Source organism: Arachis stenosperma, chromosome 2, assembly GCF_014773155.1.
Source record: "Arachis stenosperma cultivar V10309 chromosome 2, arast.V10309.gnm1.PFL2, whole genome shotgun sequence".
Lineage (NCBI taxonomy): Eukaryota > Viridiplantae > Streptophyta > Magnoliopsida > Fabales > Fabaceae > Arachis > Arachis stenosperma.
This window is the reverse complement of record NC_080378.1, coordinates 23,567,295-23,639,383: the sequence shown is the minus strand read 5'-3', so window position 1 is coordinate 23,639,383 and position 72,089 is coordinate 23,567,295. Positions and strand designations below refer to the sequence as shown.

Below are 72,089 nucleotides of genomic sequence, written 5' to 3'. Positions count from 1 at the left end.
ACTCACGTAAGGTATTACTTGGATGACCCAGTACACTTGCTGGTTAAGTTGAAAGGAGTTGTGTCCACACATAGTTGAAAAAGGAATGAATTTTACAAAATACAATAACAAAGGAATCACAATTTCGTCCACCAGAGGGTGAACGAAGTTTACCTCCACAACATTTTCAAATGCACCGGGAGAAGGTTCTTCAAGTTCAAAGGATTCTCCACCACTAGGACTTGATGCTTGCTCTTCATTGCCATGGGAACTCAATTCTTGCTCTATCCCATCCAAGTCTTCATATGGACTATGTCTTGGAAGGTGTGCACTTTCCTCCCTAGCATCAATTTCAATCATCTTGGAGGGGTTTTCTTCAACTCTATGTACCCATGGAGGTTTCGCATCTCCTAAGTCTTCTACCACTTCTCCCTTGTCTTCAACAATTAAAGCTTCCTCCAATTGTTCCAATACAAAGAAACTTCCCTCATTTCCCACCGGAGTTTCCAATCTCTCCTTCATGCTATGTTCTTCATGTGATTCTCCACATGTAGCCATGGGAGTTCCTTGAGTGTTCAAGCATTGGGAGGCTAATTGATTTGTTACCGCATCCAAGGCGGCCATGAAATTTTGCACATCCCTTTTCATCTCTTCTTGCCCTTGAACAAGAACACCAAGGGTTTCATCCATTAGAGATTGGGGTGGTTGGGAGGATTCATCATTTTGGGGGAAGGGTTCATAGTAGGAAGGTGGTTCTTCTTGGTAGAGTTATGGTGGTTCAATGTTTTCCATTCTTTCCACTTGTTGCACAACACACTCCATGGTTGCTTGAAATTGATCCAATGCTTCCTTGAGATGATCCCTTGACTCTTGTTCCTCTTGGATAATATGATTAGGATCATGTGGCTCTTGGTTCAATGGATATGAGTATTCTTCCATGGAAGGTTGTGGTGGAAAGTAGTATTCATCTTGTGGTTGAAAATTTTCATATATTGGAAGTGGTTCACCTTGGTAATAATATGGAAGGGGTGGCTCTTGAAAGTGGTGATGTTGGGATGGTGGTGGCTCTATGTGTGGTTCATATGGCTCATATGGTTGTTGGAATGGTGGATATGGATTAGGATCATATGAAGGCGGTTGGTGAAAAGAGGCTTGTGAGTATGGTTGGGGGCCATGTTGAGGAGGGGGTTCATAAGCATATGGTGGTGGCTCTTGAAAGTCACAAGGAGATTCACCATAGCCATTGGATTGGTATGTGTAAAACCCGGTTAATTAACGGCTAATTAACCCATAAATGAGAATTTATTCTAGAAAGCCTAAAATGTGATTTTTATGGCTAAATGTGATAGAGGAGATTGAGACGAGAATTTTGGTACCAATTTTGTAGAATTCGGACCAAGATTGGACCGAACGGGCCAAACCGGGCCAACCGGACCCAAAGTGGGCCCTTGGCCCAATATAACTTAACCAAAACCCTAGTTTTCAGCACTCTCTCTCCTCATTTGTTACACACACAAGCTGAAATGGTGGAGAGGAAGGGAAGAACATTCTCTCAACTTCTCTCTCTCACTTGATCTTCAAATCACCATAACTTTTGATCTAGAGCTCCGATTGCCGCCCCGTTTGCGGCTACGCGTTCACCGCGGAGAGCTCTACAAAACCCATATAATCAATCTTGAGGTAAGCCACACCTTGCTGTTCGAAATCTCAGCCCCTATTTTCGAGTTTCATGGGTTAAATGTTGAGATTTTGGGTTCTTTGATGTTATAGGACCCAACTCTCTTGAAGGAGAAGGTTAATCTTGTCTCCTTGGACCTTGGTGTGGTAAGATTCTCAACCCTAGTGTATTTTGTTGTTTTATGATGTTTGGGTTTTGAGATGTTGTGTATGGGTATGATGGTTGTGGCTTAGGTTGTGTGTGTGTGGATATTGGAGCTTGATTGGTGATTTTGAACAAGCTTGGAAAGGGCTTGGTGGTGAAAAATCTGCTCTTGGAGGTGTTGAGGCCTTGTGAGCTTGAGGATAAGTGGTTTAGAAGTGCTCCGGTGGAGCTTGGGAAATTCGGCTAAGGTATGGTTTCGGTTTCCCGTATCTAATATGTAATGTGGTAGGAAATACTTAGGCTAGAGGCCCTAAGATAGGCATTGAATGGTTGATGTTGTTGAATGATTGAGATATATGATGTGGTCATATATGTGATGATGAGTATTGATGCCTTGATGGTATGATGTATGAGAAATATACATGTTGTGATATATGCTTGATGATTGGTTATGGTTGCATTGTGGGTTGAACCATGTTGAAGGTGAGTATGGTGTTGATTGTGTACATTAATGGTTTATTGGAATTGGTGTTGTTAAAAATTGGCATGAGGAATAGTATATGATATGTTAATATGTTTGAGTTTGAGCCACTTGGGTGAAGTGGGCTAAAGTGATGAGATAGTGATTGTGTATATTGTGGTAATGTGTCAATGTGTGGGTTGAGGAGGCTTGATGTTGAGTTTGATACATTTTGATTGTTTTCAAAGAAAAGGGATGAAATTGGCATGTTTTGATTGACTTTGAAAGGAGTTAAAAATGGTTTGTTTTGAAAATGGCATATTGTGGTTTTGTATGAAAATATGGTTTTTGGGCATACTTTGGCGGGACATAACTTGGACTACGGATCTCTGTTTTGTACCAAATCTTTTTAGAAATGAAATTGGATCCGGGATGTCCGTGCCGTTCGAAAGACGGACGAAAAATGATTTAAAATGAGGAAGTTATGTCCGTCGGAAGATTGGGGTCCAAATCTGTAAATTCTGCAGCTTTTTAACTTAGAAAATTTTTAGCAGAATGACCCCTTGCGCGTGGGCGCCCCTGGCGCGTGCGCGCCGATCTTCCGAAAAGTGCCATCCACGCGTACGCGTGATGTGCGCGGGCGCGCCGATGGTGCTGCACCCAATGCCCAGTCATTTTCCAGAGAGTTATGCCTGAACTGTGCCAGAGTTGTGCCTGGGGCACGAGAGTACCCACGCGTACACGTGGTTGACGCGTACGCGTCGATTGGCAAGTTTTGAATCCACGCGTTAGCGTGCATGACGCTTGCGCGTCGATGAGTTTTCGAGGCCATCCACGCGTGCGCGTGGAGTGCGCGTACGCATGGCCCTGTTTTCATCCCAAAGTTGATTTTTGAGTTTTAAAAGCCAAATCTCATACTTCTAAGCCTCCGATCTCACCATTTATGTCTTAAATCATTATGGCATGCCTAGCTAGTAAAAAGGGGCTAGTGAATGAGGTAACTTGCGAGTGAAGCAAGGGAAATAAGAATGATCAATGAGGATCAAGATGATTATGTGAGATGCGGAGGATGGTGGTGGAAGTGATTGTTATGCCATGGGCCGAAAGGCTATAATTGTTAATGAAATGGCTGGTTATGGATTTAACCATGAGCCAGAATAGCTGTGTATGCTATGAATATTGGCTGGTTCTGGATTGAACCGTGAGCCGGAATGGCTGGTATGGATGTTGATCCATGGATGAGAATTCATGCATGTTGATGCTGAATTATTGATAATTGTGAAATTGCACTTCCACTATCTGAGTACGAGTTTCCTTGGGTAGTAGCAGTGGCTAGCCACCACGTGCTCCAGGTTGAGACTCGAAGCTCTGTTAACCCTATGTTGTAAGTGTGGCCGGGCACTGTGAAAGGCCCGGATGAGCTCGAACCCCCGTAAATATTCACCAGTGAGGGTGAAGGATATGGATCATGTTTATGATCACGTTTATAACGAGTATAACTCGAGTTTGGGGATGCACGATAGAGGGACAGTCCAATGGTTAGCGACCAGGACTTGTCGGGTTGGCTATATAACCGACAAGATGATATCATCAGCCACTAGGGACAGGCATTCATCATATGCATATTATGTGAATTGTTTGAGATTGCCTATTTGACTGCATATAACTTGCTAATTGTCTAAATGTCTTACTTGCTCCTATTTGATATTCTTTGTTTGATATAACTGTGGTTGCTATATTATATCCTGCTGGTGGTTGGGAGGTTTGAAGGATTTGGAAAGGGAAGAATTAGTTAGACTGAAGAATCTTTAGTCAGATGCCCTCATACGGTTTAGCTTGTTTATAAGCTTGATATTATTTGGAGGAAGTTCTAGGATTGCCTTCGGCTTTCCTCCATTATTATGTATTATATATGTGGAAACTGTTACCATGCTGGGGACCTCTGGTTCTCACCCATGCGGATTTTGTGGTTTTCAGATGCAGGACGCGAGGTTTCCCGCTGAGGCATGCTGGAGACTTCTAGATTTGCGAAGATTCCTTGTGCTTGGGGACTATGTTTTGGTTTATATGTTTTGCTTAGATACTCTTATCTCCGTTAAATAATACGAACTGTGATGACTCCTCTTATGGGAGGATTTGGAGAATAGGTTTTATGTATTTGTGTCCCTTTGGGTTTCCTTTGGGGTTTTCCTTATTTTATCATATGTATATATTGTTATGCTCGGACCGGTTATCTTCGCAGCCGGATTTTGAGCCTTGATATTCCTGTTTTTGACACTCTTTTGTATATATATATAATCTCGCGTTGGTTTATCCTAGTTCGTTACGTTATCGATCGGAGTGTTGCGCTTTTGAGTTGCGGTTTTTGTTTACCACCTTTTTCTACAAAGGCTCCTTGTTATAATCAATCATTCATACTACTATATGTACTAAATTTTTGTTTTAGAGGTCGTAATACCTTGCCATCTCTGAATTATGACTTAAGCATAAGACTCTGTATGGTAGGGTGTTACATTATGGTATCAGAGCAGTTCGTTCCTGTAGAGCCTGAGGGATGGACTGACTATGCTTCTGTGCATTCTCTGTGTGTGTGTTATGTGCTATTAGTGTATCTGCTTGATATAATTGGCATAAACGTTCATGAGCATGCATTTGGGACTTTGAAGAACTAGACTTCCGATATTGAGACTGATCAACTTAATATCGATTGTTGGTGTGTATAGGAACCAAATGGCGCCTCGTGGACGCGGTAGAGGTAGTGTGAGAGGTCGTACGAATGCTCGTGCGCTGGAGAATAGCTCGAATAACCCAGTAGACCTTGTGGTGCCATTGGGGAACATGGCTGCGGCTATGTGGACCACTGCAGAGGCTCTTGGACAACAGATGAGCAACCATGGCAACGACGGAAATGGAGCTCAGGGACCAATAGAGATCAGAACTTCCGTTGTGTTGGTGAACAAGTGTGGGGTTGCTGAAGAGTACGTGAAGAAGGCAGCTGCTGAGAGAGGGAGTCACAAGGGATCATTCCCACAGAATCGAGAGAAGAGCTTTACACCTAGAGGTCCGCCTTTCAAGAGGAGAGGTTCCTTTAGGAGGTCCAGCAACAACAACTTCCAAGGGAAAAGGTTTGGGAAGCAACCTCAGAATGATCAAGTTTGTACTAGGTGTGGAAGTCACCATCCGAGAAAACCATGCAAGGCCGAATGGGGTTTGTGCTACACATGTGGAAAGGCAGGGCATAAAGCTGTGAATTGTCCTGAGAAGCAGAAACAAGGTGCTGGAAAGGCACAACAGACTGGTCGGGTGTTCACCACTTCAGCTGTAGGAGCTGAGGGATCCGAGACACTTATTCGAGGTAACTGTGAAATGAATGGTCAAATTTTAAATGCTTTATTTGATTCGGGAGCATCACATTCATTCATTGCATTTGAGAAAGCTCATGAGTTAGGATTGAAGATTGTAACCTTAGGTTATGACCTAAAGGTATATAATGCTACCCATGAAGCCATGGTAACTAGGCTAGGATGTCCGGAAGTTTCCCTTAGATTCAAGCAGCGTGATTTTGTTCATGATTTAATCTGCTTGCCGATGATTGGTCTTGATCTTATCTTGGGATTGGACTGGTTATCTAAGAACCATGTTCTGCTTGATTGTTCTACAAAATCGGTGTACTTTATGCCGGAGGATACTGAAGGACCGGTCGTAGTGAATAATTATTACTTGAATTCGATGATGGTGAATTGTTCCGGAACCGAATGTCAGGGTATCTTGTTGTTAGCCACGGGTATTTCGGGTGATGATCAAAGGTTGGAGCAGATTCCGGTTGTGTGTGAGTTTCCGGAAGTGTTTCCCGATGATATTGATGAGTTTCCACCTAACCGAGAGGTTGAGTTTGCTATTGAGTTGGTGCCCGGGGCAGGACCAATCTCAAGTGCTCCTTACAGGATGTCACCGTTAGAGATGAACGAGCTAAAGTCTCAGTTAGAGGATTTGTTGGGAAAGAATTTTATACGACCAAGTGTTTCTCCATGGGGTGCTCCAGTGTTACTGGTGAAGAAGAAGGATGGGAGTATGCGGCTCTGTGTGGATTACAGGCAACTGAACAAGGTTACAATAAAGAATAAGTACCCATTGCCGAGGATTGATGATCTCATGGATCAGTTACAAGGAGCTGGAGTTTTATCCAAGATTGATGTGCGATCAGGTTATCACCAGATAAGGGTGAGGGGCGAGGATATCCCTAAGACCGCTTTCAGGACTCGCTATGGTCATTACGAGTACACTGTAATGTCCTTTGGGTTGACGAACGCTCCTGCGGTATTCATGGATTACATGAATAGAGTCTTCCGTCCATTTCTGGATAAATTCGTTGTTGTCTTCATTGATGACATACTAATTTATTCCAAGACTGAAGAAGAGTATGCGGAACACTTGAGGACCGTATTGCAAATTCTAAAGGAGAAGAAACTTTATGCAAAACTGTCTAAGTGTGAGTTTTGGAAGAGTGAGGTGAAGTTTTTGGGCCATGTGGTGAGTAAGAAGGGAATAGCAGTAGATCCAACTAAGGTGGAGGCTGTGATGGGTTGGAAACAACCAACCACCGTAACAGAGATAAGGAGTTTTCTTGGTTTAGCTGGCTATTACCGAAGGTTTATCAAGGGCTTTTCACAGATAGCTTTGCCAATGACGAAGTTAACCCGAAAAGACACTCCGTTTGTTTGGACTCCTGAATGCGAGGAGAGCTTTCAGACATTGAAGAAAAAGTTGACTACTGCACCTGTGTTAGTGTTACCCGAGCCGAACGAGCCTTTTGAGGTGTATTGTGATGCCTCATTGAAGGGTTTAGGGTGCGTGCTGATGCAGCATCGTAATGTGGTGGCGTATGCCTCACGACAGTTGAGACCTCATGAGGTTAGTTACCCTACGCACGATTTGGAACTCGCTGCGGTCGTGTTTGCCTTGAAGGTGTGGAGGCATTATCTCTATGGGGTTAAGTTCCAAGTTTTCTCTGATCATAAGAGCTTGAAGTATCTCTTTGATCAGAAAGAGCTCAATATGAGGCAGAGGAGGTGGATGGAATTGTTGAAGGACTACGACTTTGAGTTGAATTACCATCCGGGAAAAGCGAACGTAGTGGCGGATGCGTTAAGTCGGAAGTCGTTATATGCGGCTTGGATGATGCTTCAAGAGGAGAAGTTGCTCAAGGGATTCGAGAGTCTGAATATTGGTGCTCGAGAAGTATCCGGAACCTTGTGTTTGAGCCGATTAGAAATCTCAAGTGATTTTAAGTCCGAACTCCTAAAGGCTCATCAAAATGATGAAGCATTATGGAAAGTGTTACCGGCCTTTGAGCAAGGGAAACAGTGGAGAGTGTCGGAAGAAAAAGATGGGTTATGGAGATTCAAGGGTAGAATCATTGTGCCGGATGTTGGCACTTTGAGGCAACATATTTTAAAGGAGGCACACAAAAGCGGATTCTCCATTCACCCGGGAAGTACTAAGATGTACCATGATTTAAAGGCGATGTTTTGGTGGCCGGGTATGAAGAATGATGTGGCGGAATATGTTTCAAAGTGCTTAACTTGTCAAAAGGTAAATATTGAACATCAAAAGCCCGCCGGTATGTTGCAACCTTTAGAGATTCCACAATGGAAGTGGGAAAGTATTGCAATGGACTTTGTGTCAGGATTGCCAAGGACTAGGGCTGGTTTTGATGCTATTTGGGTGATTGTGGACCGATTGACGAAGTCAGCTCACTTTTTACCCATTCGGATGACTTACACCCTTGAAGAGCTAGCACGGTTATACATAAAGGAGATTGTGAGACTTCATGGTGTACCTGCTACTATAATCTCTGATAGAGATCCTCGTTTCACTTCAAGGTTTTGGGGTGCATTTCAGAAAGCTTTTGGAACCCGATTAAGCTTGAGCACGGCTTACCCTCCTCAAACAGATGGTCAATCTGAGAGGACGATCCAAACACTAGAGGATATGTTGAGAGCTTGTGTTTTGGACCAACCGGCGAGTTGGGATCGGTATATGCCATTAGTGGAGTTTGCATACAATAATAGTTATCATGCGAGCATTGGAATGGCTCCGTATGAGGCCTTGTATGGGAGGAAATGTCAATCTCCGCTATGTTGGTATGAAGCTGGGGAGAAAAGCTTGTTGGGGCCGGAAATGATAGCTGAGACCACCGAACAAGTCAAGAAAATCCGAGATAGGATGCTTACGGCGCAGAGTCGTCAAAAGAGTTACGCCGATCAGAGGCGAAAGCCCTTAGAATTTGAGGAAGGAGACCATGTTTTCCTTAAGGTTACTCCGACTACTGGAGTAGGTAGGGCGATTAAGGCAAAGAAGTTGAATCCTCGATACATTGGTCCATTTCAGATCCTAGAGAGGATTGGACCGGTGGCGTATCGGATGGCTCTACCACCTCATCTTTCGAACCTGCACGACGTGTTCCACGTGTCGCAGCTTCGGAAATACACCCCTGATGCTAGCCATGTATTGGAACCTGAATCAGTTCAGTTAAGGGAAGATTTGACGCTTCCAGTGGCTCCGGACAGAATTGATGATACTAGTATCAAACGGTTGCGTGGAAAAGATGTTTCACTAGTCAAAGTGGCATGGAGTCGAGGCGGTGTTGAGGAACACACTTGGGAACTTGAGTCAGAGATGCGATCGGATTATCCGCATTTATTCTCAGGTAATTGCATTTGAATTTTGTGGGCAAAATTCCCAATTAGGTGGGTAGAATGTAAAACCCGGTTAATTAACGGCTAATTAACCCATAAATGAGAATTTATTCTAGAAAGCCTAAAATGTGATTTTTATGGCTAAATGTGATAGAGGAGATTGAGACGAGAATTTTGGTACCAATTTTGTAGAATTCGGACCAAGATTGGACCGAACGGGCCAAACCGGGCCAACCGGACCCAAAGTGGGCCCTTGGCCCAACATAACTTAACCAAAACCCTAGTTTTCAGCACTCTCTCTCCTCATTTGTTACACACACAAGCTGAAATGGTGGAGAGGAAGGGAAGAACATTCTCTCAACTTCTCTCTCTCACTTGATCTTCAAATCACCATAACTTTTGATCTAGAGCTCCGATTGCCGCCCCGTTTGCGGCCACGCGTTCACCGCGGAGAGCTCTACAAAACCCATATAATCAATCTTGAGGTAAGCCACACCTTGCTGTTCGAAATCTCAGCCCCTATTTTCGAGTTTCATGGGTTAAATGTTGAGATTTTGGGTTCTTTGATGTTATAGGACCCAACTCTCTTGAAGGAGAAGGTTAATCTTGTCTCCTTGGACCTTGGGTGTGGTAAGATTCTCAACCCTAGTGTATTTTGTTGTTTTATGATGTTTGGGTTTTGAGATGTTGTGTATGGGTATGATGGTTGTGGCTTAGGTTGTGTGTGTGGATATTGGAGCTTGATTGGTGATTTTGAACAAGCTTGGAAAGGGCTTGGTGGTGAAAAATCTGCTCTTGGAGGTGTTGAGGCCTTGTGAGCTTGAGGATAAGTGGTTTAGAAGTGCTCCGGTGGAGCTTGGGAAATTCGGCTAAGGTATGGTTTCGGTTTCCCGTATCTAATATGTAATGTGGTAGGAAATACTTAGGCTAGAGGCCCTAAGATAGGCATTGAATGGTTGACGTTGTTGAATGATTGAGATATATGATGTGGTCATATATGTGATGATGAGTATTGATGCCTTGATGGTATGATGTATGAGAAATATACATGTTGTGATATATGCTTGATGATTGGTTATGGTTGCATTGTGGGTTGAACCATGTTGAAGGTGAGTATGGTGTTGATTGTGTACATTAATGGTTTATTGGAATTGGTGTTGTTAAAAATTGGCATGAGGAATAGTATATGATATGTTAATATGTTTGAGTTTGAGCCACTTGGGTGAAGTGGGCTAAAGTGATGAGATAGTGATTGTGTATATTGTGGTAATGTGTCAATGTGTGGGTTGAGGAGGCTTGATGTTGAGTTTGATACATTTTGATTGTTTTCAAAGAAAAGGGATGAAATTGGCATGTTTTGATTGACTTTGAAAGGAGTTGAAAATGGTTTGTTTTGAAAATGGCATATTGTGGTTTTGTATGAAAATATGGTTTTTGGGCATACTTTGGCGGGACATAACTTGGACTACGGATCTCTGTTTTGTACCAAATCTTTTTAGAAATGAAATTGGATCCGGGATGTCTGTGCCGTTCGAAGGACGGACGAAAAATGATTTAAAATGAGGAAGTTATGTCCGTCGGAAGATTGGGGTCCAAATCTGTAAATTCTGCAGCTTTTTAACTTAGAAAATTTTTAGCAGAATGACCCCTTGCGCGTGGGCGCCCCTGGCGCGTGCGCGCCGATCTTCCGAAAAGTGCCATCCACGCGTACGCGTGATGTGCGCGGGCGCGCCGATGGTGCTGCACCCAATGCCCAGTCATTTTCCAGAGAGTTATGCCTGAACTGTGCCAGAGTTGTGCCTGGCGCACGAGAGTACCCACGCGTACGCGTGGTTGACGCGTACGCGTCGATTGGCAAGTTTTGAATCCACGCGTTAGCGTGCATGACGCTTGCGCGTCGATGAGTTTTCGAGGCCATCCACGCGTGCGCGTGGAGTGCGCGTACGCATGGCCCTGTTTTCATCCCAAAGTTGATTTTTGAGTTTTAAAAGCCAAATCTCATACTTCTAAGCCTCCGATCTCACCATTTATGTCTTAAATCATTATGGCATGCCTAGCTAGTAAAAAGGGGCTAGTGAATGAGGTAACTTGCGAGTGAAGCAAGGGAAATAAGAATGATCAATGAGGATCAAGATGATTATGTGAGATGCGGAGGATGGTGGTGGAAGTGATTGTTATGCCATGGGCCGAAAGGCTATAATTGTTAATGAAATGGCTGGTTATGGATTTAACCATGAGCCGGAATAGCTGTGTATGCTATGAATATTGGCTGGTTCTGGATTGAACCGTGAGCCGGAATGGCTGGTATGGATGTTGATCCATGGATGAGAATTCATGCATGTTGATGCTGAATTATTGATAATTGTGAAATTGCACTTCCAGGTTGAGACTCGAAGCTCTGTTAACCCTATGTTGTAAGTGTGGCCGGGCACTGTGAAAGGCCCGGATGAGCTCGAACCCCCGTAAATATTCACCAGTGAGGGTGAAGGATATGGATCATGTTTATGATCACGTTTATAACGAGTATAACTCGAGTTTGGGGATGCACGACAGAGGGACAGTCCAATGGTTAGCGACCAGGACTTGTCGGGTTGGCTATATAACCGACAAGATGATATCATCGGCCACTAGGGACAGGCATTCATCATATGCATATTATGTGAATTGTTTGAGATTGCCTATTTGACTGCATATAACTTGCTAATTGTCTAAATGTCTTACTTGCTCCTATTTGATATTCTTTGTTTGATATAACTGTGGTTGCTATATTATATCCTGCTGGTGGTTGGGAGGTTTGAAGGAATTGGAAAGGGAAGAATTAGTTAGACTGAAGAATCTTTAGTCAGATGCCCTCATACGGTTTAGCTTGTTTATAAGCTTGATATTATTTGGAGGAAGTTCTAGGATTGCCTTCGGCTTTCCTCCATTATTATGTATTATATATGTGGAAACTGTTACCATGCTGGGGACCTCTGGTTCTCACCCATGCGGATTTTGTGGTTTTCAGATGCAGGACGCGAGGTTTCCCGCTGAGGCATGCTGGAGACTTCTAGATTTGCGAAGATTCCTTGTGCTTGGGGACTATGTTTTGGTTTATATGTTTTGCTTAGATACTCTTATCTCCGTTAAATAATACGAACTGTGATGACTCCTCTTATGGGAGGATTTGGAGAATAGGTTTTATGTATTTGTGTCCCTTTGGGTTTCCTTTGGGGTTTTCCTTATTTTATCATATGTATATATTGTTATGCTCGGACCGGTTATCTTCGCAGCCGGATTTTGAGCCTTGATATTCCTGTTTTTGACACTCTTTTGTATATATATATAATCTCGCGTTGGTTTATCCTAGTTCGTTACGTTATCGATCGGAGTGTTGCGCTTTTGAGTTGCGGTTTTTGTTTACCACCTTTTTCTACAAAGGCTCCTTGTTATAATCAATCATTCATACTACTATATGTACTAAATTTTTGTTTTAGAGGTCGTAATACCTTGCCATCTCTGAATTATGACTTAAGCATAAGACTCTGTATGGTAGGGTGTTACAGTATGCATCATAGAATGGCTCTTCTTCATAGTGCATTGGTGGAGGTTGTTGCCATGAGGATTGATCATAAGCATATGGCTCCTCCCACCTTTGGTTATCCCATTCTTGATACACTTCTTCATTATAATCTCCACTTCCTACAACATAGTTGTAATCACACTCATAGCCACAATGAGAATTCATGATAGCAAGAGGAAAATGAAAACAAAATCAAATAAGAAGCAAGAAAATTAAATCCTAAAACTAGCAAGAGCTAACAAAAGCAAACATATTCACACTATTCACATATATACAATAACCAATAACATAACACCATTGCAATTCCCCGGCAACGGCGTCATTTTGATGATTGAATTTTTGATGGTATAGAATTTCACTATTGAAGTCTCGTTGCAAGTATAGTTTCTAAACCAACAATAATCCTTGCATACAAAAGATTGTTTGTCACAAGTAACAAACCCCTAAATTTATAAACCGAAGTATTCAAACCTCGGGTCGTTCTCCCTAGGAATTACAATAAAGTGTCTTGTTATTGGTTTGAGTTGTTTTGGGGTTTTGGACAAGAGGCATGAAAGTAAATGGCAATGAAAATAAACTAACAACTATAAAAGGCTCTTGGCAAGGTATGAAAATTAGAAGTCCTATCCTAGTTATCATTCTCAATTGTGATGAGAATTGTTCATTGCTACCACTTAGTTAACCCTTACTAGATAAAGGAAAGTCAAGTGGATGAATTGACTTGAGCCACAAGTTCTAGCCAACTCCCAAGGAAAGACTAGCTTTAGTGCACTCCAAACCAATTAGCAATCTCTCCAATTATCAATCAACAAAGGAATTAGATAACTCAAGTGTCACTAATTACTCTACCTAGGCCAAGAGGAACAAAATCTACACTAAAACTAAAAGAGACATTTTAACAAACACATAAAGCGCAATAAAAGTAAACAACATAAATTGCAAGAATTAAAGTGAGATCTAACTACAAAGGCAAGAGATTAACAATGGAAAAGCAAAGAAGAACAATTATTATGAATTACCTCTTATTGAATTGAAAGAATGTAGAGGGAACAATACTAGATCTACAACAAAATGTAAGAACAACATAAAGGAAATTACAACAAAAGAGTAGAAGAAGATGAATCTAACAACAAAGAATTGAAATGTAGAAGTAGAAGAAAGAAAAGATTAAAACCTAGATCTAAGAACTAATCCTAATCCTAATCCTAATTCTAGAGAGAAGTGAGAGCTTCTCTCTCTAGAAACTACTTCTAAACTAATCCTAATGTGTGTGTAATGAATGGAATCCCCTTTGCTCTTCAATCATTGGCTTTAAATAGCATCTTTGGCGCCAAAGTTGGTTAGGATTGGGCCCCACAACCCTTCAGAATTCGTTGGTTGCGAATTCATTAAAAAAATCATATATCAGCACCGACGCGTACGCGCACAGCACGCGTACGTATCCATGGGGTGATTCGCAGGTGCGCGCGCGCGTCCATGGGCGAGTTCAACTTCTTTGACGTTTCATGATTTCTCCACTTTGCATGCTTTCCCTCTTCACTCCTTTGATCCATTCCTAGCCCTTTTCAATCTGAAATCACTAACAAACATATCAAGGCATCTAGTGGAATCAAAGGGAGATTAAAACCATCAAATTAAGGGTTGAAAAGCATGTTTTCACATCTAAGCACAAATAAGGAGACAATCACAAAACCATGCTATTTCAATGGATAAATGAGGGTAAAAGGTATTAAAATCTCTTAGAATCAATGCAAGATAAACCGTCAAAATGGGGTTTATCAACCTCCCCACACTTAAACCAAGCATGTCCTCATGCTTAAACAAGAATGAAGTAAAGGGTATGGTATTTATTCAATGGAACTAACTAAATACAATCTACCTATATGCAACTATCTAAATGAATGCAATTGCTTGGTCAAAATAAATCAATTTCTCAAGAAGCATATATACACAAGGGCTAAGGACTAGCAAGTCTAATCCACAATTGAATTGAGTTATTAAATATTTTTACAAACTTGCATGAAAAGAGATGATCATAGGTGGAAACATGTAATTGAGCATCGAACCCTCACCGGAAGTGTTTGCACTCTATTCGCTCAAGTGTTTAGGGTCGATTCTCTCAATTCTCTCCTAATCATGCTTTCTAAGATTTGTTTTTCTTCTAACAATCGACATATATTTCATGCATGCATACAAGTATCATGAGGTCTTTTCTTTAGGTTGTAATGGGGCTAGGGTCAAGGTAGGATGCATATTTGGTTAAGTGAGTTTGAAATTTGAATCTTTGATAAGCTTAAACTTCCCACCTAACCTATGACATCCTATACAATTAAATTCCAACCTAACTACCCATTTTTCACTCTTTCACATACTCATGTATTCCTTTTTAATTTCACAACACCTATGCATTGATTTTATTGGACTATACTTTGAATTGGGGCATTTTGTCCCCTTTTTATTTCTTTCTTTTTCTTCTCTTTTTTTTCTTTCTTTTTCTATATTTTTTCCATATTATTTTTTTCTTTTTCTTTTGTTTTTCTCATTTTTTTTCTATATACAAGAATCTCAATGCATAAGGTTTTACATTTGATCAATACATGAGTATGTACCCAATTCCCAATATTTTCAATAACAATACAAAATTACCCTTTTATTCACCCAATGTCCCAAGGTTCCCACACTTGAATGATACTCACACACTCTAGCCTAAGCTAATCAAAGATCCAAATAAGGACATTTATTGTTTTTCGCTTTAAGGCTTGTAATGTGCTAAAATTAAGAACAAGTGGGTTAATCGTAGGCTCAAATTGGCTAATAAAGGAATATAAAAGGGTTGGCTATTTGGATAAGTGAGCTAATGAAATGATGGCCTCAATCATATAAATGCATGTATACACAAAATAATGGACATAAAGAATCAAACAAATCAAAGATTACATTCATGGAAAGAGAATAATGCACACAAGAAGGAAAATAAGTGGTTATAGGATGTAACCACACCATTAGGCTCAAATCTCACTTGCTTGTGTTCTTAGCTCAAAAATATGATCCACAATATATATATTTCAAGCAAGTTCTATGAAAAGTTTTCACTCAAATCAATTAAGGTGCCCTATAGATAGAAATCTTGAAAATTTTCATTACTTTGACTAAGCTTATTGTGTATACATATGCAAAAATTAAGAGAATGCAAGTAAAAATCCTAAAATCCTAGAATGAAATGCAAAAGTGTTGGGACTAGAAACTTGTCACCCAAAATCGTCGAACGGTAATGACCTCCCCACACTTAAAAGTTTGCACCGTCCTCGGTGCACTCAAAGACGAGCAAGGGGGTACGACGACTCTCCGGATTGCTACGTGTTCTTAGTCTTGCTTCCGTTATTGCTTGTGGTGCATTCATCATGAAAAACAAAAATATAACACCATAAGATGAGACGATACAAAAGCAAGGAAGCATACAATGTTGGAGTGAGGTAAATCACTAGAATTGAGTGAGTGAATTAGTGTGACATTAATGACAAATAGGTGTGCGAATTCTAAATTTCGCGGTTTAGAACACACATTAGCATAAAAGGGCGATGTCACAAAAGAAGCATGTACTTCACTTATCTTAGTGTGCTTGAGATGCTTTAAGTAAGCTTGTAAGGTAAGACAAGCATTAGAGAAGCATGAAAGCATTCAAGTCAAATATATATGGATGCATATAATCATGAACACAATGCATTAAGGTAAATGCATAACATCATCTATCAAGAGGTTGCCTAATCGAGGAAAAGGATTCAAATCACATGATGGCTAGCTACAACATGCAATTCAAAAGAGTTATAAGCTCGAAGGCAATTCTCATCACTTGGTATTTTTCAAGAGGTAAGCATGAAAAACTCAAAACCAAGTAGCGAAATATAACCTCAATCATAGAATCCAACAAAGATTATCTAAAAACATTAATGCTAAATTAGCATTTAGGCAATAAGGGGCAGCAATGTATAGTAAACAAAGTCAATAAACCAACACTTATGATGAAAAAAGAGAAAATAAAATGAAAACTAAACTAAAACTAACTAACAAACTAACCAACTAACTAATTAACTAACTAAAATAAATGGTTGTCCATGGTGTTTGGAAGTGTTGATGGAGAAGGAAAGAATTAGAAGGAGGAGAAGAAAAGAAATGGATGAAAGAAGAGGCACCCAGGCGTACGCACGCATGGCGCGCGCGCGCGGGTGGTGGAACAGAGAGGGAGGCGCGGCCGCGGACAGTGCGCTAGCGCGTATATGGGAATGTGAGCGTAGGCGCGGATGCGTACAATGCGCGTCTGCGTGGATAGTCAGCCAGGCCGTCGGCCCACTGTTGGTCCAGAGTTGGCGCAACTCTCTGGTAAAAGTACCAGGAGTGAAGGTGGTATAAGCTGCGCGAGCGCGGCATGTGCGCTTGCGCGTACATTGCGAAATCAACATGATGGGCGCGTACGCGCCAGGTGCGCGCACACGCGGATGGTGTTGGGCCTGAGGCTCAACATTCGCACAGTGAAGGCCTAACTCTCGGGTTTGCTAGCTGGGAGTGGAACTTCAGCATCTACGCGCGCGCGCCATGTATGCGGACGCGTAAGTGGTCGAAAATGCCTAAAGTGCGCGTGCGCGTACGCGCGGATGGTGCTCTGTTGTTTTTTTTTTTTCAAAATTTTCCTATGTTTTTGCACCAATCTAAGCATTCCAAACCTCCAAACAGCTACCAAAATACCATAAAACCTTATTTAACATATTATACTACCAAATATACTCAACTAACTAGTCAAAACATGAATTTAAACTAATTCTATCAATATGTACAAAAGAGAAAATGAAAGGAGTTTACCATGGTGGGTTGTCTCCGACCTAGCACTTTTGTTTATTGTCCTTAAGTTGGACTTATGGGGAGCTCCTCATCAAGGTGGCTTGTGCTTGTATTCATCTTGGAACTCCCACCAATGCTTGGTTCTCCATTGTCCCCCAAGATTTCTTATGGATTGAGCCAAGTGTTGATGGAGTTCTTCACAAGCTTGGGGCTCCCAAAGTTGATCCTCTTCTTGTAATCCGGGATCCCATACTTTGTTTTCACACCCGTCTTGAGGTTGATTTATGAGCGGATAATTTATACGCTTTTTGGCATTGTTTTTAGTATGTTTTTAGTATGATTTAGTTAGTTTTTAGTATATTTTTATTAGTTTTTAGTTAAAATTCACTTTTCTGGACTTTACTATGAGTTTGTGTGTTTTTCTGTGATTTCAGGTATTTTCTGGCTGAAATTGAGGGATCTGAGCAAAAATCTGATTTAGAGGCTGAAAAGGACTGCAGATGCTGTTGGATTCTGACCTCCCTGCACTCGAAGTGGATTTTCTGTTGCTACAGAAGCCCAATTGGCTCGCTCTCAACGGCGTTGGAAAGTAGACATTCTGGGCTTTCCAGCAATGTATAATAGTCCATACTTTGTCCGAGGTTTGATGGCCCAAATCGGCGTTGCAAATCAGCCTCAGAATTTCCAGCGTTTAACGCTGGAATTGGCACAAAAATTGGAGTTAAACGCCCAAACTGGCATGAAAGCTTCAATGCTCAGCCCAAGCACACACTAAGTGGACCCAGAAGTGGATTTTTACGTCATTTACTCAATCCTGTATACCCTAGGTTACTAGTTCACTATTAATAGGATCTTTTGACATTGTATCTGTACCTCATGACACTTTACACGTTTCTTTGTGTACTTCTTACAGCATGAGTCTCTAAACCCCATGGTTGGGGGTGAGGAGCTCTGCTGTGTCTTGATGGATTAATGCAATTACTACTGTTTCTTATTCAATCATGCTTGCTTCCGTTCTAAGATATCACTTGCTCTTAACCCGGATGAATGTGATGACCCGTGACACTCATCATATTCTCAACTATGAACGCGTGCCTGACAACCACCTCCGTTCTACTTTAGATTGAGTAGATATCTCTTAGATTCTTTAATCAGAATCTTTGTGGTATAAGCTAGAATTGATGGCGGCATTCAAGAGAATCCGGAAGGTCTAAACCTTGTCTGTGGTATTCTGAGTAGGATTCAATGATTGAATGACTGTGACGAACTTCAAACTCCTGAGGGCGGGGCGTTAGTGACAGACGCAAAAGAATCATTGGATTCTATTCCGGCCTGATTGAGAACCGACAGATGGATAGCCGTGCCGTGACAGGGTGCGTTGAACATTTCCACTGAGAGGATGGGAGGTAGCCATTGACAACGGTGAAACCCTACATACAGCTTGCCATGGAAGGAGCCTTGCGTGTTTGATGAAGAAGACAGTAGGAAAGCAGAGATTCAGAAGATGGAGCATCTCCAAAACCTCAACCTATTCTCCATTACTGCATAACAAGTACTTATTTCATGTTCTTTTGCTTTTCACAATCAACCCTGATAATTTCTGATATCCTGACTAAGATTTACAAGATAACCATAGCTTGCTTCAAGCCGACAATCTCCGTGGGATCGACCCTTACTCACGTAAGGTATTACTTGGACGACCCAGTGCACTTGCTGGTTAGTTGTGCGGGGTTGCAAAAGTGTGATTGCAATTTCATGCACCATTGATCATCATTATTAGTCCAACCGGGTGGTGAGTAAGGTGAATTCTCTATATAGTGGCCAACAATCCTCCTGGACCCATCTATTTGAGCACTACTCCAACCTTTATATCTCATGTTTGATGCATCAACCATAATGAGCCTTGATTTGCAACGCCCACCACAAAACCTTTTCCGCTTACGCTTCATCCCACAAAGCATCCGAAGTTGGCCATCCGTTTCAAGCAAGCCATACTCAAGTGGGACAATAAAGCTAATAGAAATGAATTTTACCCACTCAAGTGAAGGAGTAGATGACAACCTAGGTAAAGATGCTTCCAACGATCTTGATAAAGCGTATTCCACTCCCATCCTTTTATTTCTAAAGATTTCCACCTCTTCACAAGATTTCTCTAATTCAATCCTTTGTTCATTAATACTATCTAAGCCTTTTCCCTTAATCAAACTATAATTGGGAGGGTGATGAGCGGATAATTTATACGCTTTTTGGCATTGTTTTTAGGTATTTTTAGTAAGTTCAAGCTACTTTTAGGGATGTTTTCATTAGTTTTTATGTTAAATTCACATTTCTGGACTTTACTATGAGTTTGTGTGTTTTTCTGTGATTTCAGGTCATTTCTGGCTGAAATTGAGGGACTTGAGCAAAACTCTGAAAAAGGCTGACAAAAGGACTGCTGATGCTGTTGGAATCTGACCTCCCTGCACTCAAAATGGATTTTCTGGAGCTACAGAACTCCATATGGCGCGCTCTCAACGGCGTTGGAAAGTAGACATCCAGAGCTTTTCAGCAATATTTAATAGTCCATACTTTATTCGGGAATTGACGACGTAACTTGGCATTGAACGCCAAGTACATGCTACTGTCTGGAGTCAAACGCCAGAAAAACGTCATGATCCGGAGTTGAACGCCCAAAACACGTTATAACTTGGAGTTCAACTCCAAGAAAAGCCTCAGCTCGTGGATAGATCAAGCTCAGCCCAAGCATACACCAAGTGGGCCCCGGAAGTGGATTTATGCACCAATTACTTACTCATGTAAACCCTAGTAGCTAGTCTAGTATAAATAGGATAAGTTACTATTGTATTAGACATCTTTTGACAGTTTAATCTTTTGACTTTGTAGTCTTTGATCATTTGGTCTCTTGATCATTCAGGGGGCTGGCCATTCGGCCATGCCTGAACCTTTTACTTATGCATTTTCAACAGTGGAGTTTCTGCACACCATAGATTAAGGGTGTGGAGCTCTGCTGTACCTCAAGTTTCAATACAACTACTATTACTTTCTATTCAATTCTCGTTTATTCTTATTCCAAGATATACGTTACACTTAACTTTGATGAATGTGATGATCCGTGACACTCATCATCATTCTCACCTATGAACGCGCGTGACTGACAACCACTTCCGTTCTACCTTAGGCCGGGCGCATATCTCTTAGATTCCCCAACTGAATCTTCGTGGTATAAGCTAGATAGATGGCGGCATTCATGAGGATCCGGAAAGTCTAAACCTTGTCTGTGGTATTCCGAGTAGGATTCAAGGATTGAATGGCTGTGACGAGTTTCAAACGCGCGATTGCTGGGCGTGATGACAAACGTAAAAGGATCAATGGATCCTATTCCAACATGATCGAGAACCGACAGCTGATTAGCCGTGCTGTGACAGAGCATAGGAACGTTTTCACTGAGAGGATGGGATGTAGCCACTGACAACGGTGATGCCCTACATACAGCTTGCCATGGAAAGGAGTAAGAAGGATTGGATGAATGTAATAGGAAAGTAGAGATTCAAGAGGAGCACAGCATCTCCATACACTTATCTGAAATTCCCACTATTAATTTACATAAGTATTTCTATCCCTTTTATTTTCTTTTTATTATTAATTTTCGAAACTCAAAACTATTTAATCTGCCTAACTGAGATTTACAAGGTAACCATAGCTTGCTTCATACCAACAATCTCTGTGGGATCGACCCTTACTCACGTAAGGTATTACTTGGATGACCCAGTACACTTGCTGGTTAAGTTGAACGGAGTTGTGTCGACACATAGTTGAAAAAGCAATGAATTTTACAAAATACAATAACAAAGGAATCACAATTTCGTCCACCAAGTTTTTGGCGCCGTTGCCGGGGTTTGTTCGAGTATGGACAACTGACGGTTCATCTTGTTGCTCAGATTAGGTAATTTTCTTTTCAAAAATCTTTTTCAAAATTTTTCTTTTATTTTTCATTTTTCCAAACTATATTTTCGAAAAAAAATTAATAAAAATCCAAAAAAATTAGAAAATCATAAAAATCAAAAATATTTTGTGTTTCTTGTTTGAGTCTTGAGTCAATTTTTAAGTTTGGTGTCAATTGCATGCTTTAAAAATTTTTCTTGCATTTTTCGAAAATCCCATGCATTTATAGTGTTCTTCATGATCTTTAAGTTGTTCTTGATAAGTCCTCTTGTTTGATCTTGATGTTTTCTTGTTTTGTGTTGTTTGTTGTTTTTCATATGCAATTTTTGTTTGTTAGAGTCCATGCATTAAAGATTTCTAAGTTTGGTGTCCTGCATGTTTTCTTTGCATCAAAAATTTTCAAAAATATGTTCTTGATGTTCATCATGATCTTCAAAGTGTTCTTGGTGTTCATCTTGACATTCATAGTGTTCTTGCATGCATCTTGTGTTTTGATCCAAAATTTTTATGTTTTGGGTCATGTTTGTGTTTTTCTCTCTCCTTATTAAAAATTCAAAAATAAAAAAAAAATATCTTTTTCTTATTTCCCTCCAAATTTTCGAAAATTTGAGTTGACTTAGTCAAAAATTTTCTAAATTAGTTGTTTCTTACAAGTCAAGTCAAATTTTCAATTTTAAAAAAAATCTTATCTTTTCAAAATCTTTTTCAAAAATCATATCTTTTTCATTTTTTATTATTTTCGAAAAATTCCAAAAATCTTTTTCAAATTATTTTCAAAATCTTTTTCTTATCTTTATATCAAATTTTCGAAATTACACTAACAATTAATGTGATTGATTCACAAATTTGAAGTTTGTTACTTTCTTGTTAAGAAAGGTTCAATCTTTAAGTTCTAAAATCATATCTTTTAGTTTCTTGTTAGTTAAGTAATTTTAAAAATTAAATCTTTTCCAAAATATCTTTTTCTTAAAAATCTTATCTTTTTATTTTATCTTTTTCAAAATTTGATTTTAAAATATCTTATCTAACTTCTTATCTTCTTATCTTTTTAAAATTTGATTTTAAAATCTTTTTCAACTAACTAATTAACTTTTTGTTTGTTTCTTATCTTTTTCAAAACCACCTAACTACTCTTTCCTCTCTAATTTTCGAAAATATCTCACCCCTTTTTCAAAAATTCTTTTTAATTAACTAATTGTTTCATGTTTTAATTTTAATTACATTTTATCTCTAATTTTCGAAAATACTAAACCCTTTCTCAAAATTATTTTCGAAATTCTTCCTCCCTTTTCTTATTCTATTTAATTATTTAATTACTAACACTTCTCTTCACCTCTCTTCATCTAAAAATCCGAACCATTCTTCTTCACTCTCCCCCCCCTTTCTTTTTCTACTAACATAAAGGGATCTCTATACTGTGACATAGAGGATTCCTCTTTCTTTTCTTGTTTTCTTCTCTTTCATATGAGCAGGAACAAGGAAAAAGGCACTCTTGTTGAAACTGATCCAGAACCTGAAAGGACTCTAAAGAGAAAATTAAGAGAAGCTAAGTTACAACAATCTAAAGGTAACCTTTCAGAAACATTAGAACAAGAGAAGGAGATGGCAGCCGAACCCAATAATAATAATGCAAGGAGAATGCTTGGTGACTTCACAAAGCCAACATCCAAATTTGATGGAAGAAGCATCTCCATTCCTGCCATTGGAGCCAACAACTTTGAGCTGAAACCTCAGCTAGTTGCCTTATTGCAACAAAACTGCAAGTTTTATGGACTTCCATCTGAAGATCTTTATCAGTTTTTAACTGAGTTCTTGCAGATCTGTGAGATTGTAAAGACGAATGGAGTTGATCCTGAAGTCTACAGACTCATGCTTTTCCCTTTTGCTGTAAGAGACAGAGCTAGAATATGGTTGGATTCACAACCTAAGGATAGCTTGGACTCCTGGGATAAGCTGGTCACAGCCTTCTTGGATAAATTCTTTCCTCCTCAAAACCTGAGCAAGCTGAGAGTGGATGTTCAAACCTTCAAACAAAAAGATGGTGAATCCCTCTATGAAGCTTGGAAAAGATACAAGCAGCTGACCAAAAGATGTCCATCTGACATGTTTTCAGAATGGACCATATTAGATATATTCTATTATGGTCTATCTGAATTTTCAAAAATGTCATTGGACCATTCTGCAGGTGGATCTATTCACTTAAAGAAAACGCCTGAAGAGGCTCAAGAACTCATTGATATGGTTGCAAACAACCAATTCATGTACACTTCTGAGAGGAATTCCGTGAATAATGAGATACCTCAGAAGAAAGGAGTTCTTGAAATTGATGCTCTGAATGCCATATTGGCTCAGAACAAAGTGTTGACTCAACAGGTCAACATGATCTCTCAAAGTCTGAATGGATGGCAACATGCATCCAACAGTACTAAAGAGGCAGCTTCTGAAGAAGCTTATGATCCTGAGAACCCTGCCATGGCAGAGGTTAATTACATGGGTGAACCTTATGGAAACACCTATAACTCATCATGGAGAAATCATCCAAATTTCTCATGGAAGGATCAACAAAAGCCTCAACAAGGCTTTAACAATGGTGGACGCAATAGGCTGAGCAATAGCAAGCTTTTTCCATCATCTTCTCAGCAACAGACAGAGAATTCTGAACAAAACACTTCTAATTTAGCCAATATAGTCTCTGATCTGTCAAAGGCCACTTTCAGTTTCATGAGTGAAACAAGATCCTCCATCAGAAATCTGGAGGCACAAGTGGGCCAGCTGAGTAAGAAAGTCATTGAAACTCCTCCCAGTATTCTCCCAAGCAATACAGAAGAGAATCCAAAAGGAGAGTGCAAGGCCATTGATATAATCAATATGGCCGAATGCACAAGGGAGGAGGAGGACGAAAATTCTAGTGAGGAAGACCTCCTGGGACGTCCCTCAAGCAAGAAGGAGTTTCCTATTAAGGATCCACAGGAATCTGAGGCTTATATAGAGACCATAGAGATTCCATTAAATCTCCTTCTGCCATTCATGAGCTCTGAAGACTATTCTTCCTCTGAAGAGGATGAAGATGTGACTGGAGAGCAAGTTGCTCAATATTTAGGAGCTATCATGAAGCTGAATGCCAAGTTATTTGGTAATGAGACTTGGGAAAGTGAACCTCCCTTGCTCATTAATGAACTAGATACCTGGATTCAGCAAACTTTACCTCAAAAGAAACAAGATCCTGGCAAGTTTTTGATACCTTGTACCATAGGCACCATGACCTTTGCCAAAGCTCTGTGTGATCTGGGGTCAGGAATAAATCTTATGCCACTCTCTGCAATGGAGAAGCTGGGGATCATTGAGGTACAACCTGCCTTGTTCTCATTACAATTGGCAGACAAGTCATTGAGACAAGCTTATAGAATAGTGGAGGACGTGCTAGTAAAGGTTGAAGGCCTTTACATCCCTGCTGATTTCATAATCTTAGATACTAGGAAGGAAGAGGATGATTGCATCATCCTTGGAAGACCTTTCCTAGCCACAGCAGGAGCTGTGATAGATGTCAACAGAGGTGAATTAGTCCTTTAATTGAATGGGGACTACCTTGTGTTTAAGGCACATGGCCATCCCTCTGTGACAAAAGAGAGTAAGCATGAAGAGCTTCTCTTAGTTCAGAGTCAAGAAGAGCCCCCACAGTCAAACTCTAAGTTTGGTGTTGTGAGGCCACAACCAAACTCTAAGTTTGGTGTTAAGATCCCATATCCAAACTCTAAGTTTGGTGTTGGCACTATACAACATTGACTTGATCACCTTTGTGGCTCTATGAGAGCCACTGTCAAGCTATTGACATTAAAGAAGCGCTTGTTGGGAGGCAACCCAATTTTATTTATCTAATTTTTATTTTATTTTATTGTTATTCTGTGTTTTATTAGGTACATGATCATGAGGAGTCACGAAAAAATCAGAAAAATTAAAAACAGAATCAAAAACAGCAGAAGAAAAAAATCACACCCTGGAGGAAGCACAGGCTGGCGTTCAACGCCAGTAAGATGCATTTGGCCGGCGTTCAACGCCAGAACAGAGCATCATTCTGGCGCTGAACGCCAGAAACAAGCAACATTCTGGCGCTGAACGCCAGGAATGTGCCTAGAGAAGAAAAGCTGGCGCTGAACGCCAGTAACAAGCATGAAACTGGCGTTCAACGCCAGAAACATGCTTTACATGGGCGTTGAATGCCCAGAACGTGCACCAATGGGTGTTTAAATGCCAGAATGGTGTGCAAAGGCATTTTACATGCCTATTTGGTGCAGGGATGGAATTCCTTGACACCTCAGGACCTGTGGAACCCACAGGATCACCTCAGGATCTGTGGACCCCACAGGATCCCCACCCACTATATTCCTACCTTACCTCCTAATCCTATTTTTGTGATGACTATTCCCCATGTCACACTTCCCAACACTCTTCACCACTCACATCCATCCACTCTTCCCCATAAACCCCACCTACCTTCAAAAATTCAAAACCATTTTCCCACCCATTCCCACCCTAAATGGCCGAACATACCCTCTCCCCTCTCCCTATATATACCCTTCCATTCTACTTCATTTCCACAAAACACAACCCTATCTTCTTCACCTTGGCCGAACCTACATCTCTCCCTCTCCACTATATTCTCTTCTTCTTCTTCTTCTCTTCTTTCTTCTATTGCTCGAGGGCGAGCAATATTTTAAGTTTGGTGTGGTAAAAGCATAAGCTTTTTGTTTTTCCATTACCATCAATGGCACCTAAGGCCGGAGAATCCTCTAGAAAAGGAAAAGGGAAGACAAAAGCTTCCACCTCCGAGTCATGGGAGATGGAAAGATTCATCTCCAAGAGCCATCAAGACCACTTCTATGATGTTGTGGCAAAGAAGAAGGTGATCCCTGAGGTCCCTTTCAAGCTCAAGAAAAATGAGTATCCAGAGATCCGACATGAAATCCGAAGAAGAGGTTGGGAAGTCCTAACCAACCCCATGCAACAAGTCGGAATCTTAATGGTTCAAGAGTTCTATGCCAATGCATGGATCACTAGGAACCATGATCAAAGTATGAACCCGAATCCAAAGAATTATCTCACAATGGTTCGGGGGAAATACTTAGATTTTAGTCCGTAAAATGTGAGGTTGGCGTTTCACTTGCCCATGATGCAAGGAGATGAACGCCCCTACACTAGAAGGGTCAACTTTAATCAAAGGTTGGACCAAGTCCTAATGGACATATGTGTGGAAGGAGCTCAATGGAGAAGAGACTCCAAAGGCAAGCCAGTTCAACTAAGAAGACTGGACCTCAAGCCTGTGGCTAGAGGATGGTTGGAGTTCATACAACGCTCCATCATTCCCACTAGCAACCGATCTGAAGTTACTGTGGATCGGGCCATCATGATTCATAGCATCATGATTGGAGAGGAAGTAGAAGTTCATGAGGTCATTTCCAATGAAATCTACAAAATAGCCGACAAGCCCTCCACCATGGCACGGCTAGCTTTTCCTCACCTTATTTGCCATCTGTGTTACTCAGCTGGAGTTATCATAGAAGGAGACACCTCCATTGAAGAGGATAAGCCCATCACCAAGAAGAGGATTGAGCAAGCAAGAGAGACCCTTCACGGTTCTCAAGAGATGCATGAGGAAGCTCATCATCAAGAAATCCCTGAGATGCCTCAAGGGATGCACTTTCCTCCCAACAACTATTGGGAACAACTCAACACTTCCTTAGAAGATTTGAGCCACAATGTTGAACAATTAAGGGTGGAACATCATGAGCACTCCATCATTCTCCAAGAAATAAGAGAAGATCAAAGAGCAATGAGGGAGGAGCAACAAAGGCAAGGAAGGGACATAGAAGAGCTTAAGGACATTGTTGGTCCTTCAAAAAGAAGACGCCACTAAGGTGGATTCATTCCTTGTTCTTATTTCTTTCTGCTTTTCGGTTTTTATGTTGTGTTTATCTATGTTTTGTGTCTCTACTTCATGATCATTAAGTATGTAGTAACTATGTCTTAAAGCTATGAATAAATTCCATTAATTCTTCACCTCTCTTAAAAGAAAAATGTTTTAATTTAAAAGAACAAGAAGTACATGAATTTCGAATTTATCCTTGTATTTAATTTAATTATATTGATGTGGTGACAATACTTTTTGTTTTCTGAATGAATGCTTGAACAGTGCATATGTCTTTTGATCTTGTTGTTTATGAATGTTAAAATTGTTGGCTCTTGAAAGAATGATGAACAAAGAGAAATGTTATTGAGGATCTGAAAAATCATGAAATTGATTCTTGAAGCAAGAAAAAGCAGTGAAAAAGAAAGCTTGCGAAAAAAAATGGCGAAAAAAATAGAAAGAAAAAGAAAAAGCAAGCAGAAAAAGCCAACAGCCCTTAAAACCAAAAGGCAAGGGTAAAAAGGATCCAAGGCTTTGAGCATCAATGGATAGGAGGACCCAAGGAAATAAAATCCAGGCCTAAGCGGCTAAACCAAGCTGTCCCTAACCATGTGCTTGTGTCATGAAGGTCCAAGTGAAAAGCTTGAGACTGAGTGGTTAAAGTCATGATCCAAAGCAAAAAGAGTGTGCTTAAGAGCTCTGGACACCACTAACTGGGGACTCTAGCAAAGCTGAGTCACAATCTGAAAAGGTTCACCCAGTCATGTGTCTGTGGCATTTGTGTATCCGGTGGTAATACTGGAAAACAAAATGCTTAGGGCCACGGCCAAGACTCATAAGTAGCTGTGTTCAAGAATCAACATGCTTAACTAGGAAAGTCAATAACACTATCCGAAATTCTAAGTTCCTAGAGAAGCTAATCATTCTAAACTTCAAAGGAAAAAGTGAGATGCCAAAACTGTTCAGAAGCAAAAAGCTACAAGTCCCGCTCATCTAATTATAATTAATATTCATTGATATTCTGGAATTTATAGTATATTCTCTTCTTTTTATCCTAATTGATTTTCAGTTGCTTGGGGACAAGCAACAATTTAAGTTTGGTGTTGTGATGAGCGGATAATTTATACGCTTTTTGGCATTGTTTTTAGGTAGTTTTTATTAAGTTCAAGCTACTTTTAGGGATGTTTTCATTAGTTTTTATGTTAAATTTACATTTCTGGACTTTACTATGAGTTTGTGTGTTTTTCTGTGATTTCAGGTAATTTCTGGCTGAAATTGAGGGACTTGAGCAAAACTCTGAAAAAGGCTGACAAAAGGACTGCTGATGCTGTTGGAATCTGACCTCCCTGCACTCAAAATGGAATTTCTGGAGCTACAGAACTCCAAATGGCGCCCTCTCAATGGCTTTGGAAAGTAGATATCCAAAGCTTTCCAGTAATATATAATAGTCCATACTTTATTCTGGAATTGACGACGTAACTTGGCGTTGAACGCCAAGTACATGCTGCTGTCTGGAGTCAAACGCCAGAAAAACGTCATGATCCGGAGTTGAACGCCCAAAACACGTTATAACTTGGAGTTCAACTCCAAGAAAAGCCTCAGCTCGTGGATAGATCAAGCTCAGCCCAAGCATACACCAAGTGGGCCCCGGAAGTGGATTTATGCACCAATTACTTACTCATGTAAACCCTAGTAGCTAGTTTAGTATAAATAGGATAAGTTACTATTGTATTAGACATCTTTTGACAGTTTAATCTTTTGACTATGTAGTCTTTGATCATTCGGTCTCTTGATCATTCAGGGGACTGGCCATTCGGCCATGCCTGAACCTTTTACTTATGCATTTTCAACAGTGGAGTTTCTGCACACCATAGATTAAGGGTGTGGAGCTCTGCTGTACCTCAAGTTTCAATACAACTACTATTACTTTCTATTCAATTCTCGTTTATTCTTATTCCAAGATATACGTTACACTTAACTTTGATGAATGTGATGATCCGTGACACTCATCATCATTCTCACCTATGAACGCGCGTGACTGACAACCACTTCCGTTCTACCTTAGGCCGGGCGCATATCTCTTAGATTCCCCAACAGAATCTTTGTGGTATAAGCTAGATAGATGGCGGCATTCATGAGGATCCGGAAAGTCTAAACCTTGTCTGTGGTATTCTGAGTAGGATTTAAGGATTGAATGGCTGTGATGAGCTTCAAACTCGCGATTGCTGGGCGTGATGACAAACGCAAAAGGATCAATGGATCCTATTCCAACATGATCGAGAACCGACAGCTGATTAGCCGTGCTGTGACAGAGCATAGGAACGTTTTCACTGAGAGGATGGGATGTAGCCACTGACAACGGTGATGCCCTACATACAGCTTGCCATGGAAAGGAGTAAGAAGGATTGGATGAATGTAATAGGAAAGTAGAGATTCAAGAGGAGCACAGCATCTCCATACACTTATCTGAAATTCCCACTATTAATTTACATAAGTATTTCTATCCCTTTTATTTTCTTTTTATTATTAATTTTTGAAACTCAAAACTATTTAATCTGCCTAACTGAGATTTACAAGGTAACCATAGCTTGCTTCATACCAACAATCTCTGTGGGATCGATCCTTACTCACGTAAGGTATTACTTGGATGACCCAGTACACTTGCTGGTTAAGTTGAACGGAGTTGTGTCCACACATAATTGAAAAAGAAATGAATTTTACAAAATACAATAACAAAGGAATCACAATTTCGTCCACCAGAGGGTGAACGAAGTTTACCTCCACAACATTTTCAAATGCACCGGGAGAAGGTTCTTCAAGTTCAAAGGATTCTCCACCACTAGGACTTGATGCTTGCTCTTCATTGCCATGGGAACTCAATTCTTGCTCTATCCCATCTAAGTCTTCATATGGACTATGTCTTGGAAGGTGTGCACTTTCCTCCCTAGCATCAATTTCAATCATCTTGGAGGGGTTTTCTTCAACTCTATGTACCCATGGAGGTTCCGCATCTCCTAAGTCTTCTACCACTTCTCCCTTGTCTTCAACAATTAAAGCTTCCTCCAATTGTTCCAATACAAAGAAACTTCCCTCATTTCCCACCGGAGTTTCCAATCTCTCCTTCATGCTATGTTCTTCATGTGATTCTCCACATGTAGCCATGGGAGTTCCTTGAGTGTTCAAGCATTGGGAGGCTAATTGATTTGTTACCGCATCCAAGGCGGCCATGAAATTTTGCACATCCCTTTTCATCTCTTCTTGCCCTTGAACAAGAACACCAAGGGTTTCATCCATTAGAGATTGGGGTGGTTGGGAGGATTCATCATTTTGGGGGAAGGGTTCATAGTAAGAAGGTGGTTCTTCTTGGTAGAGTTATGATGGTTCAATGTTTTCCATTCTTTCCACTTGTTGCACAACACACTCTATGGTTACTTGAAATTGATCCAATGCTTCCTTGAGATGAACCCTTGACTCTTGTTCCTCTTGGATAATATGATTAGGATCATGTGGCTCTTGGTTCAATGGATATGAGTATTCTTCCATGGAAGGTTGTGGTGGAAAGTAGTATTCATCTTGTGGTTGAAAATTTTCATATATTGGAGGTGGTTCACCTTGGTAATAATATGGAAGGGGTGGCTCTTGAAAGTGGTGATGTTGGGATGGTGGTGGCTCTATGTGTGGTTTATATGGCTCATATAGTTGTTGGAATGGTGGATATGGATTAGGATCATATGAAGGTGGTTGGTGAAAAGAGGCTTGTGAGTGTGGTTGGGGGCCATGTTGAGGAGGGGGTTCATAAGCATATGGTGGTGGCTCTTGAAAGTCACAAGGAGATTCACCATAGCCATTGGATTGGTATGCATCATAGAATGGCTCTTCTTCATAGTGCATTGGTGGAGGTTGTTGCCATGAGGATTGATCATAAGCATATGGCTCCTCCCACCTTTGGTTATCCCATTCTTGATACACTTCTTCATTATAATCTCCACTTCCTACAACATAGTTGTAATCACACTCATAGCCACAATGAGAATTCATGATAGCAAGAGGAAAATGAAAACAAAATCAAATAAGAAGCAAGAAAATTAAATCCTAAAACTAGTAAGAGCTAACAAAAGCAAACATATTCACACTATTCACATATATACAATAACCAATAACATAACACCATTGCAATTCCCCGGCAACGGCGCCATTTTGATGATTGAATTTTTGATGGTATAGAATTTCACTATTGAAGTCTCGTTGCAAGTATAGTTTCTAAACCAACAATAATCCTTTCATACAAAAGATTGTTTGTCACAAGTAACAAACCCCTAAATTTATAAACCGAAGTATTCAAACCTCGGGTCGTTCTCCCTAGGAATTACAATAAAGTGTCTTGTTATTGGTTTGAGTTGTTTTGGGGTTTTGGACAAGAGGCATGAAAGTAAATGGCAATGAAAATAAACTAACAACTATAAAAGGCTCTTGGCAAGGTATGAAAATTAGAAGTCCTATCCTAGTTATCCTTCTCAATTGTGATGAGAATTGTTCATTGCTACCACTTAGTTAACCCTTACTAGATAAAGGAAAGTCAAGTGGATGAATTGACTTGAGCCACAAGTTCTAGCCAACTCCCAAGGAAAGACTAGCTTTAGTGCACTCCAAACCAATTAACAATCTCTCCAATTATCAATCAACAAAGGAATTAGATAACTCAAGTGTCACTAATTACTCTACCTAGGCCAAGAGGAACAAAATCTACACTAAAACTAAAAGAGACATTTTAACAAACATATAAAGTGCAATAAAAGTAAACAACATAAATTGCAAGAATTAAAGAGAGATCTAACTACAAAGGCAAGAGATTAACAATGGAAAAGCAAAGAAGAACAATTATCATGAATTACCTCTTATTGAATTGAAAGAATGTAGATGGAACAATACTAGATCTACAACAAAATGTAACAAAAGAGTAGAAGAAGATGAATCTAACAACAAAGAATTGAAATGTAGAAGTAGAAGAAAGCATAGATTAAAACCTAGATCTAAGAACTAATCCTAATCCTAATCCTAATTCTAGAGAGAAGTGAGAGCTTCTCTCTCTAGAAACTACTTCTAAACTAATCCTAATGTGTGTGTAATGAATGGAATCCCCTTTGCTCTTCAATCCTTGGCTTTAAATAGCATCTTTGGTGCCAAAGTTGGTTAGGATTGGGCCCCACAACCCTTCAGAATTCGTTGGTTGCGAATTCATTAAAAAATCATATATCAGCACCGACGCGTACGCGCACAGCACGCGTACGCGTCCATGGGGTGATTCGCAGGTGCGCGCAAGCGCCAGGTGCGCGCGCGCGTCCATGGGCGAGTTCAACTTCTTTGACTTTTCATGATTTCTCCACTTTGCATGCTTTCCCTCTTCACTCCTTTGATCCATTCCTAGCCCTTTTCAATCTGAAATCACTAACAAACATATCAAGGCATCTAGTGGAATCAAAGGGAGATTAAAACCATCAAATTAAGGGTTGAAAAGCATGTTTTCACATCTAAGCACAAATAAGGAGACAATCACAAAACCATGCTATTTCAATGGATAAATGAGGATAAAAGGTATTAAAATCTCTTAGAATCAATGCAAGATAAACCGTCAAAAGGGGGTTTATCACGTATGCATATAAGAGAATGCCTTTTGGCTTATGTAATGCACCAGCTACGTTTCAAAGACGCATGATGAGTATTTTCTCAGATTTTCTTGAGAATTGTATGGAAATTTTTATGGATGACTTTAGTGTCTATGGTGATTTGTTTGACCTTTGCTTGAATAGTTTAGCTAGAGTATTAGAATGGTGTACTAGTTCAAACCTTGTACTTAATTTTGAAAAATTTCATTTTATGGTGAAGCAAGGTATTGTTCTAGGACATGTTATTTCTAATACAGGTATATCTGTTGATCATGCAAAGGTAGATGTTATTTCTGGTTTACCTTACCCCTCCTCTGTGAAGGAAGTTCGTTCATTTCTTGGTCATGCAGGTTTCTACTAGCGATTTATCAAGGACTTCAGTAAGGTAGCACTGCCTTTGTCCCATCTGCTGCATAAGGACGTAGAGTTCGAGTTGAGTGAAGATTGTATGGAGGCATTTGATAAGCTGAAGATTGCCTTGACCCAAGCTCCTATTATGAGAGGGCATGACTAGAGTAGGTCATTCGAGATCATGTGCGATGCATCGAACTATGCGGTAGGAGCGGCGCTGGCTCAGCGCGAAGGTAAGGACCCTTATATTATTGCTTATGCCTCTAAAACTCTAGATGGTGCACAGTCTAATTATACTACCATCGAGAAAGAATTATTAGCTATTGTTTTTGCTTTGGATAAATTCCGAGCTTATTTACTTGGAACTAAGGTGGTAGTATATTCAGACCATGCGGTCTTGAAATATCTATTAGCTAAGAAAGAGTCAAAACCAAGGTTAATTTGTTGGATATTGTTGTTTCAAGAATTTGATTTAGAAATCAAAGATAGGAGTGGTTCCCAAAATTTAGTGGCGGACCACATGAGTCGTCTTGAACACATTAAAAGTGATTCAACTCCTATCAATGATGCATTTCCACTGGATAGCTTGCAAGTAATATCTGAGGTGGTTCCTTGGTATGCACCTATAGCTAATTATTTGGTTAGTCGTATCTTCTCGCCTAATTTTACTAAGCATCAAAAGGACAAGCTTAAAAGCAAGTCCAAATATTATATATGGGATGACCCATATTTGTCGAGATGTGGTGCTGACCAAATAATTAGAAGGTGTGTGCCACAATCAGAATTCCAGTCAATTTTGGAGGCCTGCCACTCTTCTGAGAGTGGTGGACACTTTAGTCCTCAGAGAATTGCTAGAAAATTTTAGACTGTGGATTTTGGTGGTCCACACTTTTCAAGGATGCTAGCATTTTTTGTGACTCTTGCCCCCAATGCCAAAGGTTTGGAAATATATCCAAGAGGGATGAGATGCCCCAACAACTTATGTTGTTTTGTAAAATTTTTTATGTCTGGGGTATTGACTTCATGGGTCCACTTCCAAGTTCTAATGGTTTCCTATACATTTTGTTAGCTATCGATTATGTTTCTAATTGGGTGGAAGCAATTCCTATCCGCATTGATGATGCTAACGTTGTCCTTTCTTTTGTTAGGAATAATATAATTTGTCGCTTTGGATCACCACGAGTAATCGTGAGTGATCAAGGCTCTCATTTCTGTAACAGGAGAATGACAGGACTGCTGAAGAAATAAGGCATCATTCACAAGGTGATGACAGCTTACCTTCCCCAAACCAATGGACAAGTTGAGGTGTCAAAGAGGGAAATCAAGCGCATATTAGAGAAGATCGTGAAGCCTCGTCGCAAGGATTTGAGTGCTAGACTTGCAGATGCGCTATGGGCTTATCGGACTGCATACAAGACACCCATCGGAATGAGTCCATTCCTCCTCATCTACGGAAAGGCTTGTCACCTTCCGGTGGAGGTGGAACACAAAGCATACTGGGCAGTGAAGGAATGCAACTTAGGATTAGGGGAGCTGGAAGTTAAAAGAAGCTGCAACTGCAGGAATTGGAGTGTCTTCGACTAGAAGCATATGAAAACTCAAGGCTCTACAACGAAAAGGTGAAGGCAGTGCATGACAAGAATATCATGAGAAGAGAGTTTAGGGATGGGGATTTAGTCCTCCTCTATAACTCAAGGATGAGACTCATGCTAGGCAAGTTGAGATCAAGGTGGGAAGGACCCTATAAAGTAGAGAAGGCTGAGCCATATGGAGTCTTCCACCTGAGTCATCACTCAAGCCCCACCTTCTTCAAGGTCAATGGCCACTGCTTGAAGCTATATCATGGTGAGAAGATGAAGAACAACAAGGAGCTGAAGATCTTCCTCCTGGAGGATTCAGCACAAGAAGAGGACTGAGCTCACGGACCGTCCAAGTTAAGGACGTTAAAGAAAAGTGCTAGGTGGGAGGTAACCCACCATGGTATGATCTTTCCTTTTTATTATTCTCATTTCATTCATATTAGTGTTAATCTCTCTTTCTGCATGTTTTTTCTATATTAAAAAAAAGGGGCATTCGACGCATAAGCGTCTATGACGTGCACGCGTCCTTTGGAGGTTCGAATTTTATAAAAATGAACAGAGAGTTAGGCTGGAAGCGTGCAGGAGGGGTGCTTGGTGCACAAGCTACCCCACGCGTATGCATGCACCACGCGTATGCATCGCCTGCATATTTGCCAATCCACGCGAAAGCGTCAGCGACGCGTAAGCGTGGGACAACAAATCAGCGTAAATACGTGTTTGAACAGAGAGTTGTGAGGCCCTGGTGTTGGAATCGTGCATTTGGAACGATCAGTGGTCACGCATAAGCGTGGCCTACGCTTAAGCGTCGCCTGAAACCTAGTCAACCCACGCGTAAGCATCAGCGATGCGTACGCGTGGGTGTGCAAATCGGCGCATATGAGATTTGAACAGAGAGTTGGCGGGAGTGATGCTAGATTCATGTGTTTGGCACAGATAGTAATCACGCGCATGCGAGACCGACGCTTACGCGTCACCTGACTCTCAGCCCGCCCACGCGCATGCGTGGGCGACGCGTACGCGTCGACAGCGCTGCGTAACTTAACCAGCGCGCTATACTGTTCTATTTTCTTTCCCTCTTCTTTTTCATTTCTTTTTCAAATCTTAATTCTCCTTTCTTCTTCTTCCTATTTCATTCTTCATTGTTCTTCTTCTTTCTCTCTAACGTTCTTCTTCCTCCATTCTTACTACTCTTCTCTTACTCTCACTCTCAGTTACCTCCCTATTTTCATCTTCTTCTTCTTAAGGTTCTTTTTCTTTCTCTCTTATACTTTCTATTTTTGCATTCTTATGTTGGTGTTGGAGATTTATTTAGGTGATTTCTTTGCTATATTTTCATTTGTGGATATTATGAGGAGTGCTTTGACAATTGACATTTTATTTTGGATCTCATATATACTTGGATTAATTGCCTTACTCTTTATGTTTAAACTGCACACCAAGTTTTTGTGAAAAAAGCTCTCATGGCATTGTGATTTCTCTTCTATTTAATTCTTACACTTTAATGCCTCTTTTTCACAACCCTTGCAATCCATGTGTATTGAGTATATTAGTCATTAATTGTCCACATAAAGATGCTCATTATTTTGTGCCTGTGCCCATTCATAATGATGTTGATGCTTGAGCTACACTTTTCATGCTTGTTACTTACATGCCTTTATCCCTCTTGCATCTAGTTGTTGTAATATGCCTTCCTAATCTTAATTGATGTCCTATTTGCATGTAGTAGCTACCATGCACTTAAGACACTACTTTCTTTCCTTTGGTATTCACTATCACTTAGACTTTCCTCATTCCGGTTTTTAGCTATCCATGTGTTACATTCCTTTTCTTTCTCTCTTTTTCAGGATGGCCACTAAGAAGAGAAAAGAGAAAGCTTCTGACAAGACACCGGTGAAGAAAGGAACTAAAAGAGCACCAGCTAAGGAGCAACCATCCACAACAGTCAAGCCACCTACTAAGTGGGTGAAGAGGACTATCAGAGTGGATGACGCGGAGAAGGCATTTCCTGCACGGGATTTTGCACGGTTCACCAACCGTTACTGTGAGCAGATGTTCTCCCTTTTGGCAGAAAGAAACTACAATAATGAGCACCTCCTCATCCTTCCGATGCATTTTGTTGACTTTGTGGAGTCTCGCATCGAAAGGACACAGTGGGGATTCTTAAGAAGGCAGCCGCGAGAGGCCAACTTATCTTGTGTAGTTGAATTCTACTTCAATTTTCACTCGCCCACCTTGCAGTCGGTCTATGTTCGCTAAAAGCAAGTACCTGTTTCCAAAGGTGCCATTCAGAGAGTATTGGATCTTCCACCTAGCCCAGAGGGATTGGATGCATATCAAGCGGTCCAGATAGAGCGCCAGACATACTAGTTTGACTGGGACAGCGTCCTTGGAGTCATCGCACTACCTGGCAGCAATTGGATCTATGGATAACACTGAGCTAGACCTAAGAGCATCTCTGCCACTGCACTCACCTTCGAGGCCCGCGTGTGGGCACAGATTCTGTCCCATTACGTCCTTCCGAGCACCCACGAGTCCACCTTCACTACTGACATGGTCGTCCTCATCTGGTGCATTCTGACATAGCAACCACTGAACTTGCCTCGACTCATCCGGCATGCCATGGGGCACGTACAAATAGCGGGCAACCTACCTTTTTTCGTATTAGTTTTAGATTTGGTCTCTACAGCGGGAGTCTCCTATCGGGATGGGGACACAAAGGCAATGATCCATAGAGATGATCAGTATGTCTCGAATGGAAAGTATATCAGACCTCCTGCACCTTCTGGAAGCTAGACTGACGTCCCGGCCCACAACATTCCTTCTGCTTCCACTCCACCATCATCCACACTATAGACACCTTCCACCAATCAGCTGCTCCTTCAGATCCTTGAGAGGTTGGACCAGTAAGACCGGCGGGCTGAGCGAATGGAGCACCGTAACAAGTGCCGATATAACTACCTGAAGGAGCTGATTGTTAGCACTCACCCACCTCGAGAAGAGAGAGATACCCCAGACTCCACTTCGCCTCGCAGCATGGAGAGCCATGACGAGCTGGACAGTGGAAGCAATGCTCCCAACATCACTCTTCTCATCACTGATAGCACGGAGGACCGTGCCAAGCCTTAAGTGTAGGGAGGTCGAAATGACTTCTGAAAGTAACATCTCTCTCAACACCAATATTTTATTTTTTCCTTTTGTTAGATAGAATAACTTGCATGACTAGTAGTAGTTGCTTGCATTTAGGTACTACTTGGTTGAGTGATAACTTCTTTTTCAAGACACTATTCTATAGCATTTCACTAATTTAAATCGAAATTTTTGTTAAAACTTGTTTGAAGATTTTTAATTTGGAACATGGTTTTAGAGCTCGAACACACAAAACCATTGAGATTTTGAGCCTTGATTGGTTGCCTTTTATGAACCAATATTTTATTTTAGTGTGTGTTGTTCTCTCTAAAATTGTGATCTATATCTTGCTTGATTCTATATTTCCATGGTTTAATGTATGCATACACCTATACGATTGAGGCCTTGTTTCACTATAGTCCACATATCCATATAGCCTTACCATATCATTATCCTTGCAACCCCATATTGAGCCTTTATTGCCCCTTTTGTTCTTTATTATAGGACATCATTAACTCTAGACGTAAAACAATAATTGTCCCTAATCTGAATCCTTGATTAGCTTAGAGTAGTGAGGTGCACATGAATTAAGTGTGGAGAAATTTAATTGGGGAATGCATGTTTAGGAGAATGGGTACTTTATATGCTTATATGAAAATGTGGGAACAATTTGAGCACTTGTTCATGCAACATAAATCATATGCATTAATTCACTAAAAAATGAAAAAAATAAGAAATATGAAAAAAGAAAAGAAAAAGAGCAAACAAATTAAAAGGGGACAAAATGCCCCAATGCAAATAAGTGAACTAATGCATATGACTTGTACTTAAAAGTTATCAAGATGCATGAATTTATGGAAAGATAGTTAATGGATTGCTAGGTTTTGCATTTTTGGAATGCCTTAGGTTAGGTGAGAAATCTAAGTTGATCAAGCATTTGGATTTTAGTCCACTTAGCCAAATACATTCCTACCTTGGCTCTAACCCCATTACAATCCTTGAAAAGACCTCTTGATATGTGTATTTGTGCATTAAAATTGTGTTGATTAGTAGAAGAAAAGCAAGCCTTAGAGAGCAAGATTAGTAGAGAACCGAGAGACTCGACCTTCAAACACTAGAGTGATTAGAGTGTATACACTTCTAGTGAGGGTAATTCGATACTCGACTCTATGTTCTCGGCTTTCATAAGCTTTCTTCTTACAAGTTTACTTGTATCTTATTGTGTGATTTGAATTAGTGGAACCTATTTATGTTTGTCTTGGAGAGTTTGTTTACTTTTAACCAAGTAGGTAGAAGAATTTTAGCATATAGCTGCATTCATATAAATATGATGCATTGCATAGATCTCACCTTTGTCTTCCGTCACTCTTTTGGTTTCCTTGAGCTTAGCATGAGGACATGCTAATGTTTAAGTGTGGGGAGATTGATAAACCACTATTTCATGGTTTATCTTGTGCTGAATTGAGTAGATTTTATCAATTCTTTACACACTTATTCATGTAAAATGCATGGTTTTACAAATCCTTCCTAATTTTGTTCCATGATTGAAAATTTGCCTCCTAGGCCTTTAAGTTGTTAATTATCTTTCGTTACCATTCGATGCCATGATGCGTTTGTCAAGTGTTTCCAGGTTTACAGGGCATGAATGGCTTAAAGGATGAAGAGGAGGCATGTCAAAGTGGAAGGAACACAAGAAATCAAAGAAATTAGAAGCGAGCATTGACGCGCACGCATGGCTGACGCGTGCGCACGAAATGCCAAATTCCACATCGACGCGTACGCGTGACTAACGCGTACGCGTGACTAACGCGTATGCGTGACCTGCACAGAAGTCCATCGACGCATACGCGTGACGGAGCGTCACGTGCTGCATTTATCAGAACTCACCGGGGGCGATTTCTGGACCAATTTGGACCCAGTTTCAAGCCCGAAAACACATACTAGAGGCAGGGGTGAAGCTGAGACATAGGACATTCATTCTCACTTAGTTTTAGTTTTAGTTTTTGAATTCTAGAGAGAAAAAACATGAGTTCTCTTAGGGTTCTTAGGATTTTTCGTAGTTTTGCTTGGATTGGATCTTGAGAGAGCTGCTACTACTTTCGATTGAATTTTTCATCATTATAGTTTGTCTTTCTATCACTCTAATCTTCTATTAATCATTTAGTTACTTGAGCTCATGTTTGGATTTTGTTAAATTTTGAATTTACTAATACAAAGAACTATTTTCATGTTTAATTCCCTTGCTTGCTGAATTTCCTTTAATTAATTATCAGTACTAATTTTAATTCTATTAATTTAGTTTTAATTACCATATCTCCTATCTACTCCCTTTACATGTTTGTAGAAATGGTATTCATATTAATGGAGTAGAGTTTTCAACTTGGCTTTGGAGTTGATTAATAGGAAACCCTTGAGTTGGAATACTCAAGTGTTAATACGTAATTGGAAATTGCTGTCAACTATATTTTCACTAACTCTAATCCTTCTTTGGGAGGTGATTAGGACTTGTGAATTAGAGTTGGTATTACCTACTTAACTTTCCTCTATTAGTTAGAGGATAACTAAGTAGAAGCAATAACCTTTTACAATTATACTTGAGAAAGCCAACAAGGATAGAAATTCCAATTAATCTTCTCCTAGCGAAGGCCTTTTATTTTAAATACACAACATCTCTGTTAATTGTTCCTTGCATAATTTTTAGTTATTTATTTTTCCATTTTTAACTCTACAAATTTCTCAGAAAACCCCTGACCAATAAATTGCACTCTTTTGTCAACTCTTTGGGAAATGACCTGGGAATTCTACTCCCAGTTAATTATTCTAAATTGTGACACCCTTTTTAAGTTGACAGTGAAATTTTCGTTGGTTGAGAACTATACTTGCAATGTTGATTTTTACTGAAATTTCTTAACCGGTATTTTTCCACCCGTCATTGAGTTTGTCCGCGAGTTGCTATTTGGGGTCTTATACACTCCAAACAATCAATATCGAGGTGATCAGTCTCAATATCTCAAGCCTTGTGCTTAAATTATCCCCAATGGCACTCACAAACAAGCATGCTATGCATATCAAGCAGATAACCTAAATAGCGTGAAAAAAATGACCCAGAGTATGCAACGAAGCATAATCGGTCCATCCCTCAGGTTCACGAGGACGAACTGCTCTGATACCACTAAATGTAACACCCTGTTACCCTAAGCCTTACCTTGCGTCGTAAAGTAAAGGATAACAAAGTGTCACGATAGTTCTAAGGCTCATATAATATTATATATATAGAAAGAAATAGTAATACTAGAAGCCCGATGAAGGAATAAAATCTCAACTTGGAAAAGGCGGAATTTTGAAACGTGAAGCATTTACACACGATAACTAAACGTATAAGTACGAACAGAACAAGATATAATATATGAAAAACCTTGTAAATAGCTCCAGGATACATAAGGTAATACTTAAATTATACAAGACATATATATAAGTATGATATACAAAAAGAGCACTAGTCACAGCCTGCGGAGTTTAGACCGGCTAGTCAAACTGAATACAATAGAGTTTTAAAGTTTAAAATAGCAACAACCTATCTCTTGAAGTTTTTCAGAAGTAAAGCCTCTAAGGCAACCATGTTAAATATATCAAAGGTGAGAGTACTACAACAAAATTAAAGTGAAATAAAACTAAAGGAAGATCATACTCCGCTCTATCACCACATCCGCAAACTCACCGTAGTGGGTTGCGACCTGCATCTGAAAAATAACAACAATATATGGTACGAGAACTAGAGGTTCTCAGTATGGTAACAGTGCCCAATATGTAAAATGACAGGTTTCAGGACGCCAAAGGCAATCCTAGAACTTCACATCACAGATATTCAAGCCTTAACAAAAGAAATAACTTAAACCATAAACCATAAATAGGGATATCTAAACTTAGGGGGTTTGTAACTAAAACTAGTCAACGCTGTCTTATAGCCTTCACCAACCTCCCTTCCGTGCGATCCCATCACCACTGCCTACCTAACCTCCTCAACACCAAACAATCGGAGATAATGCAAGCAAGTAATACACATGTAATATTCATATATAGCATGTAATTCAAAAAGCAAGTAGGCATATTATACATTTAGGCAAACTGCAAGTAATCAAAGCAAACAAGCACATAAGAGATGTATATGATGAATGCCTGTCCTATTGGCTGTGATATCACATGTCGGTTATAGTGCCAAACCCGACACAAAATCCGGTCGGCAACTCCTGAATTAGTCTCTCTGTTGCGCATACTTAGGAAGAATAATCCCAAGAGATGAGTGCCCTACCACCTTCTCCTTTCAGAGGGAAACGTTCCGAGGGAGAGTGCCTTACCACCTTCCTCTGGATGCCACATGATTCCATGGGTTAGTGCCCTAGCACCTTGCAACCAGAGAGAAAACGCATACTCAGGAGGAATAATTCCGAGGGATGAGTGCCCTACAACCTTCTCCATGAGTGAGAAATGTGAGTGGGAAGCCGAGCTTCAACCCTCACATCCAAACATAGACGGGAGACTGCCACAGCCCCTACGATGGAGAACAAAGCATATCACAATCACATAATCCATTTCAGAGGCCAATGCTCATAGCACACTTCCGTTCATACTCATTCTATTAACCATAATCATTCATATTTCTCAAGTCAGGATCACCTCAACACTCTGCCCAAACACTTCAACTATTCCATCCACAGAACTTCCCAATCTTAAATCATCGTCTTCTAAACTCATAACCAAAAATATCTTTAATTTAAACTCATTTATAGTATTCTCTATATTTTAAAACCTAAAAACAAGTTAAGATAACCTAGATAAGCATTACGAAAGTTTACAAGCTCGCCGGAAAGGTAAAACGGTTAAAAACAAGGTTTTCGTTGAAAAACAGGGCAGTGTACGTACGCATAGGGTTGTGCGTACACACGCCCACAAGAGTTTTCCCAACTTGTGCGTACGCATGATGTTGTGCGTACCAATAACTTGCGAATTTCATAGAATGTGTGTACGCACCAGACTGTGCAAACGCTCTCAACAGTAGGCATATCCCTGTGTGTGCGTGCGCACCAGAGTGTGCGTACGCACATTTTCTTAAAATTTACAGGGTGTGCGTGCGCACAAAGGTGTGCAGATGCATAAGTCAAGACATGGCCCCTGCTCAGAGCACGTGTGCAACAGTGGGCGTGCGCACACAAACCAGAACTCACAATTTCTGCAACATTATAGAAATCAGAATTTTGACACCAACTTCCAACAATCATATTTTTTTCTACAAAATTTTGATTTTCATAAAATATATACCATTTGAAAGCTTTTTGAATTATCTTTTAATTGATACAAAATTCAATTCATTTCAAAAACTATAGCTCAAGATATGATCCGCCAAAGTTCGTCAAAAATCTATTTTTACCAAAAACTTCTAATCCTCAATTTTACCAAAGCTCTCAATTAAAAACCAAATCAAAGCCTACTCAATTATCATAAAACACCACTACACACAACAACTTACCATTTCATATCATTTCCATCAATTCCACACTTAATTCACTCGACCATTACACCATAAATCACTACAAATCCATAATTTCCAATTCTATCATTAATCAACACTCATAATCATATTATTCACAACTCTCACCAATCCATTTCTAACATCACAAATACTATCTTCACCACATTACGTCATTATACTCATCAATATCCATCATCACACATAATAATCATCAACACTCATCATCATCATAATCATATATTTCATATTCCAACATTTCATATACTCCTCTTCATCATATAACATAATTTCATATATTATTAAGCATACACCAACATCATTCAATACTATCTTATGGTCCACTAGCCTAAGTGTCCAGAAACATTACATATTACGTAAAAAAATCGAAACTATACCTTGGCCGATCCCCAATATGTGTAAAACACCAAAAGCTTGATTTTAACAAGATCAACAAATCTCAAACACCAACACCACTTCCAAAACTCACCAATTATCAAGCTATACACATATAACATACCAAGAATCAACACTATGGCTAACCAAAACATCAAACCAAAAGAGTTTGAAGAGACTTATGATACCCAACGATATTAGGGGTAAACTCCAATAATATTCTAATGCTGGATCACTCCTAAACAAACAAAATACAAAAATCTACTCAAGAACTAGAATAAAAAATGCACAAAAGCTAGGGCAGGAAACTAGAGCTTGAGTTTTGATTTATTACCAACAATGCCTAGCTAGAAACAAAGAGCTCGATGAGAACTTCGCGTGGCCACAAACGACTCGTCAATCGGAGCTCCATAGCTCAAGTTATGGCTCTTGGAAGGTGACGATGAATAGTGACAATGGGTTTCACCCCTCACTCTCATCTATCCGAGCTCGATTTCTCTCTTCCCATTAAAATAAGCTTAAAACTCATTAATAGAGTATAGGAATAATTTCAAGTGTATCAGGAACATCGGTGTTCCAGTTATTTTAACCATTGATCTGAATTATAAAAATATATATAATATATATTAATTAAAATCAACGGTTAAAATAACTGGAACACCGATGTTTCTGATACACTTGAAATTTTATATATATATATGTTGGACCTTGGGCCCGGTTCAATCCGTTAACGTTTTTAGCTCGTTTGACCCACTTTGTGCCAAAATCTTTTAAGATTAGTGTCCGGTTTTCGATTCTAAATTATTTTTGTCTTTTCAAAATAATAAATTAAATTTTTAAAATCTCATTTTCCAAAATACGCAGCATCGGACAGACTAGAGCCGATACTATCGGCTTAAGCACCGGTACACATTTTTACAAAAATCCTTCGCAAAATATACATTTTCCAACTCAGAAAAATTCATTGAAATCAAATTTCACCTTTTTATTTTCAAAATATCATTTCTATATTTTTGAATCTATTCCGAGCAGTTAAAGGTATTATTTTATTAAAACGGTTATACGTAAAAATTCTGGTTCTTACAAAAATATATATATATATATATATATATATATATATATATATATATATATATATATATATATGAGAATTGTGATTGAATTTGGTTATATATGCATGTTTGATTTAAAAAAATATCTTTCAATTTTTTAAAGAAAACATCGATATGATTTCGAGTCAAATACTCTTATTCTGTTATTAAATATATAAAAGTTGTCATAATATTCTCATTATCAAAGTAGTGCAGTCAAAAACGTACACATTCTAATAGTAAGAGTATTACAAATTACACATTTATTATTATATATTTTTTTTGTGACTACATTTATTATTATAGTTAATATACTTAATTATTTCATTGATAATTAAAAAAATGGATAATAAGCTAAACAATAATTAAAAAATATAAAATAAAATAATTTTGGATTATTTTAAATTAATTTTCTATTGTCTTACCTAAAAAATATTTTTGTCTTTAAAATTGATCTATACAAAAATGTAAGATACCATAACCATAGTTTCTAAATTTTGTTTGACCCGGTCGGTCAAACTAAAAATCTGATCACCTGATCCCTAAACTAATTAGATAATCTTTTGAATTGGCTAAGCAATCATTTTGGTCAAATTTTGTCAAATTAAACAAAAGTTAAAATGGTCAAATTTGATAAAATTGGTCAAATCTGGTTTCAACTAGATAGGTCAAACCGGATTACGACAAGCTTAAGTTGTTAAGTGTTGTACATATTTTTTATTAAATATATTATATAAATTATTAAACTAAATTATATCTACAAAAAATAATATTTTAGTAATTACAATATGTTTTCTATTTCTATAATTATAATCGTTATTTTCTTTTCAATAAATACTTGAATGTATAATGAGTATAAAGTAATTAATGAATTATTAAAATTTGAAAACAATAGTTAATTTCATACTCCTATAAAAATTAAACTGAAGATCAGAAAGATATTTATTATAATAATGATAAAATAAAATTTTATATAATTATTTAATTATGATTTATAATTAACCTAATAACTGGTTAATCTGATTGGTTTAATGTTGGTTCAATTTTGAAAATTATGCGCAGAACAACCACTTGTTTATTTTTTATTCTTTATTGAATGAAAGAAAAAAAATATTTATTGGAAGAAAATCTATTATATATTATTAAAATCAAATTTTAACTAGTTAAAGTGGTATTTTTTTAATGTATTTTTTATTTATTTTATTTGATTTATTTAAATGTATTAATTAATCAATCATTTATTTGATTTAATTGAGATAAATATTAAATTATTTATTTTATTTGACTACATAATTATGACTAATTAATTATATTAATTATTTGATTTAATTGAAATAAATGAATTAATTTTATTTTAATTTGTATCAATTTTTTGTCTTATATATTTTAATTAATAATTTTTAAAAGTGTTATACTTAATATTTATTTGAATTGATTGAAATAAATATAAAATTATTTGATATTTTATTAGACCACATCAACTATAACAAATAATTATATTAATTTTTTATTTGACTAAAATAAATGAATTAATTTTGTTCTAATTTGCATTAATTTTTCGTATTATGTATTTTGATAAATCGTTTTTACAAGTGTTATAGTTAATTATTTGTTTGATTTGATTGAGATAAATATCAAATTATTTAATTATTTGTTTGACTATATTAACTATAATTAATTAATTATATTAATTATTTCATTTGACTAGAATAAATAATTGATTTTGTTTTAGTTTTCATTAACCTTTACGACTTATTTCTTTTGATTAATAATTTTTTAAAGTGTTATAATTAATTATTTATTTGATTTGATTAAGATAAAGATCAAATTATTTAATATTTTATTTGGACACATTAATTACACTAATCAATTATATTAATTATTTGATTTGATTGAAATAAATAAATTAATTTTGTTTTAATTTGTGTTAATTTTTAGTCGTATGTCTTTTTGATTAATGGATTTTGAAATGTTATAATTAATCATTTATTTGATTTGATTAAAATAAATATAAAATTATTTAATATTTTATTTGATCATATTAATTATAACTAATCAATTATATTAATTATTTAATTTGACTGAAATATATAAATTTATTTTGTTTTAATTTGCATTAACTTTTTCGTCTTATGTATTTTGGTTAATAGTTTTTAAAAGTGTATAATTTTTACATGACATGTTAATAAGATATTTTTTGTTTATTTAAGTTGCTTTGTTAAACTAAATAATTATAATTAATTTATTATATTAATTATTTTATTTAATTAATTCAAATATATGTTATTTATTTTAATTTATTATCATGGTAATATTTGAGTCATTATTTACCAAAATTGTTTTTCATTTTCTTGGTTGATCTTAAATATTTTTATTTCTAAATTTTCCTATTTTTATTCATTGTGTATTTTTTAACATCAAATCTAATATTTTTATTAATATTTTCTTACAATTTATTGTTTAATAGCTATATGTTCACTATTAATTATATGGTTGTGAATATTTTTTTAATTTATTAAAAAATATAATTTCATTCATTTTTTTATTTTATCTATTTCTATATTTCATAATTTATTCACTGTAAAAGTCATATATGCTATAAAAAATTTATTTTTACTAATTGTTCTTTTATTCGGTAAATTTTTTTTCTCCTATAATACATTATTTATATTCTTTAAATTTTTTTATAAACTATAAAACATTATTATTCATTATTATATTCTATATCTTCCATTTTTTTATTTTTTTCCTATTTATTTAAATTTTTATAATTTTTATTATAAATTTTATTATTTTTATCCTATACAAGTTAATTTATTATAACTTTTTACGTGTTGAGTCTTTTCAATATTTAAATTATATTTTTTACGTGCTTAATTAATTTTATTTCTGATTTGAGAGATTGAGTGATGAAATAACACCGAGGTGGGTTGCGACCTGCATCTGAAAAATACGACAGAAATATGGTATGAGAACCGGAGATTCTCAGTATGGTAACAGTGCCCAGTGATGTAGGATATAAGACTTCGGGACGCCAAAGGCAATCCTAGACTCCATGTCCATCACAAGAATTCAAGCTTAAATCATTCTAAACAAATAAGTATAATATGTAGAGCCTTAACAAAACTTGAACCATAACACCAAAAAGGGTAATCTATCCTAAGGGATTTTTAATCTAATCAAACATTGTTGTCCCACAGCCTTCACCTATCGATCCTCCATGCGATCTCATCACTACCGCCTTCCAAACCTCCTCAATCCCAGTAGAAAGCACAAGTATAAACAATACAAGTAAAACACAAGTAGAAGCATATATAGTAATTAATACAAATAGCAATTAGACACGTTATACATATAGGAAAAACAATATCAAGTCGACAAAGCATACAAACAGGTAGAAAATGCATATGATGAATGCCTGTTCTACTGGCTGTGATATCACATTATCGGTTCAACTACCAACCCGACACATCTCCATGGAGATGTTGCCCTTCGAATTCATGGTGTGGGAACCCCCGAGATATAGTGCTCGGATCACTATCCAGGGTTTTGCGCTTGTACGCTCAGATGATCCGAAGGGATGCGAGCGGGATCTATTGCCACCGACCTCACATCTAAGCGCAAGTGGGATGAACCACCGCCCTTACGCCGCCGCCACTACCTCAACAGGCGGGATCCAACCTCGGCCCCTGCCGGGCGCATAGCGTCTCATAACCTCAATAAAAGTAGTGCTGTGGTTTTTAAAAATATTTAGTACAAGATGGATCCATCACTTCATTCAGAGTCCTCGACTCTTTTCAACCACTATTCATTCACATTACAGTTCTGAACTCAACAGTTCCTTAATCCTCACATCATTCATCAACCATTCATCACATAATATTGAACCACCTTCAGTACGCTAGAAGCCTAGTCCTCCGTTTTCTAAATTTACAAATAATAGCGTCTAAAATCCTTAAATCTTTTCCCATAGTTGAGTATCCAAAAATATGCCCAAAAGTCTTAAAAAGGTGTTATAGAAGCTTACAATCTCGTCGGGAAGGTGAAATAGTTGAAATCAAAGCAAAATTTGAGAAACAAGGCGTGTGCGTCCACACAGGGGTGTGCGTGCGCACGCCTAGTAAATTTTTAAAAGTGTGCGTACGCACAGGTGTCAAAACTTAAAAGGTCTGTTCACTCGCACAACCTGTGCCAGTGCTCCTAATAGACTGGCCTTCCCAACGTGTGCATGCGTACAAGTCTGTGCGTACGCATAGGTTGCAATTTTTCATTGGTGTGCGCGTGCACCAGCTGTGCCAGCGCTGCAAGCAGACTACCTGCCTCTGCGTGTGCAGACTACCTGCCTCTGTGTGTGCAGACGCACAGGTCTGTGCGTGCACACAAGTCATAATTTTTGCAGAGTGTGCGTACGCACAAGGCTGTGCGTGCGCACATACCAGAAAACATAAAATTCTGTAACCTTACAGAATTTCAAATTTTCAATACCAACTTTGAATGATCATAACTCCCTCTAAAAAATTCCAAATTTCACAAACTTTATATCGTTTTAAAGGTTTTTCAAAGATCTTTAGTTCTAAATAAATTTCAACCAATTTTGAAAACCGAGACAAAAGTTATGATCAGACAAAGTTCACCAAAAACCAACTTTTACCCAAAATCACAATTTCCACAATTTCTTTGTAAAACACAACCAAAACCAAACCAACCCAATCCAAACTCCCCTTTTCATAAAAATCAATCCTCTATATCATATTACACCAAACATACCACAATTTTCCCTTTATCTTTCCTCATCCACAACATCCACATCAATATATCACATATATCAAACCTCAATAACAATTTTCCATCTACATTACCCATTCATCAACATCAATATATATATATATATATATATATATATATATATATATATATATATATATATATATATATATATATATATATATATATATATATCAACACAAATCACTTCTCAACTTTACAATCATTCATCCCCATCATATCCATATCAATCATCAATATCAAACTCAAAATCATCATTTCATCATACATCATCATACAATAACATCCCACAACTCATCAACCATTCAAAATCCAATCCTATCCTATGGGTCACTAGCCTAAGTGTCCATGAATATTATATACTACATAGAGAAAACCGAAACCATGCCTTGTTCGATTCCATTTTTGAGCCGAATGAGCTTTCAACCAAAATCCAACCACCAATGTAACTCCAACAAACACCAACAATCCCACAAGCTCCAAACTCACAATAATCAAGCTATATACATATAAATCACCACAAAATCAACCTAGGGCTCAACATAAATCAAAAGTTCACAAGAGATCAAAGCCTCTTACCTTGTTCAATAATGTTGGTAGCCAAAACCCAAAGCTAAGCAAGGATTAGAGTGAACCTAGACACCCAAAAATCACAAATCTCACTTAAACACAAACCCTAAAAATCGACATTTTGGAGAGAAGAACTGGGAGAATTTCGAGCTTACCTCTAAAATTTCTTGGATGGGTCTTGCAGAGCTCGTCACAAGGAATGCGTAGCCGCAAACGGTGCGACGATCAGAGCTCTATAACTCAAGATATGAGCTTGAGAAGATTGAGGTGAATAGTATTCAATATCTTCTCCTCTCCCTCTTTCAATTTCTGATGTGTGTGTGTGTTTATGAGATTAGGGTTCATTAAATGAACCTTTATATATGTTGGGTTTGGGCCCAACTTGGGTCCGGTCCAACCCGTTAGCGTTTTTAGACTGTTTGGCCCAACTTCGAGCCAAACCTTTAAAATTAATGTCCGGTTTTCTATTTCTAATGTTTTTCTAAGATTTTTGACTGTTTTCACCTTTTCTTGCACAGCACCGGACAGACTTGAACTGGTTTAACTGTCTATTCACGATTTTTCACGATTTTTCGCAGAAAACACATTTTCTGACTCAGAAAGACCTATTGAGTCCAAAAATGATGTTTAAAACCTCAAATTCTCACTCTAACTTTTTGGAATCAAATTTGGGCAATATAACCACTTAATTAACCCGTTCGATTAAATGCAGTTCTTACAACACGGTGGCTCTCAGGAACTTTGTCTTTGATAACTCTCTGATCACAATATTCGTGGAGTGCTGGCATCCGGAGAAACACATGTTCTACCTGTCATGGGGTGAGTGCACCATCAACTTGCAGTACGTTGAGTACCACCTCAGGCTATGCGTGCACGGGAAACCAGTGTGGGTGCTTTCGTGATTTCTACGGATGGTATGACATCGAGACGTGGGAGTTGGTGGAGTAACTACTTGGTGCCAGGCCTCTAGTGGTTCAGCAGCAAGGGCACATAGGAAAGAGTCTTTCTCGTTGAAGCTGAAATGGCTTCAGGATCGAGTCTGACATATGCCCGACACCATTGATTCAGAGACACTCCAACAGTATGTGAGGTATTACATTATGTTACTGATTGAGTGTTATCTGATGACAGACAAGTTGAACATACAACCTGGTCCATCTCCGGGGGCTACCACTACTTACCGACTTTCAGACGTGTCATGGTCTGTCTTGGAGTTCGGCGGTGCTTGCATGGACCTACCATTCACTATGCTCTGTAGCACACCGAGGCATGACAGACATAGCTGGCTGCACTCCGTTGTTGATGTCTTGGATATACCAGAGATTTTCATAGTGGTGTCCACCTGACCGACACATTTTCATGTATCCTATGATCGCGAGGTAACCATCCTTTATGGTTTGCTTATATTCCACATTTATAACTCATTATGATGTTTCGTAAATTGAATTCGTGTTACTCTTGCAACTGTTGATAGGTTGATAGGGTCAACGCTGCAGAGCAGGGACCAGCACGAGCAGAGGGTCCTCCGATGGTATTTATCGCTAAATCACTTGTTCCACCATGATTCTCCCATGGATGTCAAACATGAGGTGCACATGCTTGTCACCCTGGAGCCAAAACGGACGAAACCAAAAAACTCTGTTTCCAATGGTGCTAGCAACCTATATCCAACCCTTTCGATCTCTTTTCTCCCTAACCCACCAAGGTTACTCAATATCAAACTCTTCAACTCGAACAAGAAAGTTAAACGATGAGTGCGCAACAGTAACAGATTATGACACTCAAATATTACCTCATTGTCACTATTTCTCATACGACAATTGAGATAGACACAGACAACCACATATTCGTTATTACTAAAATGCCAAGGGTTGCACATCCTTTTATAGCTGTTGGAAATTTGTTTTATTGTATCTCGTTTATACTGTAAACGAGATATACACGTGTCACTCGCACTATCTTATCTCGTTTATAGTATAAACGAGATAAGTTTACACTTATCTCATTTATACTACATACGAGATAAGTCATGCTACACATTTTCGTAATTATTTTTAAAATTATTTATTTTAATAAATAAAATATTTTTTTAATTTATTTAAATAAAAAATCCTAAACGTAAGACTGCAAAGAAAAATGAGACATTATATTAATTCAACAAGGTTTATTATTAAATGAGATATAAGTTTTTAATTTGAACAATTTTATTTCAATAAAAAAATTAGTTAATATATATTTTTAAGGCTATTAATTAAAAAAGTATTTATCAAAACCATATGATTTAAGATTTTAATTTTTTTATTATGTATTAATTAAGAAGTGATGAAAGAGAAAAAATTTTCAATAAAAAAAATTCAAAATTTGAGAAAATATTTATAGTTTAAGATTAAAAAAAAGGTGGAGTTGAAATTATAATTATTTTTTAAAAGGATTACTAGTAATATTCTTTTTTTTTAATAATCAACAGGGTTACTGCAAAAAAAAATAAACAAAAAAAAAGAAATAACTATCAGGAGGAGATGGGATATTTGTAATTTTGTATGAGAATTATATACTATTTAATGATAAATGTTTAATTAATTATTATCTTTGTCCAAAAAGTTTTAGTCAATTAATTAATTTGGTCCTTCAAAAAGATTACGATAAATGCTAATGTATTTTATAACACCCTACCATACAGAGTCTTATGCTTAAGTCATAATTCAGAGATGGCAAGGTATTACGACCTCTAAAATAAAAATTTAGTACGTATAGTAGTATGAATGATTGATTATAACAAGGAGCCTTTGTAGAAAAAGGGATAAACAAAAATCGCAACTTGAAAGCGCAACACTCCGATCGATAACGTAACGAACAAGGATAAACCATCGCGAGATTATATATATAAAAAGGAGTGTCAAAAATAGGAATATCAAGACTCAAAATCCGGCTGCGAAGATAACCGGTCCGAGCATATCATATATATACATATAAATAGAATAAGATACCCCAAGGAAACCCAAAGGGACACAAATACATAAAACCTATTCTCCAAAATCTCCTATAAGAGGAGTCATCACAGTTTGTATTATTTAACGGAGATAAAAGTATCTAAGCAAAACATATAAACTAAAACAGAGTCCCCAAGAACAAAGGATCTTCGCTAATCCAGAAGTCTCCAGCAGGCCTCAGCGAGAAACCTCACGTCCTGCATCTGAAAACTACAAAATCTGCATGGGTGAGAACCAGAGGTCCCCAGCATGGTAACAGCTTCCACATATATAATACATAATAATAGAGGAAAGCCGAAGGCAATCCTAAAACTTCCTCTAGATAATTCAAAGCTCATAAACAAGCTAAACCATAAAGGGCATCTGACTAAAGATCCTTCAGTCTAACTAATACTTCCCTTTCCAATTCCTTCAAACCTCCCAGCCACCAGTAGGAGTATAATGTAACAAACACAGTTATATCAAACAAGAGATATACAAATAGGAACAGATAAGGCATTTAGACAATTAGCAAGTAATATGTAGTCAAATAGGCAATCTCAAACAATTCATATAGTATGCATATGATGAATGCCTGTCCCTAGTGGCTGATGATATCATCTGTCGGTTATAGAGCCAACCCGACAAGTCCTGGTAGCTAACCATTGGACTGTCCCTCTGTCGCGCATCCCCAACTCAAGTTATACTCATCATAAACTTGATCATAATCATGATCCATATCCATCACCCTCACTGGTGAATATTTACGGGGGCGAGCTCATCCGGGTCTTTCATAGTGCCCGGCCACACTTACGACATAGGATCAAAAGAGCTTCGAGTCTCAACCGGGAGCACGTGGTGGCTAGCCACTGCTTCCTCCCAGGGAAACTCTCATCTCCAACAGTGGAAGTGCAACATTCATAATTCATTCAACAGCATATATGCATTTATACTTAGCCATAATCATGGCTCCGTCGTAACACGGCAATAATCTAGCCATCCGACTCACGGTTAAATCCATAACCAGCCAAATCATCAACAATTACGGCCCTTCGGCCCATGGCATAACAAGCACTTTCACCGCCATCCTCCGCAAATCACATAATCATCTTTGATCCTCATTGATTATTCATTTTTCCCTTGCTTCACTCGCAAGTTACCACATTCTCTAGCTCCTTTTCTCATTGCTAGGCATATCATAATGATTTAAGACATAAGTGGTGAGATCGGAGGCTTAGAAGTATGAGATTTGGCTTTTAAAACTCAAAAATCAACTTTGGGATGAAAACAGGGCCACGCGTACGTGCACGTGTGGATGGCCACAAAACTCATCGACGCGTATGCGTCATGCACGCTAACGCGTGGATTGAAAAATAGCCAAGAGACGCGCACGCGTCAGCCACGCGTACGCGTGGGTGTTCTCGTGCCCTAGGCACAACCCTGGCATAATTCTGGCACAACTCTCTGGAAAATGGCTGGGCATTGGGTGCAGCACATCGGCGCGCCCGCGCACACCACGCGCACGCGTGGATGGCGCTTTCTAGAAGAACGGCGCGTACGCGGCAAGTGCGCCTACGCGCGGGGGGGTCATTATGCTAAAAATTTTCTAAGTTAAAAGCTGCAGAATTCATAGATTTAACCCCCAATCTTCCAATGGACATAACTTTCTCATTTTAAATCGTTTTTCACCCGTTCTTCGAACGGTTTGGACATCCCGGATTCAATTTCATTTCTAAACAGATTTGGCACAAAATAGAGATCCGTAGTTTAAGTTATGTCCCGTCAAAGTATGCCCAAAACCATGTTTTTCATACAAAACCACAAAGTGCCATTTTCAACTCTTTTCAAAATCAATCAAAACATGCCAATTTCATCCCTTTTCTTTGAAATCAATCAAAACATACCAAAGTCAACATCAAGCCTCCTCAGCTCACACATTAACACATTATCTCAATTCATAAAATCACTATCCCATCATTTTAACCCACTTCACCTAAGTGGCTCAAACTCAAATACATTGACATATCATATACTCTTCCTCATGCCAATTTTCAACAACACCAATTCCAATTAACCATCATTGTACATAATTAATATCATACTCACCATCATCATGGTTTCACTCACAATTCAACCATAATCAATCATCAATCATATATCACAACATGCATATTTCTCATATATCATACCATCAAGGCATCAATAATCATCATCACATATATGACCACATCATATATATCAACCATTCAACAACATCAACAATTCAATGCCTATCTTAGGGCCTCTAGCCTAAGTATTTCCCATCATATTACATATTAGATACGGGAAACCGAGACCATACCTTAGCCGATTTCCCAAGCTCAATCGGAGCACTTCCAAACCACTTTTTCCTCAAGCTCTCAAGGCCTCAACACCTCCAAGAACAGATTTTTCACCACCAAATCCCTTTTTAAGCTTTCCAAAGTCTCAATCAAGCCTCAATATTCACATATATACAACTTAAGACACAATCATCATACCCATACACAATATCTCAATACCCAAACATTATAGAACAATAAATTACACTAGGGTTGAGAATCTTACCATACCCAAGGTCTAAGGAGACAAGATTAACCTTCTCCTCCAAGAGAGTTGGGTCCTATAACATCAAAGAGCCCAAAATCTCAACATTTTTGCTCATGAAACTCGAAATCAATGCTGGAAATTCGAAGAGCAAAACGTGGCTTACCTCAAGATTGATTGTATGGGTTTTGTAGAGCTCTCTGCGGTGAACGCGTCACCGCAAACGGTGCGGCAATCGGAGCTCTAGATCAAAAGTTATGGTGGTTTGAAGATCAAGGGAGAGATAGAAGTTGAGAGAGTGTTCTTTCCTCAATGGCCTTCATTTCAGCGTGTTTAGTGTCTCAAATGAGGAGAGAGAGTGCTGAAAACTAGGGTTTTGGTTTAGTTTAGTTGGCCCACTTTGGGTCCGGTTGGCCCGGTTTGGCCCGTTCGATCCAATCTTGATCCGAATTCTATAAAATTGGTACCAAAATTCTCGTTTCAATCTCCTCTATTATATTAAGCCATAAAAATCACATTTTGGACTTTCTAGAACAAATTCTTATTTATGGGTTAATTAGCCGTTAATTAACCGGGTTTTACATATTTTTGAAAAAAACAGAAAGTACAAAACTCTTTACAAAATAAAATAAAGAGTTAAAATTTGTTTAATTAATAAAAAATATAAAATAATTAGCTAATGCATATTAACATGAGTGTTAAAATAGAAATTTGAAAAAAATTAACATGATGCACTTTATTCAATTTAAGAAAATAATTTTTTTTTTGGGTCTCACTTTAAGAAAAGAAATTGATTGAACTAAACTAGGATGTTAATTTGAAATCATATGTAAATTTTGAGAAATCAAATTAAACCCTTAATCTTTTATTCAAGGATTTTGTTGGGTTAAAATATTCGATTAAAAAAGCTTTTATAAAACATTAAAATATTAAATAGTTAAAAATTGTAATATATTTATAATGTATTTATTAAAAAATTTAAAAATTTTCACTAGCAATAATTTTAACTAATGCATTAAAAATATTTGCTAGAAAATTATTTATATAATAGAGTAACAAATAAAATGTGAATGGATAATTCTGTTTTACATGTATAAACAAATTAGTCACTAATCAACTATTTATATAAAATATAAATTAAAAATATATAAAAAAATATTAAAAATATTATTTATACATTGAAATTAACTATTAAAATTAGTTATTAGTATAAAATATAAATTAAAATATAAAATATACATTAAAAATAAATTATTATACTTATATTTATGCATAAATATATAATAACTAATTTTAATTATTGATTTTAATACACACTTAACACAGTTGAAAAATATATATAACATTTTGGATAACAAATCTCTATTTCTGTTTAACAAACACGTCTCCAACTATCCTCCATAAACACAATAAATAAATGTAAATTAAATGTCAAAATCAAGCAATAAACCTCCATTGGTATATTTCCATAACTATAAATCCCACCAACAAATGGAATTTCTTCCCTTCCGTACTGAACTAAGTCCCTTCTTTTTGGCCAAAATTAGGGTAATTTTGGCCATTTAAATCTTATATTTTGGGCAAAATTATTCTTAAGTCAAATAATTTCAAATGAAGAGAATTTGATCACAAAACATTCACAATGTCATCAATCTTTTTGCACAATTAATACAGCTCATGTAAATAACATAAAGCTAAACGAAACAACAATATTTTGGACAAAATTAGGGTAATAACGTAAAACATACACTAGTTCTCGGAGTAGAATTAATGTTAATAATTTTCTACATTGTATTGGGACTGAATTATTTCTGGGTCATAGGTTGTTAATCCCAACAATTACAACTTAATTAAAAGCCCTTTACGCCCACAGTATAGGGCAAGCCACTTGTTTCATTTACAAAATGGTTTAACTGTTTTAATCAAGAAAAGAATACGTTTTAATAAAGAAATTGGTAAAAAATAAATAAATCATTAATGTATCAGGAACGAAATATTTGTGCAGAAGAAGACTAGCAGAGTGATAACATATAAACCTATAGAGAGGATTTAGAGTCTGACTGCATTTATTAGATAGGATTCACCAATCAAATCCGACCTACACACTACCCTTTTTGTTACTGTTCTTCTCACTTTCCCAATTTCCATCTATCCTCTCATTGTTTACCTTCGTACCTTTGGAAGAAAGAACTCATGGACGCAGGTAGGAGAAGACCTCCTCATGCATTAGGGCATATTGGGAGGAACAACGACGTCATCCGAGTTATCAAACCGGCTGGGGATCCATTGCGACCACTGGTACGTTACTCCATCCTCATTTGGTATTATCTCATCTTTATTTGACTTAGTTGATGTCTCTTTTCCTTATCATTTGCCTTATTTGCCAATAGTTCACATGGCTACCTGTAATACTATCTGTTATGCTCTTTGTTAATATACCCATTTATGCAGCACATACCCTTCCCAAATGATCTCCTCCCAAAATCTAGCAAACATGTGTACCTAACAGTCTCCGACGGGGTGCAGAGAACATACAAAATTGGATGTAGCCCGAACGTCTTGGGTGAGATCACGCTCGAAGGGGGGTGGGAAAGGTTTTATCGTGACTACAAGCTTCGTCCCAATGACATTCTACTGTTGAAGCACAAGGGCCTCGATGACTTTGATGTGCGTATCTTTGAATCACCCGGAGTGGAGAGGTCTTACGTTCCGTCTAGAGGTGAATCCAGCAATAGAGGAACCCCCCAGGTTCCAAACACTCTTCCACTGCATCAGCCTCAAACGGGTTGCATCAATATTCCTAGGAGCGCGGCTGCGTCTAAGGTGGCACAGACATTTCGCTCTAATCACCCATTCTTTGTAATGCACATCACAAGAAGGCTATTATGTGTCCATTTCCTGGTAAGTCTAGTGCTAATAATGTTTGTATCTCCTTCCCTTTCGACTATATACACCTGTTACAATGGCAATGTTGGTCCACATTATCTGTGTTGTTTCTATGTTGGTGATTATGTTGTAATTGTTAGGTTATGTCAAGTAGGCATTGTGCATGTCTGTGTTTTTTGTTGGTGATTAACGCACAATGTTTGATCTCTGTAATGCCTTTATTTTGTTGTTGAATTGCATAGTTTAGTAGATAATCACTGGATTGCATGACAATTGATGATAATGATATGACTAATGGCCGATTTATTATAATTGAACTCATGACCGTTGCCATATTGGTCCACATTATCTAACTACTTCTCGTTGTCATATTTTGCCAGCCAAATGTACCACACTTTGGCCACAACGTTGGTGACAATGTCATGGTCACTCTGCGTGCAGGGGATATCTCTGTTCGAGTGGCCTACAGCCGATACGGGGGCAAGCGAAGAGGCAACTATGGCACCATCACAAGAGGCTGGGGGGAATTCGTGAAGCTGTGCAACATCAACGATGATCAATTGGCTATTTTTGAGATATCGAGGACTAACCCGGAGGTGGTGCTCTTGGTTCATTTTATTGATTATGAGTAACTAACCTTAGAATGATACATATGTTGATGATGTTTTTTGGATTGCATGGTGTTGTTTTGCAATCTTTTTTTTTGTCACATTGGAATAATGTTTTATAACTTGCACATGGCAGTTAGTTACTTGTAAATGGCACACTGTATGACGTTGTTTGGTGTTTTTGAAGTACTTTCTTTATTATCTCATATTGAATACTAGAGTCTCATACAACAGCATGCATGATCATGATTAATTTCCAAATTCAATATAAGGCATAAATTATGAAAGTCATAATACTACACGATGATGAATTTTCATGGTTAACACTCCATAACAGAGTCTCCTACACATATATCTTTTATTTCAAGTATAGAGTATAATGCATGATTTTGATGTTTTTGAAGTACTTTCTTTATTACCTCATATTGCGTCTTGATGATTTTAAGTTTCCAAATTCAATATTGCATACTAGAGTCTCATACAGCAGCATGCATGGTCATGGTAAATTTCCAAATTCAATATAAGGCATAAATTATAAAAGTCATAATGCTGCATGATGATGATGAATTTCCAAAGTTAACGCTCCATAACAGAGTCTCTTACACATACATTTTTTATTTCAAATATAGAGCATAATGCATGACCTTGTGAGAAACTAAATTTCTCGAACACCTATTGCATAAGGTTTGATAAAAACTATGACAACTTTTTATATGACCCACCATATTATCCTTCCACTTAAATGAAATGTAAGCGAATTTAGTTGAAGTATTGATATGATATTTCTCCCTCTGAGTCATAGTCCTCGGCCAATCCAAACTCTGTTGCACCGTTCCACGCCATCTAAAATAATACATTCCATTAGCCATGCATTAACAATCATAAATGAACTAAACATTCAACAAAACTAACGAGTAAACGAATTTGTTAACATTGTTACCTCCTCGGATGAGTCACCGATCGTTCCAATCTCGTCCTCACCCTCAGTACCAAAATATGATGCACCTTCTTGTGTATTCCTTCGGCTATTAGGGTTTAGCTGGCAAGATAATCGATTATGTCCTATATGGTGACAAAGACTGCACCTCTTGACACCTTTCACCAATGTGTGGTTTGCATCCTTTCTTTGCCACTTTGGACGCCGAGCCATTTGTGGATCCCTCACGCACCCCTCTAATGTTGATGCTTTCCGAATTTCATTCCGATCTCCTAGAGATCATCACAATCTTTTTTCTCTTTCAGCCGTGATATCTCACAATGAACTTTGTCCATCATGTCAACAAATTCAGCTTCATCCCCACATGGCAGAACACACATTTTCCTGCAAAGATCATTCAGCATCAAACGTGATCGTTGAATCCCAGCAAAACGGAGCTTTCTCCACAAATGCCCTTATTTTGTAGCAAGCATTCTTCGACCAACGATCAAGAACAAGACTGTCTGATATATCACTCAACTCCACATGTATGAGCACTGCTACAATATGATCACACGGTATACCAAGAGACTCCATCCGCAAGCACGAGCACTTGAAAATGTTACTGTCACAATAGCGACACACTTGCCACTCCTTACGAGCATTAATTGACTTTGACAAAGTGTATATATCACAAGTTTGGCTCAAAGTATGTGTCTGTACCTTCAGTGTACAAGTCCGAAAAAGCATCGGACTGAATAAGAAGAAAATCTCTTTTGTGAGCTTGTTGGAAGTTGACATCTCCAGATCATGCAACGGACTCTACAGCACTACATCCCCAACCACAGATAGCAGATCAGAGTGTGCTTTCCCAGACCTCCTTTGGGATATGTAACGCATAAACTATTCAAAAAATTTCCTTAAATTATGCCGAGCGTGGATAAATTTACCAAGCATTGAGTGTAACCCTTCGCATTTAGAGGTTGTACGAAAATCCCCAAAGAAGTGGTCACGTATATGTGCAGTTACCCACATATTTCTTCTGGAATAAAGCTCAGAAATCTATTGATTATTTAATAGACCGAGTGCATTAACCATATAATGTCAATGATCTTCAAACTCGAAAACTTCATAATCAAACAACATGCATTTTTTAAATTCAGAAGTAAAGGGGGGTTGTTTAGGTTAGAAGTAGCATTCCTTAGCAGGTGCCACGCACACAAACAATGATAAGTGCCAACAAACACCGTTTTGATTGCCTTTCTCATCACTCCATGTCCATCTATTATGTCACATCCAGGTGTTTTACCCTTCATAGTGTCTAGGAATTGTTGAAGCAACTAGGTGTAAGTCTGCTCATTCTCATTTACCACTAGCGCAATAGCAAACACAATGGTTTAGTTATGGTGATTGACTCCAAAGAACACAACCAGTGGATACATATACTTATTCTTCTGATATGTCATATTAAATGCTATGACATCCCCAAACAAATGATAATCCAGCTGACTACAATTATTTGACTAAAACAAGTATACCAGACGACCATCCTTATCGGCCAAATACGCACATACATTCCTGGATTCTCTTGCACTGTGGATTCTAAGAACTTAAGGCAAGACATCGCATCCCCACCTATGAGCCTCTGTTGCTTGCCTATCTGGTTATATATATCCCTCTTTAGAAAGGGAACATTTTGGAATCCCTCAATAGTGTGCACAAAAGGCGAATAAATCTGTGGCGTTTTAATCCCAACTTTCAGCATCATGTTCATTTGTTCCACAGCGACTGCATCCATTTTCCTATGCCTCGATAGCATACAGGTTAGTCTATCATCTAAAAATTTGTGGTTGTAAACTTCCTTAAAGTACGATATTATCCATCTACCACTTTCTGAGTGCACGTGAACTCGCATCTATGCCTCACAACCGCATCTAGTCTCTGCCTTTGGCTCACGTTTCTATCGCAATCCATCGTTAACAAACCTTATATCTCTTTAGCCCTTCCAAAAACATACAAATTCTTGTTGTGTAACTTCATTCTTCACATTCCGTTGAATATTATTCTTCCTCACAGCAAAAGCATTCTTTTATGCATACAAACTGTGAAACAAAAATGCAACTGATTGATCCAAAAAATGACACATCATAATCTAAGTGGTTATTTCTTTGAAATTAATACATTCAAGCTTTGTGATACCGTCGACGGCTCTCTCTTCCCAGTTGTCATAGAAATTGTCCCCAAAATACTCACATGACTTCGATTCCACCCCTAATCTCCCATCCTCAAATTCGTTACCACCAGGACCAAAGGCATCGCTTCTCTCTTCTTCAGCACAGAGTGACCTGCCAGAATGGTTCATCGCCGATTCTCCCTCCAAGCAGGCCTGCGCCATAATTTCTTGAAATAGTGCCTTATGGTCAACGCCTTTCGTCAACGATCTATTCTTTTATTATTGGGCTAATTTCGGTAAACAGCCCAACTATCTACATGGGGGTTTAAAAGAAAATATTGTAATTTGTAAGTGCCATAACATTATGTGTTATAATGTATAGACAATCCTGTAAAACATGTAAAGACCAAACACTAAAACAAAAACCTATGTCAAAAATTTTTTATGCATCCTTTTTCTCATCCTGCCAAGTGCAGGTTATAACTTATCAACTATTAGTAGTATTCTACTGGATAGCCAAAAGTTGTGTTAAGAAAACTCTTTTTTGTTCTTATTTTCATATAATATTAAATGTTAAGAAAAAAAGGAAAACGTGTGAAAAGAAAAAATTGCCAAAGGTAAATAGCAAAAAGCGGCGAATGTAGCCGTAAATAAAAAGGTGCAAGCTAAGAAAAAAATAACAGTGAGTATTGATTCATATAAAAAAGATAAAGAGAAAGTAAAGTGAAAAGAAATGGTAAAAAAAGAAATAATGAGGACTGTAATACTCGGTCTAACCGAAATTAATTAAATAATAAGTTAAATAGGAGAGAATATGCTTGGAAGATTTGGCAATTGGAATTTGATGATTTAAATGTGATATTTGGATTCAGTGAATTTTTCCGAGTCGAAAGACATAGTTTTCTGCGTAAAAGCGCGCAGTAGAATTTTGACCGGCAGTACCGGCTGAGACCTGTCTGGTACTGCAGCTGAGAAAATTGATTATGAGTAAATAGGATTAAGAAATGAGGAATTATAACTAGGAGAGGTAGAAATATTTGAAGTACAATTTAGAGCGCTAATCTTAAAGGTTTTGGTCCAAAATTGGGCCAACGGACAAAAATAAGTGAACTGGGCCTAAGTGGACCCAAGACCCAACATATATAAACATTAGTTATGAGCATTTCAGCTCATTTTTACCCTAAAAGAGAGGTTGGGGCGCTGAAATAGAGAAGAGAGAAGAGAACAGAGAAAACATAACTCTCTTTGATCTTTAAACCACCATAACTTGAGCTACGGAGCTCCGATTGACGAGCCGTTTGCGGCCACGCATCGCTCTTCTCATCCTCTACAATTATATCTAAGTTTTGTGGTGAGTAATCCATTGTCCTCTGCCCATTTTTCATTTTCCTCTTCAAATTCGAATTTGGTTTGGGTTTTGAAGAAACCTTGTGATTTTGATTGTTTAGGAGTGCTCTAGTATGAGCCATGGGTGATATTCATCACAAACTTCAGTGGGTAAAGGTAAGAAATCCTCCAACCCTTGTGATTTGTCATTTTTATGAGCCCTAGGTTGATGTATGTATGTGATATTGGTTATGTTAGTGTATTTGGTGATTTTGATGCACAATTGGGAGGTTGGTATTGCTTGTGGAGCTTTGGTGAGGCTTGGAGCTAAGGGTTGGTAGAGACTTCCAAAGAAGAGGCTCAATTGATTTGGCTACAAGAGATACGGTTTAAGTTTCATTTAAATACCGTGTGGTGTGATGAGAATTCCTAGGCTAGATGCCCCTAGGATTAAGTTTGGATTGTGTAAATGGTTGATGCTAATATGCATAGTTGGTATGTAATGTGAATTGATGATTGGGTTGAGAATTGTGTGGCCTTGTATGCTTGGTGTATTGAAAATTTGATGTACTGGATAATGAGTATTAATTGGTGGTTTATGCATTTAAATTGTGAAATTGGGCCGGAGGCCGCCGGGCCGGAGGCCGGAAAGAGGTAAGGGAGGTAAGTTGATGTGTGCTTGTATGATGACACAAGTGATGGATGAATTTCATATAATGAATATATGAATGATTGGGTTGGTTATTGAATAATGAGGTTTGAGGAGTGAAGTGTGAAAATTGGTAATTTTGGGTGAAATTGTATATGAAGTATGTTTGATTTTGGTTGATATATTTATGTGGTCATATATGTGAGTTATGATTATTGATGCCTTGATGGTATGATAATGCATGAGAGATATGTATGTTGTGATATGCTTGTGGAATGATTAAGGTTGATTTGGGGGTGAAACCATGTGATAGTGAGTATGATATTGGTTATGTATAATGGGATGTTGGAATAGTATTGTTAGAAATTGGGATGAGGAAGGATGTATGACATGTTGATATGTTTGTAATTTAGCCATTTGTTTGAAATGGGGTAAAGATGATTATATGGCGGTTTTGTGAATCGTGGTAAAGTGTAATGTGTGAGTTGAGGAGGCTTGATGTTGATTTTGGTATATTTGATTGGTTTCAAAAAGGGTTGAAATTGGCATGTTTTGGTGATTTTTGAAAAGAGTTGAAAATGGCTGTTTTGAAATGGCACTTTGTGGTTTTATATGAAAAACATGGTTTTTGGGCATACTTTGACGGGACATAACTTGGACTACGGATCTCTGATTTGTGCCAAATCTGTTTAGAAATGAAATTGGATCCGGGATGTCCATGCCGTTCGAAGAACGGGTGAAAAATGATTTAAAATGAGGAAGTTATGTCCGTTGGAAGATTGGGGGTTAAATCTGTGAATTCTGCAGCTTTTAACTTAGAAAATTTTTAGCAGAATGGCCCCTCGCGCGTAGGCGCACTTGGCGCGTACGCGCCGTTCTTCCAGAAAACGCCATCCACGCGTGCGCGTGGTGTGCGCGGGCGCGCCGATGTGCTGCACCCAATGCCCAGCCATTTTCCAGAGAGTTGTGCCAGAGTTGTGCCAGTTTTGTGCCTGGGGCGCAAATGCACCCACGCGTACGCGTGGCTGACGCTTACGCGTCGTCTGGCTGTGTTTCAATCCACGCGTTCGCGTGTATGACGCATACGCGTCGATGAGCTTTGTGGGCATCCACGCGTGCGCGTGGAGTACGCGTACGCGTGGCCCTGTTTTCATCCCAAAGTTGATTTTTGAGTTTTAAAAACTAAATCTCCTAGCAATGAGAGAAGAGCTAGGGGATGTGGTAACTTGCGAGTGAAGCAAGGGGAAAAGTTATGATCAATGATGATCAACGATGATTATATGAGATATGGAGGATGACGGTAGGAGTACCGTGTATGCCATGAGCCGAAGGGCTATATCTATTGATAAATGGCTGGTTCTTGATTGAACCATGAGCCGGATGGCTGAGTTATTACCGGGTCACGACAAAGCCATTATTGATTATGGCTGAGTATAAATGCATATATGATTAATGAATGAATGTGTTGAATGGATAATAATGGAAAATGTTGAAATGTGGTGTGTAACCCCGGGTAGTAGGCAGTGGCGTTGTCCACTTGCTCCGGGTATGAGACGGAAAAGGATGTTTATGATAAATGAGTTTAATCATGGAGTTTTGAATGAATGTATTTGTGATACCTGGGTAGTAGTAAGGGTTGTGGTTCGTCCCACTTGCTCCAGGTTAACGTTTGAGATTTGGTAACAATGAGGATTGATAATATGAATTGAGATTGAATGAATATATGTTTGAGATACCTGGGCAATAGCAAGGGTTGTGGTTCGTCCCGCTTGCTCCGGGTTAATGCTTAAAATACCTGGGCAGTAGCAAGGGTTGTGGTTCGTCCCACTTGCTCCAGGTCAGAGATTGTGACGCCTGGGTAGTAGCGGCAGTAGTGGTGAATCCACTCTCGCTCCAGGTTGAGCTGTTAAACACCCGCCTGGGTAGTAGCCGCAGTAGTGGTTGTTCTACTGGCTCTGGGGCTGAGCGGGTAGTAGCAAGGGGGTTGTAGCTCAAACCTACTTGCTCCGCAAGGGGTGTTTCAGTCCATGGTTAGTTACCAGGACGTGTCGGGTTGGCTATATAACCGACAGATGATATCATCAGCCATAGGGCAGGCATACATCATTTGCATATGTTTGAATTGTTTGGGTTTGCCTATTTGTTTTTTATTTCTACATCATATATGCTATGTTACCTGATTATATGCTACTTGTTCTACTTGTACCTTATTTGTGTATTAATTGTATGTATTGCTTGTGTTTGTACAACTGAGAGATCCTTCATGTTGGTGTCGGTGGATGTTGAGGGCTGTTCTTGATGAGATGAATTGATAATGCGATTGCATGATGATGATGATTTTTGAATGAGATAATTTGAGCCCCCTGGGTAGACGCAGTGATGTGATTTCCTAGCTCCAGGCAAGGGTATGATGTATTGATATAGAGTTGCTGAGACAGAACAACTGGTGATGGTTTTGCTTATGATTCTGAGTCTGATTCGTGGAAGAATCAACGAGTTGAGAAACATGTGTAATATGAACTAGATTTAGTATCCCCTTACGTCAGATGCCTATTTATGGATTAGTGAGAATCTAGGCTGGATACTTGGTGAAAAGGAGTTCAGGATGCTTAGTGAGTTTTTATTGCAGTGCATTGTATTTATTTGGCACTTTTACCGTACTGGGAACCCATGGGCCCGGGGTTCTCATTCTGTATATATCTCTTGTTTTTCAGATACAGGTTCAGGTGCTCAGAAGTGAACTGCGGTTTGTCTGAGAGACGGCAAAGATATTTATTTTCTCTACTTTGTGTTTTGTTTAGAATCTCTCCACCTTTATTTTGAAAAGATTATATTATGTGTTGAACTCTTTAGGAACTTGCCTATAGAGGCTCTTATGTTTCCTTTGGGAGAGATTAGGATATATTGTTGTCAACTACTTTCATACTGTACCCTAGCCGGCCTAAACTTCGCGGGTTGCGACTAGTGGCTATTTACTTATGTTATATCTATCTATCTGTTATCTGTCCCTTAATCTCCTTTATGCCTTGTCCGTTTATCGCTTTCGGCTTCACAGTTTAACTTTTCGTTGTCGAAACGTGAGTGATACGTCTTCGCGATTTTATTTCTACTCTTTTCAGGCTTCTCGATTAATACTCCTTTCGAAATTAACCATATTTATATATTAAAAATCCACCTGAGAGTCGTACCACCGTAATATCATTGACTTATGACTCGAGCATAAGGATTTGAATATTAGGGTGTTACAAGGACTAATAACTATAAATTATTTTTAATATAGAGATAAAGATGCTGTTTTGGTTAAATATTGATATTTGAAATATTTTACAGTAGTATTGTAGATGTGTAAAAAATGTATTTAACATGTATCTTATATGTTGGCTAGAATGTTGACACGTGTCCAATACGTACTTTATATATTGTTAGAATATTAACACGTATCCAATATATATTCTGTATATTGACTTTCTACCTGTAAAATTCACCCATGTATATATATAAAGGTAAGATCGCAAAGAAAAATGAGACATTATATTAATTCAACAAGGTTTATTATTAAATGAGATATAAGTTATTAATTTGAACAAATTTATTTCAATAAAAAATTAGTTAATATATATTTTTAAGGCTATTAATTAAAAAAGTATTTATCAAAAGCATATGATTTAAGATTTTAATTTTTTTATTATATATTAATTAAGAAGTGATGAAAGAGAAAATAAGTTTCATAAAAAAAATTCAAAATTTGAGGAAATATTTATAGTTTAGGATTAAAAAAAGGTAGAGTTGAAATTATAATTATTTTTAAAAGGATTACTAGTAATATTCTTTTTCTTTTTTATAATCAATAGTGTTACCACAAAAAAAACAATAATAACTACGAGCAACAAATCGAAGGAATGCAACCCCTCTAAAATTAGCAGAAAATTACAAAATAATTGTACCTAGAAGAGAATCATAAGTAACAAAAAAGTCATTGTGACTATAGTCGTTTAAAAAGTTTTAAAAGTTGAGTTATGATAAAGAATTAAAATATTGAAGAAAAGAAGTAAGAAAACAAAAGAGAAAGATGAGAAAGAAAATAAAAGAAAAAGAACAAGAAGAGAATGATATATTAAGTAAAAGAATATCTACCACAGAGGAGCAGAGCACAAATACTAGAAGATTCTAATGAACATCTACCACAGTAGAGCAGATAGAAAAGAAGATTAATTAAAAGAATCTCTGCCACAGTAGAGTAGAGAGTAAAGATTAAAAAGAAATTGAGTGCTATTGGGCCTTAGTGCCAAGTGTCTAGTGAGGACGGCGATGCGTAACGCTCACTGGAGACCGAATGGAAGGTTCCCTCATGATGACGGCAATGCGTAATGCTCATGGAGGGGACGTTGGCTGAGATAAGGATGGCGGTACGAAACACTTATCTCAGGACTAGTGTCGAGAAATCAGGCAACAAACCAAGATATGAGCTCATGGCCTGTATAGGACTAGACTTGCATCATACTTGTTTGCACATATTTATTTGTGAATGTATTTTCTATGATTGTGTGTACTTGTGATTGGATTCTATGTTTTGTAATTGCTGAGTTGGATTATACTTTGTTGACTGTTGTTATTGACTGAGAACATAATAAAACGAACTTAACTTCTAACACCGACCCTACTAAGAACTCCCCAGTTCTTACCCCTTCCTTCTTCCCCTTCAGACGAAAACGGGACCCACAACAGGATATGAAGGTGAAAGAAATCTCGTCTTTTGGCTACAATGATCGATCAGGGACAGTAAGAGTTAGTAGCGTATTCTAGGTGGCTCCTTCAGCTTAGCTTAGAGATACCGGGTTAGCCTCTCACTTTTGGATAGATTCATCGAGAGATTAGGAGTTGTTCAGACTGGCTAGGTTAGTTCGGGTTCCAGATTAGGGACTTCCTTTATGGGCCAGGAACTAGAGCGTTACATATATATATATATATATATATATATATATATATATATATATATATATATATATATATATATATATATATATATATAGTATAAGCAGTATAAGTTGGTACACTGACTTGACTTCTGTATGACTCTTGTTTATAATGTTTGTGATGTACATTATTCTACTTATCTTACTTGCTGCTTTACTCATTGGTTTCCTACAATTCTGTGTGTGAATGTTTAAGCTTTCTGAGACCCGCTATTTTCGTACCAAGATTTTCATGTGTAAAAGAGAAAATTTCCAAGAAAAATCGATCTCGTGCTAACACGATTACAGGCTTAATAATAAGTAATAGTTAAGTTTGGGAAGGCAAGTTAGTAGCACTCGATTTTCAATATGATCATGACGTACTGAAAATTAGGTCGTTACAGGCCATAACGAGATTCGATTATATGTTGGGTCGGAGTCTGAAATTAATTATGTTATGAGATATTAATTGAGGTTTGAAATTCTTTTAACTAAAGAAGTGAACATTGACTTTTTGGATAATTAATTATTAATGTTTTGAATATATTCATAAGATGAGCAATAATCATTGCAGTTGAAATCAATTCTTTTCTTATATGTATTATCTTATAGCAATTCTTAAAAGCTTTCTACTGAGAACCTGCGAGAACGATGTTCTCACTCCTTATAAATTTCCTTTTTAGGATGCACAAAGATTTTAAGGAGTTCCTTCTGCGTATCTGATTGTGTTGTATATTATTGTATATATATTATAGTTTTTTCTCGCCTTTATTATTATATATTTGTAAAAGGGATAGGAGTTGTAATGATATATATGCTTATATTATTTAAAAGTTACTTGTATACGAAGTCTGGTATGTTTATATGTAAGTTCCTTTTGAATTTTTAAATACGCTTTCTTAGGTTGTTGGGTATTTAGTTTTTAATATTGTTGAACTAATAATTTGCTCAGGTGTCATTACTAAAAATTTTTAAAATATTATTTATAAATTATAATTTATTATTTATTTAATTTGTTACTTTTTAAATTTGAAACAATATTTTCTCTAGACCGAATACAAATGAAAAGACTTTTTGCTGACATGGCACTAATATATTGAATTTTGAAATTATTTGCTTAAATGTCGTTATTAGAAATTTTTGTAATTTTATTTATAAATTAATACATTATTTGGTTAGATTGTTAGATAATAATAAGGATTTAGTTTTTGAGTTTATTAGCAAAGTAGTTAGATATTTAAATCTTAATATTATTGAACTAATTTAAAAAAATTAATAAATTATTTGGTTAGGTTGTTAGATATCAATAAGAATTTAGTTTTCGAGTTTATTAGCAAGGTAGTTAGATATTTAAATCTTAATATTATTGAACTAATTTAAACAAAGTTATTTATAAATTATTTTAAAATTAAGATGGTTGTTTAATAATGAAATCAATAATTTAAAAGTAATAACAAAACAATAAGAAGCAAGTAGTAGTAAAAAACAAGTTCAAAAACAAAATAATAAGAGCTTAAATTTAAAAACAGAAACAAAACATCATTTTAAAACAAAACAATAAGAAATTGAATTTAAAAGAAGTTGTTACCTTTTAAATTTAAGTTATTTACTTAAGTTGTGTTGTTTAGATTGTTATTTTTTAAATTTTAAGTTATTTTTTTAGTTTGTTATTTTTTAAATTTTAAGTTATTTACGGATTACTTTTTTAAATCATAAGTTATTATTATTTGTTTAAGTTGTTATTTTTTAATTTTAAGTTATTTTCTCATAAATTAAAATTTAAAAAAATAAAAAATACATGTCTTAGTTAAGAGGACTCTTGTGTTTTGATTCATGAATTTACTAAGAGCAGTCAATGATGGATAACTAATTATTATTTTTTAAATATAAACACTTACACATAATAGATGAGTAAAATAAAATCTATGAATTTTAATAGAGTGAAGTACTAAATTGGTTCCTTACGTTTGGGTATAATCCTGTTTTAGTCCTTAAAGTTCAAAGTTCTATTTGAATCCAAAAAAGTTTCATTTAGCTTCAATTTAGTTCCACCATGAGGTCAAAGTTAATTAATTAACTAAATGTCCTACATGACAGTAGTATAAGAACAAGGTCGATAATCTGGAGAATAAATACGGGCTCCATAGGCACAAAATCAACTGTTGATGTATCAATACATTTATTTATCATTCTCCTTAGTTCTATGGAAAATATTTCATTTAAATTATAAAAAATAATAAATAAAAGTATTGATGTATCCACAATTAATTTTGTGCCTCTCCAAATTATTGACCTTGTTCTTGTACTGCTGTAATGTAGGATATTTTATTAATTATTTAACTTTGACCTCATGGTGGGACTATATTGAAGCTAAATGAAACTTTTTTGAATTCAAATAGGACACTTTAAATTTTAAGGATCAAAATAGGATTACGCCCAAACGTAGGGGACTAATTTAGTACTTTACCCATTTTAATATTAACTTCGTCGTAAGTTTGTTTCTTTGGATTTGTTTCAAGATTTCATTCTATATTTTCGAATTTATTTGTTTTAGTATTTTATATTTAAATTGTTATTTTAACTATATTTTGTTATAAAAAATTTTATAATATTAATTTTTTTTGTACTTGAAGGATTTCAATTTGTTAAAAAGAATGTTTTTGCTGAAAATAAATATTTTTTTATCTTTTTATTTAAAATATTATTATTGATATGTTAATATTAAAAATGTAAAAAATAAACATACTTTTAAAAAATACTT

The 72,089-nt window shown here is 37.6% G+C and overlaps 1 protein-coding gene across 1 annotated transcript; it reads left to right on the top strand.

The window, feature by feature from the left end:
- The first annotated feature begins 34,478 nt into the window (after positions 1–34,478).
- Positions 34,479–35,128, top strand: LOC130962702 (uncharacterized). Its single transcript, XM_057888880.1, has 2 exons — positions 34,479–34,670; positions 34,775–35,128. Exons 1-2 carry the CDS (start codon positions 34,479–34,481, stop codon positions 35,126–35,128), a joined length of 546 nt encoding a protein of 181 aa, XP_057744863.1.
- Positions 35,129–72,089: the final 36,961 nt, after the last annotated feature.

Excerpts from the sequence above, each read along its gene's own strand:
- LOC130962702 (XM_057888880.1), top strand. The coding sequence starts at position 34,479 with ATGACAGCTTACCTTCCCCAAACCAATGGACAAGTTGAGGTGTCAAAG. Across the intron at positions 34,671-34,774 it reads TCCTCCTCATCTACGGAAAG|GAATTGGAGTGTCTTCGACT; the intron begins GCTTGTCACCTT and ends CTGCAACTGCAG.